Here is a 61,048-nt window from a genome sequence, read left to right on the forward strand (position 1 = left end):
TACATGCCATCTTATTTGTCCCACATTCTTGGTTGGTGATGTTAGGATTACACTTTGCCCTTTGCTAATAAATTCCCAAAAAGAAATGAATTTATTTAAAGAAAAATGTAGCAGAACTTTAAACACTATAAGAACAGAAAATACATCTTCATGTTGCTTAAGTAAAACAGTTTACTTTACAAATCAATGCAGCCAACATTTTGTAAATTGGCAGTGAGTGTAAGTATTCAACATCAATGCATCTCGTCTCTGTGGAGAACTTGATTATCAAAACACATTTGCCAATACCTCCATTTAGTCACTATTTGTGGAGACTGTTGTTCAAACCATATATTTCAAGGATTTATTTTTAATTTCCCGTGAGCTTGTTAACAGATGGAAGAAAGCATAAAGATCTATCTTTATTTAACTTTATTTATTTCCAGTCAGTTTTCAGATACTTTCAGTTCAATTTACACTTTCATTGTCGTTCCATTACCTTCTTTATCTCTCCTGATCTCCCTATTGCCTCCTCATTTTCCTGTCACTTTCTGACTCAATTCAACTTTCAGTCTTGTCATTTTTAATTTTAACATTTATTCTGATTCTTGTAAGTGTTTTTTATTTAGATACAGTGTGGAAACAGGTCTTTCAGCCCACCGAATCCACGATGTCCAGCAATCCCCATATTAACACTTTCCTATGCACTAGGTACAATTTACAATGTTTACCTAAGCCAAATACAAAAGCAAAATACTGCAGATGCTTAAAATCTGCAATTAAAACTGAAAATACAGGAAACAGCTCATGTGGGTTCACTGGAGAAGGAAACAGAACTAATATTTTGCGTTAATTACTTTAAAGGGTTTCTACTGAAACATTGACTCCAAATAACTTACTAATTTTAAAAATAACCTTTGTTCACACAAAAAACTAAATCTACAGATAAATGCTGAGCATTTTCTGATTTAAAAAAAATGTAAACGTAAATTCTTTTCCTGTCTGCTACCAAACACATTTAACCCAATAAACTACTCAACACATCTTGAATCAGTAAGCAAACTATTTTGATCTACAGATACAATTACATTGAAGAACAGACTGAGGTGACAAATTTAATTCATAAAGCTTAATTTGGAAATGATGTTAATAAAAATTTGAAAGGACATAAAAAGTAACTGCTATTCAACATGTTGAACTAATGGTTATCATAGTAGCCATTCCCTTATTTACCTTTTATTGACAGAAGTCATGTTAAAAGCCACAAATGGTTTTTACATTAAAATCATATTTCAAGTTTTGGGTGGCACAGTGGTGCAGCTGTAGATTTTCTGCCTCAAAATGCCAGCGACCCGGGTTCCATCCTGACTACAGGATGGTCGATATGGACCTAGTGGGCCGAAGGGCCTGTTTCCATGCTGTGTCTCTAAACTAAACTGAGTTAACAAAACAAGTTCCAAAAGCATAATCTGTGAGTTTTGCTAATGTAAATTTCAAGGAACTAGAGAATTACTGCAAATTAACATGTTGAGCTGATGGTTATCATTGTTTCAATCCCTATTGACCTTTGATTAACAGACCACCATGTTAGTAACCACAAGGTATTTACATTAAAATCATGTAACAACGAACTATCAGAGTGGGGGAATATTTTATACTAGAGTCGTATAAATTGCATGTCTGCAATATGTAAAATATATATTTTTTTTGTTTAGTGCTGACTGTTCATAACACCCTCAGCTGGGCGGCACAGTGGCGCAGTGGCACAGTGGTAGAGTTGCTGCCTTACAGCGCTAGAGACCCAGGTTTGATCCTGACAGCGGGCCCTGTCTGTGTGGAGTATGTACGCTCTTCCTGTGACCACGTGGGTTTTCTCCGGGTGCTCCGGTTTCCTCCACACTCCCAAAAAGTATAAGTTTGTAGGTTATTTGGCTTCAATAAATTGTAAATTGTCCCCAGTGTGTAGGATAGTGCTAGTGCAAGGGGTGATCTCTGGCCGACACAGACTCAGTGAAGCAAAGGGCCTGTTTCCATGCTGTATCTCCAAAATCTAATGTCTGAAGCTGAATTAGAAGGGTTTGAGTTTGAGCCCTGTTTCTGGAATTTAACACAAAAATATAAACAGATGCACAACACATTCAAGATGGAGGAGATTATTCAGGTGCGATGTGATGCTAAATAAAGATCCCATTTGCTTCCTCAGATAGATGTGAAATGTCTGACAATACTGTTTGAAAAAAGGTGTGTTAACTACAATGTCTGCTACCCTTCAGTCCACCGAGCCCATGCCGACCAACGAACAGCCGTACACTAACACTATCCTACACACTAGGGACATTTTTTACAACTTACTGAAGCCAATTAACCCACACGCCTGTAAGTCTTTGGAGTGGGAGGCAAACGGAATACCTGAGAAAACCCATGCAGTCACTGGGAGAACATACAAACTATGTACAGACAGCACCCATAGTCAGGATTGAACCTGGGTCTCTGGTGCTGTAAGGCAGCAACTCTACCACTGCGCAATTGTGACAGAGGTTTACAAAATCAGATTGAAACCCAATTTACAGATTGAGGGGAGCAAAAGATGGCAATTCTGACCACCATCGAAGTTAGAACTTAGTTGGCACATATTAGGTGAAGCAACAACTTGCAAACCATTGCCAATGTCTGCAAAAACAGTAAGCTACGTGCATAGAGGTAGCCAATATTAATACCCAGCTCTGGCTGACATATGACCATAAATCATCACATCAAAGGCTTCAAAAATAATAGGTGATTACTTTGCGTCATTATGGATAGATTACTTTTACATTTATAGACAATTAAGTAATTTACAAGTAACAATTCAATGACTGAGAAAGTGTCTTAATTTGTTCATCGTAATGGCGCCAAGTAGTTTGACAATGATTGTGGTTACTTGCAAGCTGAATATCTAGGAGGTAGATAGATCTGTGGTTGCAGTCTACAGGAAAGCAGCAAAGCAGCAAAGCAGAGGGTAGAAATAACAACTTTTAAGAAAGAATGCAAGAATGTGGACCCTGCTAAGTAGAAAGAACAATGTATTTATATATAAAGAACAATATAACAAAAAAATCACATCTAAATTAACACACCAATTATAACAGAAATTCTAAAAAGCCATTAAAATATTAATTAGATGAAACCACTGTCAGTATTTATCTAATAGCCGCTCATTAAAAAAAGCTTATATAACCATATAACAATTACAGCACGGAAACAGGCCATCTCGGCCCTTCTAGTCCGTGCCGAACACGTATTCTCCCCTAGTCCCATCTACCTGCACTCAGACCATAACCCTCCATTCCTTTCCCGTCCATATAACTATCCAATTTATTTTTAAATGATAAAATCAAACCTGCCTCCACCACCTTCACTGGAAGCTCATTCCACACAGCTACCACTCTCTGAGTAAAGAAGTTCCCCCTCATGTTACCCCTAAACTTCTGTCCCTTAATTCTCAAGTCATGTCCTCTTGTTTGAATCTTCCCTACTCTCAGTGGGAAAAACTTATCCACGTCAACTCTGTCTATCCCTCTCATCATTTTAAAGACCTCTATCAAGTCCCCCCTTAACCTTCTGTGCTCCAAAGAATAAAGACCTAACTTGTTCAACCTTTCTCTGTAACTTAGTTGCTGAAACCCAGGCAACATTCTAGTAAATCTTCTCTGTACTCTCTCTATTTTGTTGACATCCTTCCTATAATTAGGCGACCAAAATTGTACACCATACTCCAGAATTGGCCTCACCAATGCCTTGTACAATTTTAACATTACATCCCAACTTCTATACTCAATGCTCTGATTTATAAAGGCCAGCACACCAAAAGCTTTCTTTACCACCCTATCTACATGAGATTCCACCTTCAGGGAACTGTGCACAGTTATTCCTAGATCCCTCTGTTCAACTGCATTCTTCAATTCCCTACCATTTACCATGTACGTCCTATTTTGATTTGTCCTGCCAAGATGTAGCACCTCACACTTATCAGCATTAAACTCCATCTGCCATCTTTCAGCCCACTCTTCCAACTGGCATAAATCTCTCTGTAGACTTTGAAAATCTACTTCATTATCCACAACACCCACTATCTTAGTATCATCTGCATACTTACTAATCCAATTTACCACACCATCATCCAGATCATTGAAGTACATGACAAACAACAGTGGACCCAACACAGATCCCTGTGGCACACCACTAGTCACTGGTCTCCTACCTCACAAACAGCCATCCACCATTACTCTCTGGCATCTCCCATTCAGCCACTGTTGAATCCATCTTGCTACTCCACCATTAATACCCAACAATTGAACCTCAACCAACCTTCCATGAGGAACCTTGTCAAAGGCCTTACTGAAGTCCATATATACAACATCCACTGCTTTACCCTCATCAAATTCCCGGGTAACCTCTTCAAAAAATTCAAGAAGATTAGTCAAACATGACCTTCCAGGCACAAATCCATGTTGACTGTTCCTAATCAGACCCTATTTATCCAGATGCTTATATATATTATCTCTAAGTATCCTTTCCATTAATTTGCCCACCACTGACGTCAAACTAACAGGTCTATAATTGCTAGGTTTACTCTTAGAACCATTTTTAAACAATGGAACAACATGCGCAGTACGCCAATCCTCCGGCACTATTCCCGTTTCTAATGACATTTGAAATATTTCTGTCATAGCCCCTGCTATTTCTACACTAACTTCCCTCAATGTCCTAGGGAATATCCTGTCCAGACCTGGAGACTTATCCACTTTTATATTTCTCAAAAGTGTCAGTACTTCCTCTTCTTTGAATCTCATAGTTTCCATAGCTACTCTACTTGTTTCCCTTACCTCACATAATTCAATATCCTTCTCCTTGGTGAATACCGATGAAAAGAAATTGTTCAATATCTTCCCCATCTCTTTTGGCTCTGCAGATAGCTGTCCACTCTGACTCTCTAATGGACCAATTTTATCCCTCGTTATCCTTTTGCTATTAATATAGCTGTAGAAACCCTTTCGATTTACTTTCACCTTACTTGCCAAAGCAACCTCATATCTTCTTTTAGCTTTTCTAATTTCTTTCTTAAAATTATTTTTACATTCTTTATACTCCTCAAGCACCTCATTTACTCCATGCTGCCTATAATTATTGTAGATATCTCTCTTTTTCCGAACCAAGTGTCCAATTTCCCTTGAAAACCATGGCTCTTTCCAATTTTTACTATTTCCTTTCAACAAGGACATAAAGATTCTGTACTCTTAAAATGTCACCTTTAAATTACCTCCATTTCTCTTCCACATCTTTCCCATAAAACAAAATGTCCCAATTTACTCCTTTTAAATCCTTTCGCATCTCCTCAAAGTTAGCCTTTCTCCAATCAAAAATCTCAACCCTAGGTCCAGTTCTGACCCTCTCCATAATTATATTGAAACTAATGTATTGTGATCACTGGACCCGAACTGTTCCCCAACGCATACCTCTGCCACCTGACCCGTCTCATTTCCTAACAGGAGGTCCAGCACCGCCCCTTCTCTAGCAGGTACCTCTATGTATTGCTGCAAAAAATTATCCTGCACACATTTTACAAACTCCAAACTCCAAACAATCCAGCCCATTTACAGAATGTGTTTCCCAGTCTATGTGTGGAAAATTGAAATCTCCCACAATCACTACCTTGTGCTTACTACTAATATCTGCGATCTCCTTACATATTTGCTCTTCCAATTCTCGCTCCCCATTTGGCGGTCTATAATACACCCCTATAAGTGTTGCTACCCCTTTCCCATTTCTCAGTTCCACCCAAATAGCCTCCCTAGACGAGCCCTCTAATCTATCCTGCCAAAGCACTGCTGTAATATCTTCCCTGATAAGCAATGCAACACCTCCACCTCTTGCCCCTCCAATTCTATCACACCTGAAGCAACGAAATCCTGGAATATTTAGTTTCCAATCACAGCCCTCCTGCAACCATGTTTCACTAATCGCCACAACATCATACTTCCAGGTGTCAATCCAGGCTCTAAGTTCATCCACCTTTCTTACAATGCTCCTAGCATTAAAATAATCACATTTAAGAAACCCACCCTCTCTTATTCTCTGTTTATTGTCTTTTTCTTCTTTCTCCCCTACATTTTGGGTCAGAGTGCTACCCTTCTCTGCCTCCTGCCTCACACACTGACTGCTAGCTTTCCAAATTTGAGTCCCTCCCCCCAACCATACTAGTTTAAAGTCTCCCCAGTAGCCTTTGCAAATCTCCCCGCCAGGATATTGGTCTCCCTCGAGTTCAAGTGCAACCCGTCCTTTCTGTACAGGTCGCACCTTCCCCAAAAGAGGTCCCAGTGATCCAGAAACTTGAATCCATACCCACTGCACCAGTCCCTCATCCACGCATTTATCCTCCACCTCGCTCCATTCCTACTCTCATTGTCGCGTGGCACAGGCAGTAATCCTGAGATTGTTACCTTTACAGTCCTTCTCCTTAACTCTCTACCTAACTCCCTAAATTCTTCTTTCAGGACCTCTTCTCTTTTTTTACCTATGTCGTTGGTACCTATATGTACCACAACCTCAGGCTCCTCTCCCTCCCATTTCAGGATTTCTTGGACACGTTCAGACACATCCCTGACCCTGGCACCAGGGAGGCAAACTACCATCCGGGTCTCCTGTCTGCGTCCACAGAATCGCCTATCCGACCCTCTGACTACAGAGTCCCCTATTACAATTGCCCTCCTCTTCTTTTACTTACCCTTCTGAGCAACAGGACCGGTCTTTGTGCCAGAGGCCCGGCCGCTGTCGCTGCCCCCAAGTAGGCTGTCTCCCCCACCCTTACTCAAACATGAGTACTTATTTTCAAGGTGTACAGCCACCGGGGTACTCACCAGTCCCTGCCTCTGCCCATTGCCCTTCCTAACTGTGACCCAGTTTTCTGTCTCCCGTGGTCTTGGAGTGACCACCTCCCTGTAACTCCTTTCTATGACCTCCTCGCTCTCCCTGACCAGACATAGGTCATCGAGTTGCTGCTCCAGGTTCCTAACACGGTCCCTTAGGAGCCCCATCTCGACGCACCTGGCGCAGATGTGGACGTCTGGAGGGCACTCAGACTCCATGACCTCCCACATCTGACATCCAGAACAGTAAACTGCCCTGGCCCTCATCCTCCCCCTTATCCGAATACAATACAAAGCCTTACCCGGGATACAAGCCAATCAGCTGCTTCCTCTAGTCCGTTCGACCAATCAGCGGCTTCCTCAAGCCCACTTAATTTGAAGTGTGATCTGCGAATTGAACATTGCAGATTTTGGCTCCTCCTCACCAACGGCTCCTGGGCCTCTGTTGAAACAAGCCCCGCGCTGGGTTTTTGAACTCACCGCACGGAGGTCGCTCCTCCCTCACCAACGGCTCCTGGGCCTCTGTTGAAACAAGCCCCGCGCTGGGTTTTTGAACTCACCGCACGGAGGTCGCTCCTCCCTCACCAACGGCTCCTGGGCCTTAGCAGCACCTTTTTTGTAAGGATGATAATTGGGGAAACTCGGACACTCCAAAGACTTACAGGTGTGTGGGTTAATTGGCTTCAATAAATTGTAAACAAAGTATAGTTTTCTCTAATGTCTAGGGCTAACAGTTAATGGGTATAATAGAGCTAAGATAGACCTTTGTCTTCAAAGAGGTGTGTGTTCCATCCCCCCCTCCCCTTCCACCTACATTCCTTCCTCTAGCTTCAAAATTCACAGATCTTCAATGCTTTGTCTCACACCTTCTGTTTTCATCTGGCCTTTGTATCTTTTGCTCATTAGTCTATATAATGCAAATTAGAGAGGATAAATATATTTCCACTGATTAAAAAAGGACAGAGAGAGAAAATTGGGAACTTATTGGGTTGAATTAACGTCAATTTTGAGGATGTAACGAGTAAAATGGATAAGGGAGAGCCAATGGATGTAGTGCACCTGGACTTTCAGAAAGCATTTGATAAGGTCCCACATAGGAGATTAGTGGGCAAAATTAGGGCACATGGTATTGGGGGTAGAGTGCTGACATGGATAGAACATTGGTTGGCAGACAGGAAACAAAGAGTAGGGATTAACTGGTCCATTTCAGAATGGCAGGCAGTGACTAGTGGGGTACCGCAAAGCTCGGTGCTGGGACTGCAGCTATTTACAATATACATCAATGATTTAGATGAAGGGATGTAAAATAAAATTAGCAAAATTGCAGATGACACAAAGCTGGGTGGCAGTGTGAACTGTGAGGAGGATGCATTGAGAATGCAGGGTGACTTGGACAGGTTGGGTGAGAGGGCAGATGCATGGCAGATGCAGTTTAATGTGGATGTGAGGTTATCCACTTTGGTAACAAAAACAGAAATAGGAGGTGGGTCAGTCCACCCCATGACAGAAGGGGGAGGAGTTGGACAGTTTAATAGTCACAGAGAAGAAGGATCTCCTGTGGCGTTCTGTGCTGCATCTTGGTGGAACCAGTCTGTTGCTGAAGGTACTCCTCAGGTTGACTAGTGTGTTATGGAGGGGGTGAGCTGTATTGTCCAAGATTCTCCACAGTTTGAGGAGCATCCTCCTCACCATGACCATCTCCCATGAATCCAACCCCGCCCCCAGGATGGAGCCAGCCTTCCTGATGATGTTCAGGCTACCACAAGAAGGATGCCACGACTATTCACAATGAAATTCAATGACTTGGATGAGGATGCTGAACGTAATAGTTCTAACTTTTCTAATGACATGAAAATGAGTGAGATACTGCATTCTCTGGAGAATGCAAAGATGCTTGCGGCTTGCTTACACATGTTGAGTAATTTTATTTTAGTTTAGTTTAGAAATACAGCGTGGAAACAAGCCCTTCGGCTCACCTTGTACTTGCCGACCAATGAGCCTGTACACTAGCACTATCCTATACTAAACATACCAGTGAAGCAATCAATTAAGAATTTGACATTCATTGCTAGATGTTTTGAGGCAGGAGAAAGGATGCAGGTATGATTAATATGTGATGACCAATAAAATCCCCACATTTCTACCTCTTGCTCGGTAAGAGGGGAGTGATTTAAGAGGGACCTCAGGGGCAACTTTTCTTTAAACATGTAGTCCATATCTTGAATGAATTTCCAGTAGAAGCTACAGAAGCTGACACATTGGGGGCTTTTTAAAGGCATTTGGGAAGATAAATGGATAGGAAGGGTTTAGAGGGTTATGGAATCAATACAGACAAATGGGATTAAACTAGAATCCCAACAGTGGGCATGGACAAGATGGGCTGAATGGCCTGTTTTGGTGCTATACAGCTCTGACAATTTCCTCAAGAATAAGAGAACTATTTTTCCAGAGGAACGAAGAATGATTAAACCTGAAACCTTCCTGCCTCTCTGTATTTTAAACACAAACCAGACCAACTCATTCCTACACCTACAATGGTTACAACTATTTTGTATGCTTACAATTAATTCTGCGGTTTACTTCTCAAGAAACACATTGCTATCTTTATGTAATCAAACGACCTGTTGCTTGCTAGTCAGAGATATAATTAAAAACTATGTATTTACCATTACATTAACACCTACGGTAAGTACCCACATTGTTCTTTTTCAAAGGCATTTTCTCACACTTAAATTTTGGTAGTTGATTTATCCCTTGATCAAATAGAGATCCACTTGACCCAGTTTGGTTGTGCTGCACTTTATTTACAACATATAGCCTGTGCTGTTGCATTATTATTGAATCTTCAATTTGTCCAATCATAAATATGATCGAAAAGCTTCGGAAAACTTTCAAACAGATTTTTTTAAATTCACTTTATCTTTTGTTTAAACAGAACTGAACACTCATCTATTAAAATCCCATTTTTGTGGTGAAATTCAATGATATCCACCACTTAAAGTGGATAACTGCAATTGCGCATTATTGAAGAGCAAGGATAAATCTTACAGGTGATTCCGTTTTGTTTAATACTGCTGTTCCAGTGAAAGCAACTTGAAAACAGGAAAAACTGTTTAACTCCCCTTCCCATTCCCATACTGACCTTTCTGTCCTGGGCCTCCTCCACTGCCAGAGTGAGGCCAAATGCAAATATTTGCACCTCATATTTCTCTTGGGCAGCTGAATATTGATTTCTATAACTTCAAGTTACACTTGCATCCCCTCTCTCTCCATCCCTCTCCCACCCTAGTTGTCCAACTAGTTTCAGTGTCGTCCTGCTTACTGCTTCACTTGTTCGTTTCACTCGTTATCACCTTCACCACAGCCAACAATGGACCATTGTAGGCTCCACTTTTCCTTGATCATCGCTGCTGACTTTGATTTGCCCTTTTGCATACCTTTCATTTATTGAATCCCTTCAAATCTCTCTGAAGAAGGGTCTCAACCCGAAACGTCACCTATTCTTTTTCTCCAGGGATACTTACTGCCTGACCTGCTGAGTTACTCAAGCATTTTGTGTCTATCTTCGATGTAAACCAGCATCTGCAGTTCCTTCCTACACAAAAATAAATATATTATGGATTTGTAGATTAAAACAGCCATTATCAAAGCATTGCTCATTGTATATTTGCAATTTTAAACAATCTTTAAACAATGATTGAAAATTGACATGGATGGAACAGAGAGGTGCAATAACAGCGCTTTGTGAAAGCTGTACTTTAACTTGAAATAAATATAATTTGAAAGGTGTACGTTGGATAAGCGTGTGGTTGGTTTGGTGGTTAGTGGCAGATGTAACAACACATCGAAGGTGACACCCATTTCACAATGATTGTCTGCAAAATAATTACTTCAGTATGCAAAATTGACATGAAGTTCATGAAATGCAGTCGGTGAAATTACCAAGATGTACTTCATTCTGCAAGCAACCGTTCTTTTGGCACACAGCATGAATGGTAAGTGTTTTATACAGTAGGTTTATGTGGGATTCCCGATATTAGGCTAACACGTCGCCAAAAACGAGAGAAAGAATCTGAAGTAAAACCATAGGAGGTTTTAAAGCACATGTCAAAGCTGAATGGAGCAGAAAGAACCAGTTGCTTTATTTTTACCTCGATACAAAGTAGTTTTAGGTAAATGGAAGTTCCAAACTTGACATCCAAATGTACTTCAGGAGAGTTGAGTGAGCACTTCCAGTCGATACTGTCACACAGCTTTAACTTCAAATCAAATCTATTGTAAGTTCAGCACAATGTTGAGCAACATCCTGAATGTATCTGGACAAAGTTTAAAGGAAATATGCAGAGCATGTTTTCTAAGAAAGTGGCCTGGAACCAGGGGTGATGGTGGAGGCAGATACGAGAGTGATAGTTAGGAGGTTTACGGATAGGCACAAGAATATGCAGGGAATGGAGGAATAAGAATCATGTGTAGGCAAATGAGTTTTAGTTTACCTTGGCAACCTTTTCAGCACAGACAATGTGAGCCAAAGAGCCTGTTCCTGTGCAGTACTGTTCTATGTTCTAAACTATTTGAGCTCCAGAGTCATCTATAAACTGAGATGCAATCGGATAAGCTAAGCAAACTAGACAAACGTTTTTATTTTCCAAAGATAAGACCAATTTCTCCTTATCTAATATTTTTACCTAAGTATTGAATCCTTTTTTTTCGACGCAAGGAATAGCAAAAAGGTTGATTGAGAGGTGATTTTAATGTGAAGTGTTTTTTTTAATATCAAAGGGATCTAACCAGAGAAAGGTTTAAGAATTCCAAATTTCTCAGATATAACTACCAAACTATTGGGTGTATGAGGGATAGAAATAGAACATGCAGAGTATAATAAGCAATTCATCAACTGAAATCCATCTTGTATCTCAATTAGTAGTCTATAGATGCTAAATCGAATTAACTGCATATGTTATAGAGAGAGATATTATAGTCATACAATGTGGAAACAGTACCTTCGGCCCAACTTGCCTGCGCCAGCCAACATGCCCCATCTTTACTAGTCCCACCTGCCTGTGTTTGACTCCTATCCCTCTAAACCTGTCCTATCCATGTACCTCTCCAAATATTTCTTGAACATTATGATAGTACCTGCCTCCTCTGGCAGCTCGATCCACATAGCTACCACCCTTTGTTTTTAAAAAAATTGCCCCTCAGGTTCCTATTAAATCCTTCCCCCCTCACCGTAAACTTATGTCCTCTTGTTCTTGCCGCTACTCTGGGTAAAAGACTCTATCTATTCCCCATTATGATCTTATACACTCTAAGATCACCCCTCATCCTCCTGCACTCCAAGGAATAAAGTCCCAGCCTGCTCAACCTTTCAGTTTAGATCAGGCCCTCGAGTCCTGATGGTGGTAACCTGAGGTAAAAAACAGATTATATTAGAAACACTCAGCAGGTCAGGCAGCGTCCATGGAAAGGGAAGGTGTTAACATTTCAGGTCCAGGACCATTCAGCAGGTCTGGGAAAGGTTATTGCTCAGAATCTATAATGTCACGGGATTGATCAAACCATGATTTTTGTGTGTGTGTGGGTGTCACATGAATGCGGTAACATTTTCATACTGTATAGCAAAAATTACGTGTCTCTTAAATGCATGAAACTTGCTTAAAGAATGCAATGAGACCTGAGCCCATATTTAGCTTAGACCTCTCTCCGACCATGTGGCAATGTAACTGACTTCAGCTTGTTTCACATAGAGTCCTATAGCACGGAAATAGGCCCCTCGGCCCAACTTGCCCATGCTGGCCAAGATGCACTAGTCCCACCTACCCACATTTGTCCCATAATTCTCCACACCCTATCAATGCACCTGTACAAATCTATATAATTAAAAGTCTCATCTTGACCACTTCCTGTCTGCGCTGTATATTGATTTTAGAAAAAACGCTACCATATATCGCTATGATATTTGGCCATCTTACTCACAGTCCTCTTCCGCTGAGCAGGACCCGAGGATTTTTCCCATCAATGAAAAATAAAAAAGTTATGAGTGTGTAAAAAACCTTGAGATCCTCTCGCCTGTCAATCTCCGCAATGAAGGTAACGCCCCTTCCGGAGGGGAGGGGGGGGGGGGGGGGAGGATTATAAAACCATGGATTCTATAGTCTGTGAATCAACTGAACTGTGAGTCTGCAATGTACTTGCAATAAATGATTTGTTAGCCCTTAATGACAATGCCATAAGTTGTTTGGCCTGCTGCCCTGCCTGTGCTTGAAACTGCAATGGTTTATTAAGTCCGACTGTGTTTGGAAGGAATAAATGCTTTATTAGGTCTGACTGTGTTTGGTTCAAAAGTCCTGCTCATTGCGTGACTTCTGCTTAGTGGACTGGTCACGCTGATTGCGTAATTTCCGGTGAGTGCAGAGGTCGCGCTGATTACTTAATTTCCGGTGAGTGCAGAGGTCACGCTGATTGCGGAAACGCCGCTGACTGCGGAAGCCCCACAGTGGAGAGGCCGCGCTCAGCCCTGTGAGTATTCAAGAAAGTTTTCTGCCATATATATGGTGTGTGAGTCAGTGAGTGTGTGTGTATGTGTTTGTGAGTGTATGTGTGTGTGTGTGTGTGTGTGAGTGTCTGTGTGAGTGTGTGTGAGTGTCTGTGTGAGTGCGTGTGTGTGTCTGTGTGAGTGTGTGTGTGTGTGTGTGTGTGTGTGTGTGTGTGTGTGTGTGTGTGTGTGTGTGTGTGTGTGTGTGTGTGTGTGTTTGTGTGTGGTCTCAATGACTGAGCTGCCAGCCCAATAATCCATTTGGCCCATAATGTCCATACTAGCCCTCTGGAAACCAGTCCCTTCAACCCACAACACCATGCTAGTGCTCCAGAAATCTCTCCCCCCCCCCCCCCCCCCCCCCCCCCCCCCTGCCCGGCCAGCAGTATTGGAATTGGTGGAGAGGTGGAATATTGTGTTGGGGGACCAGCCTTCATGTGTGAAGCTGGGACCCAACGAGTCCCACTTTGTCTAGTGTATTTTAAATGCTGATATAGTAGCTGCCTCAACTACTTATAGACTTTACTTTGGACTTTAGATTTTAGGGATACCACACAAAAACAGGCACTTCGGCTCACTGAGTCCATGCCAACCAGCGATCACCCTGTACACTTGCACTGTACTACACACTAAGAACAATTTATAATTTTTATCTATGTCAATTAACCTACAAACGTGAATGTTTTTGAAAAGTGGGAGGAAACCAGATCACCTGGAGGAAACCCATGCGGTTACAGGGAGAATGTAAAAACACCACACAGACAGCTCCTGGGGTCAGGATCGAACCGTGCCATCTTACATAACATATATCCACCACCCTCCACATGTGGGTTGAATTTTGGCTTTTCTTGATTATGGGCTGTCACCATTTGCCGTTTAAAGGAACCAGATTCAATTCATTTCAAACTGCAATCTCTCTTGAGTGTTTAGTGCATATTGAAGTCCCACCACTAGGTTCCTGGCTCTCATTATACAGCTGGCAATGAGAGTTAATTAAAATGGAGACACAAGGAACTGCAGAAGCTGGAATCTTGAGTAAAGCAGTAAGTGCTCGAGTAACTCTACAGGTCAAGCAGCATCTCTGGAGTTTAGTTTAGTTGGATATGCAGAGAATGGAGGGATAAGGAAGAGGAAACTAACTTGGCAGCAACTTTAGAAAACCATGCCTGATTATTGTACTTTTCATCCACAGTGCTCCCTTGTGCAAATGAGCTGAGCATAAACGCCACTCTTGGGGAAGATGTTCTCCTGAACCCAAACTGCACAGATTGTGACGCATTGTCAATTGAGTGGAAATTTTCTTCAAACCTGATGACCAGCTGCATTTCCTCTTATATTATGAGCAAGGAGACAATTTCTAAAATCGTGTTTGGTGCATTTGAAGGTCGAGTGAGCATTCTAAGGAATGGCTTGCATTTATGGCTACCATCTGTCCATATCAATGACACAGGAAAATACACCCGGATCCTCACAACACTGAATGGAATGGAACAATGCGTTAGCATTACAGTTAATGTGAAGGAAGGTAAGGACTAAATACTATGCTGGAAGCTATGAATCCACAGAAATTCAGACAATAATAGTAATAGGTTTTGCAACCAGTGCTTGTTTGCAAAGGACTCTGCAATGAATGAAACATATTTAAGTACCATTATTGTGAAAAGGCCTTAGTCAGAGCGTGGTGAATTTGTGGAATTCATTGCCACAGAAGGCTGTGGAGCCAGTCAATGGATATTTTTAAGGCAGATTCTTGATTAATTTCAGGGGTTTCAGGGGTTATTGGGATGAAGCAGGAGAATGGGGTTGAGAAGGAAAGATAGATCGGTCGTGATTGAATGGTGGAGTAGACATTGGGCCTAATGGCCTAATTCTGCTCCTATGACATGAACCTATGAACTTATCCAGAACATAAAACAGTAGAATACAGTATCGATCCCTTCGGCCCACAATGTTTGACATGATCCATATCCCTCTATTACTGCACATCCGTAATACTATGTAAAAGCCTCTTAAACACCACTATCATATCTGCCTCCATCATCACCCTTGGCAATGTGTTCCAGACCCCCTCTATTCTCTAAGCAAAAATAAACTTGTCCTGTACATCTCTATTAATCTTTCCCTTCACACCTTATAACTATGTCCCCTGGTGTTGGCCATTTTCACCCTTGTAACAATGTTCGGAGTATCTACCCTATCTATGCCTCTCATGATTTTTATATGGTTCTATCACATCTCTCCTCAACCTCTGGTATTCCAGAGAAAACTATCCAAGCCTAGCCACTAACTGTAGTTGAAACGCTCAAATTCAGGCAGTATTCTGGTAATATTTTGGTCTTCTGCACCCTCTCCAAAACCTTCACATCTTTTCTGTAATAGGACGGACTTCAATGTTATATCTTGCAATAAATATTGTACACTACCCTATATCTGTGCACCGTGGACAGCCTGGTTGTATTCTGGTACAGTATTTTCATTGACTGGAGGGCACGCAAACAAAAGTTTTTCACTGTATGTGTAGAAAGGTACAGCAGATGCTGAGAAAGGATTGGGTGACGTTTTGGGTTGGGACTCTTCTTCAGACCCACCCTGACCCAAACATCACCAATCTTTTTTTTCCAGAGATGCTGCCTGACCTGCTGAGTTACTCCAGCACTTTGCGCCTATCTTCAGTTTCTCACTGTATTTCGGTACGTGTGGCAATCATAAGATAAACTAAACCAAACCAAAGTCCTATAGAATATCATATTTTGCCTGCTATACATTTAATGTGTAAAAGGCTTCATGGCTTGAACCAAACTTTGGTCATGATATCTGCTAAATTTCACCATTTTAGCATCAATGGAATTGGAATAACTCAGTAAAATTCCTCTTGTTATATGTTTTTGTATTCGTTTCCTAACCATGTGCTATTTACTGATGAATAAGGTCAATATTTGACTTCTTCCCAGACCTGTTTCTCTGCAAATCATCGGGGAGACGTGTGTGAGAGCATTCAAGGTGATTCATCTTCCAAAATGTCTTCACATCAGGAAATCCCCATGCAGAATATGTAGGCCACAAAGCTGAAGCATACCAATCATTTATCGATTGAAACACAATCACCTCTACTGTTAATTACAGTCACTTAATTACTTGACTGTAATTAAAAGTAATTGAATTGACTTAACATTACAACCTTGATTGAAGTCCATTCAAAAGGACGTACCTTTAGAAAGGAGATGAGGAGGAATTTCTTTACCCTGAGGGTGGTGTGAATCTGTGGAATTCATTGCCACAGATGGCCATGGAGGCCAAGTCAATAGATATTGTTATGGCAGAGATTGACTATTCTTGATTTCTATGGGAGTCAGGGTTTATGGGGAGAAGGTAGGAGAATGAGGTTGAGAAAGAAAGAAAGTTCAACCATGGCTGAATGGTAGAGTAGACTTGATGGGCCGAATGGCCTAAATCTGCTATAACTTTTGAGGTTATGAATTTATGATTAAGAATTGATGTATTCTATCCACCTCATTGGTGACCCTCGGACTATCTTTGATTTTACTTTACTGGACATTCAAAGGTTTCAAAGGTCTATTATTGTCACGTGTACCAATTAAGGTACAGTGATATGCGAATTACAATACAGCCATCCGAAAAAAAGCAACAAGACACAGAACTAAATAAAAGTTAACATAATCATCCACCACAGTGGATTCCCCACATTCTTCACTGTGATGGAAGGCAAAAAAGTCCAATCTTCTTCTTCTTTATTCTCACGCGGTCGGGGCAGTTGAACCATCCATCGGGTTGATCAAAGCTCTCGCAGCCGGTGGTCAAAGCCCCCGCGTCGGGGCGATCGAAACTTCCGTGTCGGGGCAGTCGAAGCTCCTGCGGCTTGGAGTTCCCGAAGTCGGTATTTAACCAGAGACTGCTGGGCTCCGTGATGTTAAGTCCGCAGGCACCCTCAGTCGAGCTCTCAAAATCAGTCTCCAGCAAAGGCTGCCAACTCCTCGATGTTAAACCGCAATGCGGACGGACATATGATATGGAAATAAATCTCCATCTCCGTCAAGATAAGAAATTAGAAAAAGTTGCCCCCAACCCTCTCCCTACCAGTCCCCACATAAAGTTGCCCTCAACCCCCTCCCTACCAGTCCCCACATAAAGTTGCCCTCAACCCCCTCCCTACCAGTCCCCCACATAAAACAAGCTAAAGAACACTAAAAACATACAATGAACATACACTATTAAAACACAGGAGAAAGAAAGGACAGACAGACTGTTGGCGAGGCAGCCATTGCTGGCGCCGCCCAGTGGAGAATCTTGCATTAAACATTATTCACTTCATCATGTATCTGGTGGATGGTTTGATTGTAATCATGTATAGTCTTTCCACTAGCACACAACAAAACCTTTTAACTGTACCTCGGTACACGTGGCAATAAACTAAACTAAACTAAACTAGTCTAGTCTGAAGAAAGGTCTCTACCCGAATCGTCACCCATTCCTTCTCTCCAGAGATGCCGCCTGTCCGGCTGAGTTACTCCAGCATATTGCATCTGTCCTGTGTTTTTCTCAGCAGCCCTACTTGCAATAAGTTATTTGCCTTACTTCCATCTCTAAGTTTCACTCTACATGCACTTCACCCCCCCCCCCCCCCACCCCCACCCCCCCCCCCCCCCCCCCCATCCTCTCCAAAAACACACAGACGGTTTAAAAAAAATCAAAATACATTTTATTCAGGATAGAAATACATGTTCTCCAGAGATGCTACCTGACTTGCTGAGTTAATCCAGCACTTTGTGTCTATCTTTGGTATAAACCAATATCTGCAGTTCTTTTTCATGATATTCTCCGGAGGCTGCCTGGCTCGTTGTGTTACTCCAGCATTTTGTATCGTATTTGACAAGTTTGTGCTCATTATCTTTATCTGTAGCTGCAGGATAATGATCTGATCTAATGAGCATTCAAGGCTTAATTCCTTTACAATATGAAGTTATTTTCTGGTAATCAACAGCAAATGATTACCCCATAAACTGCACTGAATACTTTATCCTAGATGAGGATACTATCATCTGCACAGCTCACTGTAAAATAAAAAAAGAAATTTAAATTGCTCTTACAAATGCCTCTCCTAACGTGTCCATGGAATAAATAATTGTGCGTTCTAAATATCCATATATGGCCACTTTCCTGACAGAGTGAAGCAGCTCATACAATTCCAGTGTTGCAGGTTCAGTGTTTGGATTGTGGTGAGAGAGTTATCTCCAACAGAACAGCAGCAGCAGCAACAACTTCCATTCATATTGTGCCTTCAACATGACAGAAACACAGCAATATGATATCAGGTTTAAGATGACAATAGACAACAGATGCAGGAGTAGGCCATTCGACCCTTCAAGCCAACACCGCCATTCACAGTGATCATGGCTGATCATCTACAATCAGTACCCCGTTCCTGTGTTCTCCCCATATCCCTTGACTCCACTATCTTTAAAAGCTCTATCTAACTCTCTCTTGAAAGCATCCAGAGAATTGGCCTCCACTGCCTTCTGAGGTAGAGAATTCTACAGATTCACAACTCTCTGGGAGAGAACGTTTTTCCTCATCTCCATTTTAAATGGCCTACCCCTTATTCTTAAACTGTGGTCCCTGGTTCTGCATTCCCCCAACTTCGGGAACATGTTTCCTGCCTCTGGCATGACCAATTCCTTAATAATCTTATATGTTTCAACAAGATCCCCTCTTATCCTTCTAAATTCCAGAAAATACAAGCCCAGTTGCTCCATTCATTCAACATATGACAGTCCAGCCATCACGGGAATTAACCTCGTAAACCTATGCTGCACTCACTCAATAGGAAGAATGTCCTTCCTCAAATTTGGAGACCAAAACTGCACACAATACTCCAGGTGTGGTCTCACCAAGGGCCCTGTACAATTGCAAGGAGATTAATTTAAATAGGATGCTGAGGGGCAACTCTTTCACACAGACATTTGTGGGTATATGGAACGAGCTTCCAGAGGAGGTAATTGAGGCAAGTACAAAAACAACATTTAATAGTACATCAGCACTTCAACTCCCCCTCCCATTCCCCGTCCGACCTCTCTGTCCTGGGTCTCCTCCATGGCCAGAGTGAGCAACACCGGAAATTGTAGGATCAGCACCTCATATTCCGCTTGGGGAGTCTGCATCCGGCGGGCATGAACATTGAATTCTCCCAATTTTGTTAGACCTTGCTGTCTCCTCCCCTTCCTCAGCCCTCGGGCTGTCTCCTCCCATCCCTCAGCCCTCGGGCTCCTCCTCCTCCTTTTTCCTTTCCTCTCCCCGCCACCCCCCATCAGTCTGAAGAAGGGTTTCGGCCCGAAACGTTGCCTATTTCCTTCGCTCCATAGATGCTGCTGCACCCGCTGAGTTTCTCCAGCATTTTTGTGTACCTAACATTTAATAGACATTTGGACAAATGCATGAATAAGGAAAGTTTGAGGATATGGGCCAAATGTATGCGAATAAGACTGGATTAGATTGAGCATTGTGGTCGGTATGGACAAGTTGGGCCAAAGGATCTATCTCTAGCTGTCCTCCTCTAGATCAAATATACTGACAGTTTGGTAGAAAGGAACTGCAGATGCTGGTTTATACTGAAGATAGACACAAAATGTTGGCGTTTTAGCAAGACAGGCAGGTTGAGTTAAATAATTTTTATTGGCAAACAAAAACTATAATTAAACTCGGTACACGCGTGCCTGCTCAGCTAACACTATAATAGCTCCTGCTGTTGGGAGGAGCACTGACGACTGACTAGCAAGCCCACGAACGAACCCCAGATAACTCAGCGAGTCAGGCTGCATCTCTCAAGAAAAGGAATAGGTGACATTTTGGGTCGGAACCCTTCTTCAGACTAACAGTTTGGGATGTATAACTTTTAATCATTTAATTGTTGCCTAATATAAAATGGGAATGGAAAGACAATACAATAATGTAACATCGGGCAAACACTGATTTGAGGTGATAAATTGTAGGTTCTTAGCTTTCATAAAGGGTGGGGCAGGAAAAGTTGGAACAAATAGTTTCCAGTAGGCTAGGTCTCAAACAAAAGGCGCAGAGCACAACAATTAAAGTGAAAAACATGACGCCAAGGCCAACTCTTATCTACCTGTACATAATCCATATCACTCCATTCGTTGCATATCCATATGCCCATCCTAAAGTGTCTTACATCCCACTATTGTATCTGCCTCAAAAACCCTCCTCCTCCCCAGAAGAGTGTTCCTGACACACGCCACTGTGTGTGTGTGTGTGTGTGTGTGTGTGTGTGTGTGTGTGTGTGTGTGTGTGTGTGTGTGTGTGTGTGTGTATGTGTGTGTGTGTGTGTGTGTGTGTGTGTGTGTGTGTGTGTGTGTGTGTGTGTGTGTGTGTGTGTGTGTAAAAAAAAACTTGTCCCGCACATCTCCTTAAAATTTTGGTCCTCTCACCTTAAAGCTCTGCTCTCAAGTATTTGTCCCTTCCATCTGGGAAAAAGGTTCTGACTGTCTATTCTATCTATGCCTCTCATAATTGTATATGCTTCTATCAGGTCTCCCCGCAACCTCCAGCGTTCCAGAGAACTTGTCGAGAGAATGGAGATATTGGGCACTGCCAGTCATATTTTCAAAATAGGGGATCATATCGCAGAGTGTAGGAAAGTCCCAAATTGCCTGAGATTGATTCTGGGGCTTAACACACACTAATTAATCAGGCAGTCTCACAGGAAGTGTGATATATTTCATTGAAGATAGACACAAAATACTGGAGTACTCAGCAATCTGTACTTTCCCAATAGCTCCAACCTCCATCAGAGCAGACAAGAGACCTGTGTTGATCAAGTGTGCCATGAGATTCAAATGTTCCAGGGTTATCTGAGTTGAACCATGAATCATCGATTGGCTAATCTGTTATTCAAGTATACTGCAATGCTACATTCAGCACTGAACACAGACAGGCAGTCTTTGATGAGCAACTGACCTCAAATGCACTGCAGCCTCTTTTGGCATTGGTATAGACATTGGTATAGACATTGGTATAGACATTGGTATAGACATTGGTATAGACATTGGTATAGATATTGGTATAGACATTGGTATAGACATTGGTTTATTATTGTCACTTTTACTGAGATATGGAAGAACCATATTTGCGTGGTATCCAGTCAAATTAAACTAAACAGGAGTTCTCTAATGCCATTCACAAGTATATCATGTAGTACAAGGAGGAAAATACCAGATTGCAGTACCCAAGTGGAATATGAGGTGCTGTTCCTCCGGTTTGCCTGTGGCGTCACTCTGGCAATGAAGGAGGCCCAGGACAGAAATGTCAGACACAACACGCTGGAGTAACTCAGAGCGTCAGGCAGCATCTCTGGACAAAATTGTTGGATGACTTTTTGGGTCGGGACACTGCAACAGATTAGCATTTTCAGTTCCTTTTTTTTGCCTAAAGGTCAGAGGGAATGGGAAGGGGTTTTTTAAATAGTTAGCAACTGCAGGGCCTTGGTGGACCGGGCACAGGTGTTCAGCAAAATGGTTGCCTAGTCTATGCTTGGTGTTGTCAATGTATAAGGAGGATACATCGGCAGCCATCGGTGGTTATATTTGTTGGTTTTGTTTCTTCTTCTTTGTAAAGTGATTTTCCTTTTGCATGAACTAATTTTAGATGATAATGCACAAAGTTCAAAGTGCACAAGGAATAAGTGTAGTGGCCGCCTTGTAGCTCCTCACAGTTTTGTCAGGATGTTGCATATTGCTCGCCATGTCCATCTCACGTTTAGTTTAGTTTAGAGATACTGCGCGGTAACAGGCCCTTCAGCCCACCGAGCCTGTGCTAACCAGCGAATCCCGCAAACTAACACTATCTTACACACTAGGGACAATTTACAATTAAACCAAACCAATTAGCTGACAAACCTGTACACCTTTGGAGTGTGGGTAGAAACTGGAGCACCCGGAGAAATCCCACAGCAGTCACAGAGAGAATGTACAAACTGGATACTGTCTGTACTGTCCGTACAGACAGTATCCATAGTCAGGATTGAACCCGGGTCTCTGGCGCTACAAGACAGCAACTCTACCGTTGTACCACCATGCCACTCAAGTAAAGAGGATGAGATTGGCGCCATCATCTTTCAGTCCACACAGAAAGAGAGGACGTTTTTTTTCTGGTTCCTTTCCATTCTATTTCCAATGAGGAAAATTGGTCACTAAATTTAGTTTAGTTTTAGTAGATATACTGCTGTAGATATGCAGCGTGGAAGCAGACCCTGCGGCTCACTGCGTCCACACCGACCAGTGACCACCCATTCACTAGTTCTATCCTCGGTAACCTGGGCCCTCCCTCTGCAACTGGATACTGGACTTTCTAACCAACAGACCACAGTCTGTTAGGTTAGACAAGCACACCTCTTCAACCCTCACCCTGAACACCGGCATTCCACAGGGCTGTGTGCTGAGCCCCCTCCTCTACTCCCTCTTCACCTATGACTGCACACCTGTACATGGTACTAACACCATCATCAAGTATGCAGATGATACAACGGTGATTGGCCTCATCAGCAACAACGATGAGTCGGCCTACAGGGAGGAGGTCCAGCACTTAGCAGCATGGTGCGCTGACAACAACCTGGCCCTTAACTCCAAGAAGACCAAGGAGCTCATTGTAGACTTCAGGAAGTCCAGGGGCGGCACGCACACCCCCATCCACATTAACGGGACGGAGGTGGAACGTGTTTCTAGCTTCAGGTTCCTGGGTGTTAACATCTCCGATGACCTCTCTTGGACCCATAATACCTCAACTCTGATCAAGAAGGCTCACCAGCGTCTCTTCTTCCTGAGGAGACTGAAGAAGGTCCATCTGTCTCCTCAGATCCTGGTGAACTTCTACCGCTGCACCATCGAGAGCATCCTTACCAACTGTATCACAGTATGGTATGGCAACTGCTCTGTCTCCGACCGGAAGGCATTGCAGAGGGTGGTGAAAATTTCCCAACGCATCACCGGTTCCTCGCTCCCCTCCATTGAGTCTGTCCAAAGCAAGCGTTGTCTGCGGAGGGCGCTCAGCATCGCCAAGGACTGCTCTCATCACAACCATGGACTGTTTACCCTCCTACCATCTGGGAGGCGCTATAGGTCTCTCCGTTGCCGGACCAGCAGGTCCAGGAACAGCTTCTTCCCGGCGGCTGTCACTCTACTAACAACGTACCTCGGTGACTGCCAATCACCCCCCCCCCCCGGACACTCCTCCCACAGGAAAAACACTATGTCTGTATATATGCTAATGTAAATATTTATTCAAATCATATGCTATGTCGCTCTTCCAGGGAGATGCTAAATGCATTTTGTTGTCTCTGTACTGTACACGGACAATGACAATTAAAGTTGAATCTGAATCTGAATCTGAATCGGACACACTGAGGACAATTTACAGAAGCCAATTAACCTACAAACCTGCTCCTCATTGGAATGCGGGAGGAAATCGGAGCACCCGGAGAAAACCACACAGTCGCAGGGAGAACGTACAAAGTCCATACAGACATCACCCGTAGTCAGGATTGAACCCAGGTCTCTGGCGCTGTAAGGCAACAACTCTACTGCTGCACCACTGCGTCTACATATCCAAGAAAATGCAAGAAAACAAAAAAAAATAAAAGCTTTTTATTAACACAGGAATTTACACATGATATATGGGTATATAAAATGAGCTTCCTGAGGTGGTAGTTGAGGCAGGTACTAATACAACATTTAAAAGATATTTGGACTGGTATATGGTTAGGAAAGGTTCAGAGGGATTTGGATCAAACGCGGGCAGGTGGAACTAGTGTATAAACCAGCATCTTTGTTTCTACATAATGATTTTTTTGCATTTGGATATATTTGTTATTTTGGAGTCTTATGTCCTCCCATTGCTATTATTTTGCTTTAGATGGCAGTATAACTATTCTTAGATCTCCTGATAAAGGTACCACTTGAGGTTAAAACATGAACCTCTAGGTGGCAGTGCATTTGTTTTGATGGTTGTGAAAAATGGAAATGGATGCATTTTAAACTTTTTTTTAATATGGGTATTTACTTTTGTGCAAATTGTACATTTCTCACTAGGGTTTGTTTGTGCATATTTTCAGGTCTTTCTATCTCTCTGTTAATTCTAATGAATGGCAAATATTCTTCTATCCAATAGTAGGGATTATTTGCAAATCTTGTTAATAAATGGTTCAATGGCGTGCCATTAAAAGCATGTTCTCTGAATAGTAATTATCTTATTTAAGGTGCATTTCTGCTTTTTTTTTTTTTTAAAGAAGAGTTGCTGACTCCATTTTCCTCCCCATTCAGTGAGGCAGACTGGAGCTGTCTTGCCAAGTCCCAGTGCATCCTTGCTTCCTGCTCCCAGTGTAGTCACACACAAGCAGGGTGAGTGTGCTGAATGAAAAGAACTCACTTAAGAAAAATCTGCTCGCAGAAACAGCAGATCTGCCAATCAGAAGCATGATAAATAAACAAATAGTCATGCCAAGTTTGTTGCCTGAGATATGCCTCTTGCTACTGTGTAGGAAGGAACTGCAGATGCTGGTTTAAACCAAAGATAGTCACGAAATGCTGGAGTAACTCAGCGGGATGGGCAGCATCTTTGGGGAGAAGGAATGCGTGACGTTTCGGGTCGAGACCCTTCTTCGGACCCTTCTTCAGCAAGCCTGAAGAAGGGTCTCGACTCTTCCTTCTCTCCAGAGATGCTGCCCATCCCGCTGAGTTACTCCAGCATTTCGTGACTATCTTCGGTTTAAACTGTCCTGCTGAGTTACTCCAGCATTTTGTGCCTCTTGCCAACCTCTGTCAACCTCCAATTACTAGGCTCCCTATCTGAAATCCACACCACTCTTGAATCTACTGCAAGCAGCAACCGATTCTTATCAATAAGAAAATGTATAATTTGTATCTATTTCTTAAGAAAAACGTATTGCCTGTCAATTTTAATTCCCACTAGGTAACTAGGTAAGGGGCAGTTAAAATGGAAGATAGGCACAAAGGGCTGGAGTACTCAGTGGGTCAGGCAGCATCTCCAGAGAAAAGGAATAGGTGACTTTTCGGGTCGGAACCCTTCTTCAGACTCGACCTAGAACGTCGCCTATTCCGTTTCTCCAGAGATGCTGCCTGACCTGCTGAGTCACTTCATGTCTGTGGGCAGATTCCTCCCCATCCTGGATCAGTCCAATCAGGGTTGCGTCATCTGCAAACTTGAGAAGCTTGACAGAGGAGTCTGGGTAGGTGCAGTCGTTGGTGTAGAGAGAGTAAAGGAGAGGGGAGAGTACGCAGACTTGCGGTGCTCCTATGCTGAGGGTCAGCAGGTCCGAGATGTGCTTTCCCAGCCTCATATACTGCTTCTTGTCTGTCAGGAAGTTGGTGATCCACTGACAGAGGGGTTCAGGCACAGTCAACTGGGAGAGTTTGGAGTGCAGTAGCTCAGGTGTTGAATGCAGAGCTAAAATCCACAAACAAAATCCGTGCATAGGTCCCCTGGCGGTCTAGGTGCTGGGGGATGAAGTGCAGACCTAGGTTGACTGCGTCATCCACCGATCTATTTGCCCGGTATGCAAACTGCAGGGGTCCAGCAGGTTGTTTGTGATATTTTTAAGGTGGGCCAGCACGTCTTTCATGTGAGCCAGTACACTTCCATGTGCCTATCTTAAAGCCTCCTATATGCCACTAGCATGTCTACCTCAACCACCACCCCAGACAATGTGATTTAAGCCCTCATTGTTGTAAGCTACCTCCATTAAACCTCCGCACACCTCCATTAAACTTCCCCCTCCCACCATGTAGCTATGCCCTCTAGTGTTGGACTTGTCCATCCTGGGGAGAAGGTTCTGACTGTCTACCTTATTTATGCCTCTCATAATTTGATATACCTCTATCAAGTCTTCACTCAACCCCCAACGCTCCAGCAAAAACAATCCAAGTCTATACAACCTCTCCCAGTAGCTTAAACCCTCTAATCTAGGCATGGGTTTTAGAGAAAGATTCTTCCTCTTGATGACAGAAGACAGGAGCATGAGGTTGAGAGGGTAAAAGAGGTCAGCTATGTTTAAATGGTGGAGTGGACTCGATGGGCTGTATGCATGAAGCCTGGAGATGACTACAGCAGAATACTGAGCTGTAGAATGTATCATGGGGCTGTACACATGAGCATTACATGAAACACCACCTTAATACCAAACACCATGTGGAAGATTCCAGTAAAGCCTCAGACTGACTTGGAGCCAATGCATTGTGTTGTTGATGGTGTACTGCAAGAGTACAGCTCAGGAGCAGGCCCTTCAGCCCAGATGTCTTTGCTGACCTTAAGGCCAATGAAGCTAATTATATAGTGGAGGTGGCACAGTGATGCTGTGATAGAGTTGCTGCCTTCCAGCACCCGAGACCCAGTTCAATCCTGATTACGGGTGCTGTTTTCAAGAGAGTGTTAGATTTTGCTCCTAGGACTAAAGGAATCAAGGGATATAGGGAAAAAGCAGGAATGGGGTACTGATTTTAGATGATCAGACATGATCATATTGAATGGCAGTGCTGGCTCGAAGGGCCGAATAGCCTATTCCTGCACCTATGTTTCTATGTATGGCCCAATTCTGTTCCTACGTGTTATGGTCCATCTGTAGATCTTGTTGCAGTCATTATAATCAAATACCTCCATGGCAGGTGTAACTTGGCTCTACACAATTTAAGGTTTCTGTACAATCCCTCAGTGAAAACATAATTTAGCTGAGTGGCACGGTGCCAAATATCTGTTGTTGTCGTAAATAACTGATGGTTTAATAGATTTTAGTTAACATCAGACATAGTTAACATCCGACCCGAAAAGTCACCTATTCCTTTTCTCTGGAGATGCTGCCTGACCCACTGAGTACTCCAGCCCTTTGTGCCTATCTTCCATTTTAACTGCCCCTTACCTAGTTACCTAGTCTGAAGATTTTTTAGGGGGCGGCAAGGTGGCACAGCGGTATAGTTGCTGCTGACAGCGCCACAGATTCAGGTTTGATCCTGACTATGATTGCTGTCAGTAGAGTTTTACGTTCTCCTTGTGATCATGTGGGTTTTCTCTGGGTGCTCTGGCTTCCTCCCACCTTCTAAGGACGTATCGGCTTGTAGGTTCATTGGCTTCAGTAAAGATAGTAAATTGTCCTTAATGTGTAGGATAGTGCTAGGGTACGGGGTGATCACTGGTCAGCCCAGACTCAGTGGGCTGAAGGGCCTGTTTCCACGCTGTACCTCTAGAGTCTAAAGTCTTGAACAGCTAAAACTAAATTAAACTTTATAATACAAACCGTCTGTCCTTATTTTGTTTCTTATTTTCTGCCAAGACTGATCATTCTATATGTATGATTGCTAAGTTGTTTTAGTATGTGCCGCAGGTGGCACATGTTCAGGGGGACTTCCGGGGGGATTTCAAGTGCGCTCTCGTAATTTTGCCCGGATTAGAGGAGGTGCTGGAAAGTCGATGGTGGACCTGCAGTGGAATCTAACATTTGATTGTTATTTAAAGTTGATTCTGGTCTCTTAATTCACTTCTTATGTTAGCACAAGATAAGGGAAGATGCCATTGTTCTCAAATAAAATTTTCAGTTCTGAAACTTTATTAAATTTGGGTTCCAGTATGGTGTTATAAGCTAAAAACTCTACTTACACGATTGTACTTGAAGGAGGAGATACAAGAAACTGCAGATGTGGAATCTTGAGCAAAATACCAAGTGCTGGAGGAACTCAGCTGGTCAGGCTGCATCTTTGGATGTAATGGACAAAGAATGGTTTCAGGTCGGGTCCCTTTATCAAGCTGGAGAAGGGTCCCGATCCATAACATCGTCTGTCCATTCCCTCCACATGGAATGTAAATCGTGGAACACTACAGGGCAAGTGCAGATCCTTCAGCCCACAATAACCATGCCGAATATGATGCTAGGACCATCTCTTCTCTACCTGTACTCTATACCTCCATTCCCTACATATCCACATGCCTTTTTAAATGTAAACACATTGCACTTAAACCTTATTACAAGGTTCATCACGGCCAATATATGCATAATAGTCACTTTTAGTTGGTCTTCAACATGAAGTTCTTGTTATTCCTGGCACATTCTTGAAAGGAGGAAGCAAAAAGCTTTCATCCTTTTTCTCCAGAAATGTTGCCTGACCCGCTGAGTTACTTTGTGTCTTTTTTGGTGTAACCTTGTTTCAGCAAAAAGCATAAATCAGTTTCAAAGCAGCACACGAGCTCCACAGGAACAATCTTACATTTTTAAGAACAAGTGAAAGTTTAAATTATCTTTGGACAGCTTGTGGCTGATATCAGTGATTCAGAGCATATACTGTATAACTAAAAGGTCTCTCGAGCATCCTCCTTTCATTTGCCCCCAGCGGCGGCCTGGCCTCGGAGCGGGGGCAGCGGCAGCCTGGCCTCGGAGCAGAGGCAGCGGCAGCGGCCACACAGCATCGGAGCTGGAGCAGCGGCAGCGGCGACCTGGCCTCGGAGCTGGGGCAGCGGCGACCAGAACTCGGAGCTGGGGCACGTTCCGATGGCAGCGGCCACTTGACCCGACCGCGGGCCCAGTGGATGACAGCGGCGGCTGGGACAGCGGCAGCGGCCTCGGCGCAGAGGGAGAATAAGAAGGGATGAGACAAAGACTTAAGACTTTTGCCTTCCACCACAGTGAGGAGGTGCCTGGTGAACTCAATGTGGTGGATGTTAATTTGTGTTTATTGTGTGTTTTGTCATTTTTACTATATGTAGGACTGCAAGGCAACAAAATTTCATTCAGACCACAAGGTCTGAATGACAATAAAGGCTACTTGACTTGATACTTCGAACAAAGCATGATTTCCATCCTTGAACAGCACAGTGGTGCAGCAGCAGAGTTGCTGCCTTACAGCGCCAGAGACTCAGGTTTGATCCTGACTGTGGGTGCTGCCTGTACGAAGTTTGTACATTTGTATGTTTACCTGGGTGTTTGGTTTGCTCCAACACTCCAAAGACATACAGGTTTGTACGTTTATTAGCATAGATAAATTGTCCCTGTTGTGTATGATTGAGTAGTGTACGGGGATCGCTGATTGGTGCGTCGAAGGGCCTGTTTCCGTGCTGTAACTCCAAATTAAACTAAACTATGTACAGGTACTAGTTAGGGCAGCACGGTTGCTGCCTTACAGCACTTGCAGCGCCCGAGACCCGGGTTCAATCCCGACTACAGGTGCGGTCTGTACTGAGTTTGTACGTTCTTCCCGTTACCGCGTGGGTTTTCCCCGAGATCTTCGGTTTCCTCCCACACTCCAAGGACGTACAGGTTTTTAGGCTAATGGGCTTGGTAAATGTAAAAATTGACCCTAGTGTATGTAGGATAGTGTTAATATGCGGGGATCATTGGTCGGCACGGACTCAGTGGGCTGAAGGGCCTGTATCCGCGCTGTATCTCTAAACTAAACCAAACTAAACTTATGTACAGTCGATCGTTGGATGGCACGGACTCGGTGAGCCAAAGGATCTCGTTGCAGGCGGTATTTCTAAACAAAACTAAACCCCTCTGCATATCCCACTCCTTCAAGATATCTTTACCTGAGCGCTTGGTGATCTCTCGACCATGTAACTTAGTTGAACATTCATCTTGTGAAGTGCTTTGAGTATATTTTACTATGTTCAAGATACTCCATGAATCAAGGCAGCTGTTGTTCGTTTTTATTGCATGCATTTAAATCACCTCAACCATTGCAATATTTTGTAGTGTTGCAGTAATAATATTTATTCTTGTCAGTTTGAGGTTTCTTGTTGGGTTAAACATTTTCTTTGCTCTTCCTAACCTCTTGCCACCCAAGCAGCTTCCAGCCAATCCAAATACTTTTCTCAGCGGCTGCTACGAACCACCTAGCTACTGTTGTGTTGTCAAGGGAACGGCACAAAAACAAATAGCAGTTGTCATGGAAATGTTAGAAAACAACCAGCTGTAGTGTTAATGCAAATGGCACTTTTTGATATTTGACTGTAATTAGAATGTATCAAAATGGTTTATTTTACTAACGAAGGAGGCTAAAATGTAAACAGGAAATTGTTCATCGGTTGCAAAAATGCTTCGACGCTGATGGAGTGAAGTCAGGTGTAAAAAGCAGTGGGACGTATGCCAGTGGATCTACTTGCCAGTTGACTCTATATGTGTGCTGAATAGAAATGTTTACTTTTGTGAGAAAGTTAAATGAGCAATGTCCCTGTAGCAGAATCCTACATTGTATTAATTTTGATTATTCAATATTTTGGCGATGTATAAGATTGTAGATCATTTCAGATTCAGGGACAGTTTCTTCCCAGCTGTTATCCTGCAATTGAACAATCCTATCAACAACTCGAGAGCAGTCCTGAGCTACTATCTACCTCATTGGAGACCCGCAGACTATCTTTAATCGTACTTTACTGAACTTTATCTTGCGTAAAAACATTATTCCCTTTATCCTGTGTCTGTACACTGTGGACGGCTCGATTGTAATCATATATAGTCTTTCCGCTGACTGGATAGCATGCAACAAAAGAGCTTTTCACTGTACCTCGGTACACATGACAATAATAAGCTAAACTAAACTGCTATATGACCATCTCCGCCAATGCCTTGACACTTAAAGGTCAAATACAAGAGTCTTTGTTTCATCACAGATTGTTTTTTCCTTCAATTAATTTTAAACTTAGGGATACAAAGATATCAGATGCTGGTTTACAAATTGCTGGAGTAATTCAGTGGGTCAGGCAGCATCTCTAGGGAATATGGAGAGGTGACTTTATACTTTAGAGATACAGCATGGAAACAAGCCTTTTGGCACACCGAAGTCCATGACGACCAGTGATCACCCCGCATACTAGCACTATTCTACACACTAGGGACAATGTGCAATTTTACAGAAGTCAATTAACCTACACGCCTGTACATCTTTGGAATGTGGGAGGAAACTGGAGCACCCGGAGGAAACCCACGTGGTCACAGGGAGAATGCACAAACTCCGTACAAACAAACCTAGGTCTCTGGCTCTGTAAGGCAGCAACTACTGCTGCACCGCTGTGCCTCCCCTGAAGAGTCTGAAGAAGGGTCCCAACCCAAAACATCACCTATCCATGTTTTCCAGAGATACTGCCTGACTCGCTGAATTACTCCGGCAATTGATGTCTAATTTTAAACGTAACTATTTTGAAGGTTTTCTGGTGTGTTTATGTGTTATCATTATATTTATTTGAAATGTTATTATTTTTTACACATTTTAAGGTGTCTTTAATTGATTTCAGGTTTTTGAATGTGATTCAGGTGATTCATAATCAACACAGTTCTTTGGTAGCCCGAGCAGCTGGTTCAGCTTTGCCTGTCGAAGCATATCTGCAGGATTAACAATAGGCCAGTTAGATTGACTCACAGTCACTCAAAATAAGAGCTGCTTGAGTGGGCAAGTGAGCAGGGAGTCATTGTGACGAAATATTAGGCTTTCACTATTTTAGCTGCTTCATATGTTAGCTTTCTGATCTGCAACACATCATTGTTCTATTGTGGTGAAAGACATAGTGATTTATTGCAATATTTCCTCCAAATCTCATTCAATAATATGCGTATGCCTACAAGTTGATAACAATATTAAGGGGGAAAGATGCTTTCATAGAAAATGGAGTCTGAAGAAGGATCTCAACCCGAAACGTAGCCCATTCCTTCTCTCCAGAGACGCAGCCTGTCCTGCTGAGTTGCTCCAGCATTTGTGTCTATCTTCGGTTTAAACCAGCATCTGCAGTTCCTTCTTACACAAAGATGCTTTCTTCCTGATTTAGTTTATCTTGCATTGTTTTCAGCACAGATATTGTGGGTCGAAGCACCTGTTCCTGTGCTGTACTGTTCCATGCTGCATGTTTAAAGCAAGGAGGAATGCAAGGTTTATGTGAACTGATTATTACCATGTTTTTGTGGTTTTGGCTCACCAAGTTAAAATTGCTACTCACAACGACCCTGCTGCCTTCCAGTGGACTATAGTCCTAACTTGCTCTTCCAGGCTACCCTGAGGAATGCTCCTGAATGTATCTACAGTTACCTTGGTTTTCCACCTCAAGACAACAAAAAGTATTTCTTGACCAATCTACCAATGATTTATGTGTAGAAAAGACCTTAGATGCTGTTACCGAAGATGGACAAAAGTGTTGGTGTATCCCAGTGTGTCAGGCAGTATCTCTGGAGAAAAGGCATAGGTGATGTTTTGGGTTGGGACTCTTCTTCAGGTCGACCAGGCTACTAACAATTTACCTGAAGGAGAGACTCTTTAGACTTTAGCATGGAAACAGGCCCATAGGCCCGCCCAGTCCGTGCCAACTGGCAATCACCCCGTACACTAATGCTATCCTGCACACTAGAGACAATTTTTTACAGAGCCAATAAACTTACAAACCTGCACGTCTTTGGAGTGTGGGAGGAAACCGGAGCACCCGGAGAAATCACACGCAGTAACAGGGAGAACGTACAAACTCTGTATAGACAGCACCCTTAGTCAGGATCGAACCCGGGTCTCTGGCGCTGTAAGGCAGCAACTCTACCGCTGCACCACTGTGTCTCAACTTCTCCAATTCCTGTTATGACTTTCTTTCACTCAACGTCCCACTCCTTTCTCTGACTGCCATATTCCTGCCAGGTGGGAGATTGGTGGGGCACAAGCAGGGAGAGCACAGAAGTATAAACTATCTCAGGTTTCACATTACACAGACACAGTCTGCCCTGCATCTCAGAAATTGATATGAATACAGGTATTTAAAGGCCAGAGCCTCGACCTTTACAGTTGCTCCTTATTATGCACAATCTCGTCTGTTTTTAAATAAGAAAGAAGTATGCCATTGCCTGATCTGCATTTGGTCGATAAAGCTGCAAAGGCTGCCAGGGTGAGCGAGCTGTGAGATATGGGATTGAAATTTGAAACCAAGCTCAGTGAAGTGATGGACATGGCATGGGAGCTTGATTATTGATTGAAATTGCTGTAAGGCAGCCAAAGAAGATATAGATTACTGAACTTTACTGAATAGCGAAAGGCCTGGATGTGGAGAGGATATTTCCCCTAGTGGGAGAGTCTAGGACCAGAAGGTACAGCTTCAGAATAAAAGGACATATCTTTAGAAAGAAGACGAGGAGGGATTTCTTTAGTCAGAGGATGGTGAATCTGGGGAATTCATAGCCACAGGACGTCAATGGATATTTTTAAGGCGGAGATTGACAGATTCTTGATTAGTCAGGGATTATGGGGAGAAGGCAGGAGAATGGGGTTGAGAGAGAAAGATAGATCGGCCATGATAGAACGGCGGAGTGGACCTGATGAGCCGAATAGCTTTATTCTACTCCTATAACTTATGAGAGTGACAATGGGAGTGGCTGCGCTGCCTTGCAGCTGCGGCTCGCCTGCAGTCCGTTTGTCTTTTCTGTTTTTTGTTTTCTTTTGTCCTGTTTTTGCGGTTTGTTTCGGTTTGTTTGGCTGTGTGTGTGTGTGTGTGGGGGGGGGTGGGTGTGGTGTGTTTTTTGACTCTTCCTTTGGGGGGATGCAACTTTTCCTGCCGTATCCCCCGTCTCCGTGTCCGTCTGCGCTGAGGCCCATCGCGGAGCTGGCGGCCTCCCACTGCGACCGACCTCGAGGCTGTGGAGGCTGTGGAGCAGAGCCAGGACTTACCAACGCGAGGCTGGCCGACTTCGGGGCTGTGGTTGCGGTGCGGCACAACTTCCGACCCGACTTTGGAGCCTCGGAGGCTCGGCCGCGGGCCAGTGGGCCAGTGGACGACATCATTGGGAGCTCGAGTTCTGTTTTCCGGAGCTCCCGCAACTACAGCTGCGTCCGCTGGACTGGAGGACGGCAGCTTCGGCAGCTTCGACCGCCCCGGGCTGCGGAGTTTGAACCGGCCCGTTTGCGGAGCTCGGATTCAACCTGCGGGACTTACCTACCATCACCCGGCGGGGTCACAACATCGGAGGCTTGGATTGCCTCAGCGCAGAGGGAGAGCAAGGAGGGAAGAGACAATGACTTTGGGACTTTAAACTGTGTTGAGTGTTTGTTATTTATTCTATGTTATGACTGCAGGCTAAACCATATTGTTTGTTTTGTTTTTGTTTTTGTCTTTTGTTTTTACCTTGTTTGGGATGTGTTTACCTTGTGTGGGACTAAAGATGGAAATTAGCTACTGGCTACAATCTTGCATATTACATGCAAATGTTTATTAATATGCACTGTCCCTAATAAAATCAATTCAATTCAAATGAACTTATGAACGGCAAATGTGGTGAGTGGTAGATTTTTACCATTTGAAGATTGAACATGAACCTTGACAACATAGAAACAAAGAGCTACAGATGCTGCTTGATAGGGACAATAATAAGGCAACTTATGTCAGGCCACAAAAACATCTTCCTACATTGCATTATTTTCTCGGATTAACATTCCCAATATTAACAGCTGCCATTATTGTTTCCAAAGCATATGTTCTGCATTATGTTATGGAATGTCTTACTTCCAAATTCTTGCAGCAGTTTGGAAGTGTCAGTGCCCATAACAGATATTTTTTATTGCAGAATTTTGGAGAACATACGCAGGATGTGAAAGCTTAGAGTAATTCTTGTTTAATTCATTCTCTACTGAAGGTAATTGTCAATGTTGGTTCTACTACTGCCCACATTTCTTTTGCCTTGTATTAAAAAGGCACAGTGGCGCAGCAGTAGAGTGGCTGGCTTACTGTACCAGTGGCCAAGGTTAGACCCTGACTACGGGTGCTGTCCGTAAAGAGTGTGTACGATCCCCTGTGACTGCTTGAGGGGGGGACAAATGGAGCAAGGGGGAAGGGGAGGGGAGTATAGGTAGTTAAACGACCACTGTTCTCCACATTGGTTCTCTTGAGGTCACACCTTCCCCAGCCAACAATGAACCAACCAGTTAGCTCCAAAACATCACCCATCCATGTTCCCACCCACCGAGTTGCTTTAGGACTATGTGTCTATCCTTACTATTAATGATGCTTGTTTTTTATTTAATGTATTTCAGATTACAGAAAAGCAGAGACGTTTGAGATAAATCAGACAAAAGACAATGGCTTGAAAACAACAATATCCCTATCAGGTAATGGGGCACACTGCATATGCCTTGAAATTTAGTTTAGTTTAATATAGTTTGTCACTTATTTCAAGATAGATGGAACAAATGGTTCCTCAAAGACATGGTATATTGTAACTGGTTAATTGGAGGTTTAAAATTGATTTCAATAAGATTATTATTGCATACAGTAGGTTTATGAATGATGGAATAGTATACATTTTCTTACATATCGTATTTCTCCTGGATATGTCTAAAATTTGCAGGTACAGGTGCACAACCTTTTATCCGAAAGCCTTGGGACCAGACACTTTTCGTAATTCGGAATTTGTCGGCCTTCGGAATGGAAATTGTTTAGCGTAGATTTTAATGGCTGGCTCAGTGGTAGAGTGCTCGGCTCATATCCGCAAGGTCGCGAGTTTGCACCTTGATCCCGGCAGTTCCTCGGTCGCGAGTTTGAGTCTTCAATGTAGTTTTTTCTTGCAGAATAAATGTCTGTATGAAATGCAATGTGTTGAATGAATTCCTGAATTTGTAAAGGTGACCGCAGCATTGAATCACCTCTCGCACTCATGTCACCCTAGCGGGGCTACATGCCCTTAGGCGGCCTAAGGCGACATTTTCACACTCTTATATCCGTGTGCAGCAGAGGCGACGTGCGTTTGGCGCCAAACGTGAGCTTTGGCGTGCCATGTTTAGCGCCAAATGTGAGCTTTGGTGAGCTTTGGTGTGCAGACGACATCCTGGAAAAAATGTCCGGTTTCTTCCAGGTAGGCGATATACCCTCCCGGGCAATATACCCTCCACTTCTCTTTTATGAAGGGGATTTAGTTCCCCTTTCTTCCAGGACCGACCGGAGGTTCCGCTGTCACCTCTGCGGGCCACCCTCGGTGAACGCTCACTCAACTTTGTCTTGGGATTCCTACTCTCCCGCGCAATATACCCTCACCTTCTCTTTTATGAATGGGGATTTAGTTTCCCTTTCTTCGAGGACCGACCGGAGGTTCTGCTGTCACCTCTGCGGGCCGCCCTCGGTGAACGTCCTGTCTCCCTGTCCCTGGGATAGCAGGGGGCGATCAAACAGCACAATACCCCCCTCCAACTCCAACTCCAGAGGAATCCGCTCCCCGATGGGCCGCTACGGCGACAAGTGGCAGTTCGCCCACAGCCCGAGCTGCGCGACCCCAAGAACAAGACGTCCCTTGCACACCATCAGCTTCTGCCCATACGGGGAGCGTGTTCCTCTGGAGTTGGAACGGGGCTGGGCTGGAGTTGCTGATCTGGGATCTCCGTGCTTGCAGTGGGCCTGGGGGTCGGTGTCCCGATGAGGGGGCGCAGCTCGGGCTGTGGGCGAACTGCCACTTGTCGCCGTAGCGGCCCATCGGGGAGCGGCTTCTGGTGGTCCTGACGTCTCCGGCCAGTTTGCAGTTTTCCTCTGGAGTTGGAACGGGGCTGGGCTGCTGCTGGCTGTGGGTCTCTGGGATCTCCGTGCTTGCAGTGGGCCTGGGGGTCGGTGACCCGTTGGTCCTGACGTCTCCGGTGACTGGCACTGACCTGCTGGCATCGCCGACGTGAAGACAGTGCAAAGCCCCCGCGCCGGTGCAATGGGCGGGGAGCTGGAGAGGGGAGGGAAGGGGTCACACACATGGCCGGGAAGCAGAGGGGTGTAGGTGGGGTGAAACTGAAGGGAGCGACAATCTGCTGCTGCCTGCCCGCTGAGTTAAAAAGTTCCCACGCAAGACTCACGATACACTGTGTATCGTGAGTCTACCGTGGGAACTTTTTAACTCAGCGGGCAGGCAGCAGCATATTGTCAATTATTAACCCTCCCGCGCAATATACCCTCACCTTCTCTTCTATGAATGGGGATTTAGTTCCCCTTTCTTCGAGGACCGACCGGAGGTTCCGCTGTAACCTCTGCGGGCCGCCCTCGGTGAACGTTTTCAAGGACCTTTCTTCAAGGACCGAAAAAATGTCCGCTATTCGGAGGTTTTCGTTATTTGGATCTTCGGATAAAAGGTTGTGCACCTGTACTATCAAAACATTTATGTCATTTGGGCAGGTACATAGACAGGATAGTGTTAGAGGGACATGGTCCAAATGCGGACAGATGGGACTGGTAAAGATGGGGCACCTTGGTTGGCATGGGCAAGTTGGGCCGAAGGGCCTGTTTCCATGCTATATGACTCAAAGACTCTCTATGACTCTATCATTCAATGTATTTTGTTTCGTTAAACATATTTTGCAGAAGAACTATACCAAACGCAGAATCCAGAAACCAGCTTTGTTGTGTGAAGTGGGCGAACCAGTTGACTAGCAGGGTGAAACAAATGTTTTGACTGTTATATCTGATCGATGGTGACTGCAGCCCCAAGGTTTCTCAGTCATTTTTTCTTGCTCCCCTGTTAGTCAGCTACCCACAATATGAGTACACTGATTTTTATTTAGCCTGTGGTATTGAGCAATCAAAAATTCACTCGCACTCATTGACATAAGGATCAGATAAACAATTATACTCAAGGGAGCTTTACTTTATTGCCATCTGCCATAAGCAGTTAGAACTTTAATGGTTTCCTGTACTGAGAGTATTTGCCTTTCATCTTTGATCTTTCAGTAATAATATTCAGGATCCCAACAATAAATGAGTTTACATTAGAGCCGCTACTGGCATTTTTTTCAGTTACAGGGAACATTATACATTTTATTACATTTGAACACATTTTGAATTCGCTCACATGTGTTTAAGACCATAAGGCAAACATAAACCTTTATAATCTGCTTATTAAAGTGTTTTTTCTTAAAATAAGTTGTTTGTTAATTAATAAATGTACAATCCAATTTATTAACTACTATTTATGACAGTGTCAATCGTTGGAGTCATTTTGGGAGTGATCATTATACTTCTTTGGATTAAAAGGAAATCAGCTTGGAGAGCAACATCAAGAGGTAAGAAACCAGCTCTACAAGACTATGTGACGTAGATTGGCAAGCAACTCCTAATTTTTTTACATTTGAAGTACTATTCCTCCGTACTGTACTGTTGTATGTTCTGTGTATGTTGTATGCTTTTGTAATTTCATGAAAAAAATTCTAAATATGGAAAATCTTTTTGGGCTGAATCAAGTTGGCTGTTGATAGTGGTCCCAAAAGGAACCATTAATGGACACACAAGCAACTGCAGATGTTAGGATCTTGAGCAAAATGCAGCATTGGTGGAAGTCAGCAGGTAACGGAATAGACTGATTACTTTTGGGTCGGGACCATGAATGTCCATTCCCTCCTCAGATGCAGCTGTTTGAAAACTACCAAATAATGAAAGGTCTAGGTAGAATGGGCATGGAGAGGATGTTTCCAGTAGTGGGAGAGTCCAGGACCAGAGGGCACAGCCTTGGAATAAAAGAACATATCTTTAGAATGGAGATGAAGAAGAAAGGACACAAAGAGTTGGAGTAATTCAGCGGGTTAGGCAGCATATCCGGAGAACATGGAAATGTGGCATTTCATTCTGAAGATGGGTCTTGACCCGAAATGTCACCTATCTCTGTTCTCCAGAGATGCTGCTTGATCCTCTGAGTTACTCAATCACTTTGTGTCCTTTTGTGTAAACCAGCATCTGCAGTTCTTTGTTTCTATGGGAAATTTGTTTGGCCAGGAAAGTGTTGAATCTGTGGAATTCATTGCTACAGATGGCTATGGAAGCCAAGGTTTTGGAATTTTTTTAAAGCAGAGATTGATATGTTCTTGATTAGTAAGGACGTCAAAGGTTATATTAACTGTGACCTCCAATATTAAACACATCAAAGGCAGGTAAATGTTAATAGCATGTGTATGAGAATCAAAAATAGAAATGTTGTATTTTAGATTGTGCCTTAATTATGACATGAGTTTTTTTTACAATATGTTTGTAGAGTTCTAGTTTTGCTCTTTTTTCCTTGCAGTTAATAGATTTTCACTACCAACTAAGTCTACAGAATATCCAATTTACGGCAATTGGAATGGGTCAAGATATACCTGGTAAGTAGGTTACAGCAAGATGTTAACCCTATTACCTCTATAGGTTCTCAGCTGACATGTCAAACAAAAGACTCTAAGCCAAGGTCTAGTATGGAGATGCTGCCTGACCCGCTGAGTTACACAAAATTTTGTGTCTATCTTTAGTATAATCCGGCAACGTTCTGTAACCAGAAAACCGGTGGTGGACCTGTACTTTGGTCATATATAAGGTAGCCATCTGATCAGCCGTGTCTTTCATTTCAACTCTTCTTCTCATCCACAAGGCCAAATGTTTTAGCCTTGAACTGATATTTTTTCTTTAGTTTCAGTTTTATCATTCTCTAGCCCTCTTCAAGCCACCCTTACCATACAACCCATTGCTTGCTTCCTCAACCTAATTCCCAATTATTCAACTGAAATCCCAGTTTTTAATCCTGGCTCCCAGAGTAACAAGTGTTGCGTTTTATTCACTAAAGTAAATGGCCTTTTGCTATCAACATCGCTTTCATCAAAAATCAAATCTTGTCCTGAGCATACAAACTGTCGGTCCGAACATTAATCTTCTCCTTACTGAGGTCCAAACTGTATTCTCATAACTATGTGTCTGTATTTATTGGAAGTCCCTTCAAAAGTTGTGTGGTGCTCAGACGTGGCAGTCCTGTCCAACTCCTGCTCTCCACACCTCGAACATCTGGCGGTGAAGTGCCGTCCCTTCCACCTTCCGAGGGAATTCACCTCCATCATCCTGACCGCGGTCTACATCCCACCCCAGGCAGACGTCCGTCTGGCACTGGAGGAGCTGCACGCCGTGGTCAACAAACACCAGACGTCTTACCCCGAGGCATTTACCACCATTGCTGGGGACTTCAATAAGGCAAACCTCAAGAAATCACTCCCTAACTTCCACCAACATGTCTCCTGCTGCACCAGAGGACCAAACACCCTCGACCACTGCTACACCGCCATCAAGAATGCCTACCGCTCTATTCCTCGCCCTCACTTTGGTAAATCCGACCATACCGCGGTGCTGCTTCTTCCTGCCTACAGGCAGCAATTGAAGAGCGCACCCCCAGAGGTGAGGACTGTACAGAGCTGGTCGGGGGGGGACTGAACAAATACGCCACAGTCGTTACAGACTTCATTAAGAAATGTGTGGAGGACTGCATCCCCATCAAAACCTTCCGAGTGTTTCCCAATCAGAAACCTTGGATGAACTTTGAGATCCGCACTCTTCTGAAGACCAGACACTGGGCATTCATGTCCGATGATACAGTGGTCTACAAGAAGTCCAGATATGACCTTGGTAAGGCCATAAAAAAGGCCAAACGAAACTTCTGCTCCAAGCTGGAGGATGAGACAGATGTTCGGCAGCTGTGGTGGGGCCTGAATGCAATCACCTCCTACAAGGCGAAATCAGGAGGCAGCTCGAATGTCGGCGAAACATCACTCCCTGATGAGCTCAATGCGTTTTACGCACGGTTTGATAGGGAGAACACTGATGTGCCTTCCCGAGCCCCCATTCGCTGTGATGGTATTTCAGTCTCAGTCACAGAGGCCGACGTCAGGAAATCCTTCAGAGGGGTGAACCCTCGAAAAGCGCCGGGACCTGATGGTATACCTGGTCGTGTTCTAAAAACCTATGTGGACCAACTGGCTGGAGATTTTACGGTCATTTTCAACCTTTCACTTCTGAGGTCTGAGGTTCCCACCTGCTTCAAAAGGGCATCCATTATACCAGTGCCCAAGAAGAGTAAGGTGATGTGCCTCAATGACTATCGACCAGTGGCACTAACGCCGGTGGTGATGAAGTGCTTTGAGAGGCTGATCATGGAGCAAATCAACTCCTACCTCGACACAAACCTGGACCCACTGCAGTTCGCTTACCGCCACAACAGATCAATGGTGGATGCGATCTCACTGGCTCTCCACTCCGCTCTGGACCACTTGGACAACAAAAACTCATATGTCAGGCTGTTACTCATTGATTACAGCTCGGCATTTAACACAAGCATCCCCTCCAATCTGGTTACCAAACTCGCAGAACTGGGTATCTACGCAGCCCTCTGAAATTGGATCCTCGACTTCCTCATCCACAGACCACAGTCTGTTCGTATTGGTGGAAATGTGTCAGCCTCGATAACAATCAGCACGGGAGCACCTCAAGGCTGCGTGCTCAGCCCCCTGCTGTACTCACTCTATATTCATGACTGCGTAGCCGGTCATAGTGGGAACTCCATCATCAAGTTTGCTGACGACACCACTGTTGTGGGAAGTATCACTGATGAGGATGAGTCAGAGTATAGAAGAGAGATTGAGCGACTGTCCATATGGTGCCAGCACAATAACCTGGCCCTCAACACCAGCAAAACCAAGGAACTGATTGTGGACTTTGGAAGGAGTAGGATGGAGACCCACAGTCCCATTTATATCAATGGGTCAATGGTTGAAAGGGTCAAGAGCTTCAAATTCCTGGGCGTGCACATCTCTGAAGATCTTTCCTGGTCCGAGAACACTAATGCAATCATCAAGAAAGCTCATCAGCGCCTCTACTTCCTGAGAAGATTACGGAGAGTCGGTTTGTCAAGGAGGACTCTCTCTAACTTCTACATGTGCACAGTAGAGAGCATGCTGACCGGTTGCATCGTGGCTTGGTTCGGCAACTTGAGTGCCCTGGAGAGGAAGAGACTACAAAAAGTAGTAAACACTGCCCAGTCCATCATCGGCTCTGACCTTCCTTCCATCGAGGGGATTTATCGCAGTCGCTGCCTCAAAAAGGCTGGCAGTATCATCAAAGACCCACACCATCCTGGCCACACACTCATCTCCCTGCTACCTTCAGGTAGAAGGTACAGGAGCCTGAAAACTGCAACGACCAGGTTCAGGAATAACTACTTCCCCACAGCCATCAGGCTATTAAACCTGGCTCGGACAAAACTCTGAACATTAATAACCCATTATCTGTTATTTGCACTTTATCAGTTTATTTATTCATGTGTTTTGTAGTCAATGCCTATTATGTTCTGTTGTGCTGAAGCTAAGCAAGAATTTCATTGTCCTATCGGGGACACATGACAATAAACTCACTTGAACTTGAACTCTTGAAAAGTTTCGATTTCTGCCAAAATAGCAAACTTAAGTAAAACATCTATTTTATTCCTAAAATGCAGGTGTAGGCATGATGGACAAGGCTAATGTTCCTAACCATTTGGAAAAGAAGGGACTGTGTTACTTTCCAAAGCCACCATAGTCCGTCTGGTGAATGACCTCCTCATTTCTAGTCATACAGGAGGTTCTTGCATTGAAATCCAGGACGTTCCCAAGAGACTGGGAAGAAGTATTAGCTATAACAATTTCAAAAGAGAGCTGGGATAATCATTTACTACAGGTGCATAAATGTTCGATCAACGTACGACATACGCTCATCCAATTCAAAACATTACATAGACTATATTATTCAAAACCTAAATTAAATAAAATATTTCCTAATGTTTCACCAATCTGTGATAAATGTCTGTGTCAAGAAGCTACCATAGCGCATTCTTTTGTTTTTTGTACAAAAATCCAAAAATTCTGGTATGAAATATTTGATATTTTTTCAAAATTAATTAAAATAAAACTGGTACCAAAACCAGAATGGATCATTTTTGGAATATCGGAAGGTATCCCTGAATTAAACGTGTATCAGAAGAATTTATTCAATTATGGGCTAATAATGGGAAAAAAGCTCATACTTAAATTCTGGAAAAATGCGCCCACACCAACAATAAAAATGTGGACATCAAATATGTTTGAAACATTACATCTGGAAGAGATGAGATTCCTCTTAGCAGGTAAAGCAGACCAATTCCAAAAGACGTGGTCTGCGTTTCTGGACCTATTACAAGCATGAGGTGCAATAGTAATTTTAAAAATAAATAAATAAATAAATGGTATCAGGACCTGGCAATGGGAGGTAAAACAACAAAAACAGACTTGGTTGGTAGTCCCCTTTCTGCGGAGTTTAATGTTATAATAGAGCGATTGTTCCTACTTTCTATTTCTTTCTTTTCTAGGGTCTACTTTCTTACTTTACTTCCTTCTCTAACTTCTTTTCTAAGGGGCTTTCTTTTCCCAACACGCTCTTGCACTTCACGACTCTTGCGCACTTTCTTTACTTTCCTTACTTCTATCTTTTTCTTAAATACAAAAAAATGTATTAAGATATATGTGTTGTGTATTATTGTAATTTACCGTACTTCTAATAAAAATAATTTTAAAAAAAAAATCCAGGACGTTTACTTTAGAGATAGAGATAGAGATAGAGCCCACTGAGTCCATGCCGACCAGCGATCACCCCGTACACTAGCACTATCCTTCACACTAGGGACAATTTACAATTTTTACAGAAGCCAATTAACCTACAAACCTGTACATCATTGGAGTGTGGGAGGAAACCAGAGCACGTGGATGAAACCCAGGCGGACACAGGGAGAACATTCAAACTCTGTAGAGACAACACCTCATAGTTAGGATGGAACCTGGGTCTCTGCCACTGTACGGCAGCAACTCTACCTCTGTGCTACCGTGCCGCTCCACGGGCCCTGCACTAAGATCCAGGAAGTCCCTGCATTGAGGTGCAGGAAGTTTGATGGATTTGGATCCGGTAATTATGAATGAAGAGCAACATATGTCCAGGCCAGAATGGTGTGGTGTTTGGAAATGTTCCTTCAAAATGAGAGCAACACTCACACTATAGATGCATGGTTAAAATCAGAGCAATGATAGCTTAACAATTCACGGTTCATAATTTAGCGCAGAGTGTCATTTATGCTATGAGGAATGGTATCGGGCACTTCCACAAAGGAGCCCTTTCTCCTCACTGTTTAAGTTGCTGACCATTCTTCCTTGCCTGAATTGTTTTCTTGGAATTGAATTAGGTTGCTTATCACAACCTATTTGTGCTGTGCCACTGTTACAAGCTTAGCAGTTCCTGTGAAATGCTGTGCCTTGAATGTGAAATATGTCTCAGGCACACATATTCTTTTTTCCGGGTTTGACATAGCAGATGTATCCCTTGGTTTGTACCTTTTATGTTGGCAAAGCCGAGGAACCATTAATGTGCCATTTTCAAAACAGATAATGTAAATACCTCTTTGTTCCCTCGTGGAACAACGTCTTTTCAGTAGCTAAAAACATCCTGCAATCTGAAGACACAGGAAAAATAACAATTTCCACTATTTTGCGTGTTAAGATGTTTGCTTAGTCTGTTGGGGGTTTATTGAATCCGTGGCAAGGACTGAATGAGCAATGTGCTTTGTTCCTTTGAATGTCGAGAAAGGACTTGGTTCCAATGCCTTTTAAAGTGTCGTAAATCAGTCGCAGGCTGTGTCTCCACTACTATGGTGTTTCTTTAGTTGCCTTCATACTGCTGCCTCTTTTCCTTACTTAGAGGACTGGCAGCTCCTTGTATTTGGATGATAATGATGGTGGTGTCAGCTTTCAGTCAGAGATTCAGTAAATCAGAACAGCCCAGCCTTATTTGAAATAATATCATTTAGGTGGCCACAGAAACTAGCCACATCTCCCGATGTAAGGTCCTCAATGTCCTTTTCAGCACATTGGCCTTCATCAGTCAGAGTATTGTGTACAGAAGTTGGGAGGTCATGTTGCAGTTATATAAGATGTTGGTGAGGCCACATTGAGAGTGTTGTGTTCAGTGCTGGTGCCATGTTATAGGAACGATGTTGTCAACTGGAAAGGGTCCAGAGAAGATTTGCGAGGATGTTGCCAGGATTTGAGGGCCTGGGCTATAGGGAGAGGCTGAGCTGGGTAGGACTCTATTCCTCGGAGTGTAGGAGGATGAGGGGTGATCTTACAGAGGTTAACAAAATCATGAGGGGAATAGATTGGGTAGACACACAGAGTCTCTTGCCCAGAGTTGGGGAAATTGAGAACCCGAAGAGATAGGTTAAAGGTGAGAGGGCGAGGCAAATATTTAATAAGAACCTGAGGGGTAACTTTTCATACAGAGGGTGGTGTGTGTATGGAACAAGCTGCCGGATGAGATAGTTGAGGCAGGTACGATTGCAACATTTAAAAAATGTAGCTTAGGCAGGTACATGAATAGGATAGCTTTAGAGGGATATGGGCCAAACGCAGGCAGGTAGGACTAATGTAGATGGGACATGTTGGTCGGTGTGGGCAAGTTGGGCTGAAGGGTTTGTTTCCACACTGTATGACTCAATGATGCTGAGGGCCATTATGGCATTGTCATAATGACGTCTTCAATAATGAGTGCACTGGCTGGATTACTCCTCCAGTGTCCTTGGATTCAATGTCTCAACAGCTAAGCATGGAGAAAATGTTAGTTCAGTTACACTTTATGGACTATGCAAGGTATTGAGCAAACTGTAGCACGTCCCAAGCTACCCAATCAAATTTTCTTACATCATTAGCAAAGTGATCCTCTAAACTGAGAAGGCTAGCAAAGCAATATGCTCCAGATTCAACAGAGCCTGTTCCACAACAATAGTAGTTGGGAGGTTTCAGGGTCCAATCTTTGTTGGCATGAAGGGTGATGTGTGCTATATTTATGAGTTTTAGTTTTAGGTTTTAGTTTAAGAGATAGTTGTGGAAATAGGTCCTTTAGCCAACAAAGTCCATGCCAACCAGTGATCACACGAATGGGCGAGTGTAAACGGAACCACCTGGTTTAGAACCAAGCAAAGGATGCGGTCTGCAAAGATACAAGTTTCACGTTTGCCTGTTTCTTAAATCTAATACCCAAATCTGTAAACTCAGTGCCACAAGTTCACATCCTGTGTGCTTCTCCAAAGTTTACCAGCTTTATTTTACCTACGCTATAAAAACACTTAAATATTCAAATCACTGTTGTATATTCATTACATTTCTCATGTTTTGTAACATTTGAGATAGCCTGCCATGTATGGTAGATAACATCCATTCGAGCATGTTTTGGGGTTAATTGCCATGCATCTTTCATTAGACCCACCCAATCTGTTTCTCATATAATTGACGGTGGAACAGCAATCTGAACAACAGCATGATTTTTATCTTGTTAACATCATGCTTACTTCCCTTCCTTTCTTTCTCTTTAAACAACAGCAGATGCATTGCCACCTGATAAGCCCTAGCAAAGTTGACTTGTAGTTATCAGCACAAGAAAAGTGAGTTGTAGTTTAAAGGCCATGGTCCTCAAATTATAACTCTGCTTGACTCCATGAGATCCCACTTAACATTTAGAAACAAGGAACTGCAATTGCTGGTTAACCAAGGAAAGACACAAAGTGCTGGAGTAACTCACTGGGTCAGGCAGCATCTCTGGAGAACATGGATCGGTGACGTTTCTGGTCGGGACCCTTCTTCAGACTCACCTTCTCACTTAACATTTGCAGCATATTCTGTTTTTCATTGATATTAAGCCATGGATTAGACATTATTAATGTTCCATTTTATTCTGAGAATAAAGAAGGTGGTGGTTATAGTCATAGAGTCATACAGTGTGGAAACAGGCCCTTCAGCCCAACCGCCCAACATGTCCCATCTACACTAGTCCCACCTGCCTGTGTTTGGCCAATTCCCCCTTAAACTGTCCTAACCATGTACCTGTCTAAATGTTTCTTAAACATTGCGATAGTACCTGCCTCAACTACCTCCCCTGGCAGCACGTTCTATACAGCCAGTCAGAGGATGCTGGATCTGTGGAATTCATTGCCACAGACGGCTGTGGAGGCCAAGTCAATAGATACTTTTTAAGGCAGCGATTGACAGATTTTTGATTAGTACGGGTGTCAGGGGTTACGGAGAGAAGGTAGGAGAATGGGGTTGAGAAGGGAAGATAGATCAGCCATGATTGAATGGCAGAGTAGACTTGATCAGCTGAATGGCCCAATTCACCCCTATAACTGATGAATCTTGGTATTTTTGTGTACTGACACAACTGCTGCTGATTAGTTCAGCTTCTTGCATTCTTCATAGCAGAACTAGATTAAAAAATTGAGTTCAGATACTTTCAAAATTGAATTAGACAAAAATGCTGGAGAAACTCAGCGGGTGAGGCAGCATCTATGGAGTGAAAGAAATAGGCGACGTTTCGGGTCGAGACCCTTCCTCAGACTGATGTGTTGGTGGGGGCGGGAAGAAGAAAGGAAGAGGTGGAGACAGTGGGCTGTGGGAGAGCTGGGAAGGGGAGGGGAAAGAAGGAGAAAGCAGGGACTACCTAAAATTGGAGAAGTCAATGTTCATACCGCTGGGGTGTAAACTACCCAAGTGAAATATGAGGTGCTGCTCCTCCAATTTATAGTGGGCCTCACTCTGGCCATGGAGGAGGCCCAGGACAGAAAGGTCGGATTCGGAATGGGAGGGGGAGTTAAAGTGCTGAGCCACTTGGTTATTGCGAACTGAGGGGAGGTATTGGGCGAAGCGATCGCCAAGCCTACGCTTGGTCTCACCGTTGTAGAGCAGCTAACACCTAGAGCAGCGGATGCAATAGATGAGGTTGGAGGAGGTGCAGGTGAACCTCTGCCACACCTGGAAAGACTGCTTGGGTCCTTGGATGGAGTCAAGGGGGGAGGTAAAACGACAAGTGTAGCATTTTCTGCGGGTGCAAGGGAAAGCGGCAGGAGAGGGGATGATTTGGGTGGGAAGGGACGAATTGACCAAGGAGTTATGGAGGGAGCGGTCTCTGCGGAAAGATGAAAGGGGAGGAGATGGGAAAATGTGGCCAGTGGTGGAATCCCGTTGGAGATCAAAAATGAATTGCTCTGCTGGTTTTGTTTCATCCAAAATCATAATTCAATATCTTTAAATATAGCTAACACATCATCAAATTAAGCTGTGGAAGGAGGACCTGCAGATGCTGGTTTAAATCGAAGGTAGACACAAAACTTTGGAGTAATTCAGCAGGACAGGCAGCATCTCTGGAGAGAAGGAATGGGTGACGTTTCGGGTCGAGACCCTTCTTCAGACTGAAATGAAGCTGTACGATTTCCCTCCAGAAGGAATTGCCCTCCATAAAATAAACCATTTGTGGCTTACTTTACTTTTCCTCACTTGGTAAAATAAATTGACAGTAAAGTGGCACTGGATGTGTTATGAATAGATGCCGTTACATTAGAAAACAAAGGTAGTAAATGCCATCACTCTATTTTCACAGAAAGGAAGAACCAAGGGAATCCTTATGCCGAGATGCCCCTTATCAGAATTCTCAAATAACAAGAGCGTACATGAACAGAAGATGCTGAAAACTGAACTTGCCGTTTAGTGAAATGCCCGGCACTGTCTGCCTCGGCAATTGTGTTTGTAAACTCCCTGAACTGGAAGTTACCTCAGATCTCATCATCAATCACAGAACTCCTGCAAACTACGAAAACTCTGATATCATTCTTTAAAAGAATTTCTTTCAAAATGCCGTTTGAATTTTCAGAAGTCTTCCATTTCAACCACAATGACGGACCGATTCAAACTATTTCACGTAAAAAAGATACGTGCAGGGAATATGTGCGCCACTCTATCGTGGTATAGCTGGTCACCATTCCGTAGTAAGCGTTTCACGTTTATGGTTGCTTTATTTCCAATTTCCTTGCTGCTTTGTGATAATACTTGGCCTGCAGTTGCTTTCTGGAACTCTGTGCAACGATTAGATATCTGGGGAAGGAGAATAATGTTGCAGTGCCACAGCGCCAGACACCCAGGATTGATCCTGACTATGGGCTGTCGTCCGTAGTCAGGATGAATGTACGCAGTTAATATATTCTCCCTGGGACTACACGGGTTTTCTCCCACACCTCAAAAATGTACAGGTTTGTAGGTTAATTGGCTTTGGTAAAATTGTAACTGGTGCTAATGTACAGGGTGGTCGCTCGTAGGTGTGGACATGGTGGGCTGAAGGGCCTGTTTCCGCTCTGTATCCTTAAAGTCTAAAATCTAAACAAGCCTTTTTGCAAATTATTGCCCACACATATCTCACCTCCCACCCCCAATGTTATTTGAACCCCTTTTTCAAAAAACTTAGTTGATTAAAAGGAACAGCATAGAAACAGGCCTCTCGGCCCATCAAGGCAACACTGTCCATTGATCACCCGGTCACTCTGGTTCTATTTTATCACACTTTTATGTCCACTCCCTACACCTGTGGGCAATTTTACAGAGGCCAATTAACTTACAAACCCGCACATCTTTGGGATATGGGAGGAAACCCTGCAGAGGAAATACACGTAGTCACAGGGAGAACGTGCAAACTCCACACAGACAGTTCCCGAGGTCAGGATCGCACAGGGTCTCTGGCGCTGTGAGGCAGCAGTTCTACCAGCTGCACCACCGTGCTGCCGAATTGACTGCTGTTATCACACAGTAAGTTTCACATCGTAACTAACCACACGTAATTCTTTGCCTTTTGCTCACCACCAGCTTATCACACGCAGTTGGGGATAATGTGATGACAACATATCGAGAAAATAAAAATATATTAAAACATTATGAAGCAGAGGATGCCATATGTTTTTACAACTATTCCCTCAACAGGTTGTGTCATCCTTAAAGATCAATGCACAAGAACATATAGATCTTACTACTTCCGCCCACATTCTGGAACTTAGCCATTTGGACTGGAAAATCTATCCCCACCCTTTCTGACAGACTAGAATATAATTCTTCTCTGTATTCAATTTAACTTACCTATTCTTCCAGCCTTATATCCCCTTGCTGACTATAGTATCATTTTGCATTTACCTCATCTTCCAGAACTGATACTTGGAAAACTGATACTTACCTTACAACCTGTTGTAATAACAGCCTGATTTCCATCTTTTAACTTATTCTCTATCCATCTTGCAACTCACTGCTTTTTTACTAATGCCCTAGATTTTGCTAACCAGCAGTTTACGTGGAACTTTGTAATCCATATGGATTTTCAGAAGATAGTTGATAATAAGGTTATGGGGAGATGGCAGGAGAATGGGGTTAGGAGGAAGAGATAGATCCGCCATGATTGAATAGCGGAGTAGACTCGATGGGCCGAATGGTCTAATTCTACACCTATCACTTATGACCTTATGACCTAATTACAATCTCTTCACCAATCTTTTCCATTAATTTAACAAAAATATTAAATAGGATTAATCAAACATACAAAGTTCCTCTGACATATCCATGTTGACTTTCCATCACCAAATGCCTATTTAGTTTGTGATCACTATTGTTAAAATCTTGCCCATTAATGTAATTATGTGTTAAATAAGTAAATGTTAAAATACTAGTTGGCAGCCTCATTTTGCTCAAACAACCAGAAGGTTGTGTCCTTCCTCATTGCTTTTCTACACTTGCAAAATACGTGCCATAGTCATAGTCAAACAGTGTGGAAACAGGCCCATAGGACAACTTGCCCACACCGATATAATCCTCCTTCTCCAGGCACTTCAGTTTCCTCTGTGCACTCCGGTTATATCCCGCATCCCAAAGGTTCAGTTTAGTTTAGTTTAGTTCAATTTAGTTTAGTTTAGTTCTGTTTAGTTTAGTTTAATTTAGTTTTGTTTTGTTTAGTTTAGTTTATTGACACTTGTACTGAGGTACAGTGAAAAGCTTTGGTTCCGTGCTAACCAGTCAGCAGAAAGACAATACATGATTTCAATCGAGCCATTCACAGTGTACAGATAAATGAATATGGGAAGGGAATAAAGGAAAAATGTGAATAATGTTCAGTGCAAGATAAAAGTCCAGTAAAGTCCAATTAAAGATAGTTAATGGTCTTCAATGAGGGAGATAGCAGCCCAGGACTGTTCTCTAGTTGTTGATAGGATGGATCAGTTGCCTGATAACTGCTGGGAAGAAACTGTCCCTGAATCCGGAGGTATGCGTTTTCACGCTTCTGTACCTCTGGCCTAAGATATGCAAGTTAGTAGGTTAACTGGCCCTGCCCTGAATGTGTGGGTGAGCAGTAGTATCTGGGGGAAGTTGATGGGAATGCGGACTGAAGGGCCTGTTTCCATACTGCATGCCTTCACGACTCTAACTCTGTATCCTCATATGACCCAGCTGAATGTTCCATATGCCAGTGAATGCAGATGTGTGCAAATTACTCCCCAGAGATGGTAATGCAGTTAAAATTGGGTCAGTACACAGACTTCAAAGAGAAACAGCAGACAGAGTCATGCATTATTTCTCCTATTCAGTGGTTAGTTATTTGGTTACAGTGATGCAATATATGTAAAATTGATCAGTGAAGCACCAAGAACTACAGTAGAAATCACATTGTTTTATTGCAGATTCTAAAATCAAACCTGAACAAGCACCGATTATCCTGAAAAGTGAGTTCTGTGTACACTTACATGTGGGGGTAGATTTTACTGCAAAATTGTAGCAAGTGGGACTACATTCCCCGATCAGGAACACTTGGTGAGGGCTGATGTTTGCTGAAGTATTGCAAGCTGCAGTAGGTAATCTCCTGCTCATTAATTTGAGTCGAGTGAAAATCAGGCTTTGTGAGACTAAGATTTACGAACCAATGCTCTGTGGAACCGTTGCTCTGTGCCAAGAGTGCCTGATCCAGCCACCAATCTTGACAGCTCGTTGCATGCAATTTAAAAACACTTCACAAAAAAAAAGCCATGGAAACTCAGGGAAAAACAAGAGAAAATTATGTTTACTCCACATTCATGTGATTTTGAAAGCTGTTCTGCTAAAGTTATGGTGGATGAGCAGGGGAAACTGAAATAAAATACATTTCCAATCAATATTTTCCACAGATATACCAAATTCTTTCTCTTTAAACTGCTTTGCCACCTGCCGGTGTGATTTCCTGATCATATTGTATCTACAAAACATTATTCACTTGCAATTGTTTAATTGTGAATTGTGAAGAGAAATGCGGACGCAGCCCAGACCATCACACAAACCAATCTCACTTTCATTAACTCGATCTGTGCTTCATGCTGCCTCGGTAAGACAACTCCCATTATCAAGGACCAGGCTCACCCTAGACACACCCTCTTCACCGCTCTTCCATGAGGCAAGAGATACAGAAGTCTGAAAACGCACCTCTCCAGTTTCAGGACCAGCTGTTATCAGGCTACTGAACCATCCGATCATCAACTAGAGGGTGGCCCTGACCTAACATCTGCCTCATTGGAGACCCAGGACTATCTAAAATTATCTATATATAATTGGACTTTGCTGGACTTTATCTTGCACTGAACATTATTGCCTTTATCCTGTGGATGGCTCGATTGTAATCATGTATAGACTTTTCGCTGACTGGATAGCATTACAACAAAAAACTTTTCATTGTACCTCGGTACATGTGACAATAAACTAAAACTAACTAACTAACTAACTAACTAACTAACTAACTAACTAACTAACTAACTAACTAACTAACTGACTGACTGACTGACTGACTGACTAGCTAACTAACTAACTAACTACCAACCAACCAGCTAACCAATTAACTAACTACCAACCAGCTAACTAACTAACTAACTAACTAACTAACCAACCAACCAAATTTACCTGATTTACTGTTTGGTCTACAATGACTCCCATTTTCATTGCCCTTCAAATGTAATTTCAACTAGACTCAGTGGGACCCGTTGGGTCCCTGTCACACAGGAGGCTTGGTCCCCCAACGCAATATTCCACCACTCACCCATAGCCCCCAACTGCACAGGTGCAGTTCATTTCCCTCATCCCTAGCACTCTCTCCCCCTCTGCTTTAACCTCACTCTTCTTTTCCCTCTCCTACTCTCCTACAATCCCTCCCTCACCTCTCCTTTTCCCTACCCTCAGTCATTCCCTTCCTCCATCCCTCCATAACTCCTCTCCCTTCCATACTCCCCTCCTCTCCCTCTATCCCCTCTCCTCCCTCACACTCCTTCCTCACCTCCCCAGGATCTCGAGGTTGCCGCTCCTCTCCCTTCTTGCGTGCCCCGGCGCGGATCCTTGGCTCGGCCCGGAAGCACCAGCAGCTACGGCCGCGCCGGCGTGTGGGCGGGGGGGTTGGGGGAGAGCTCGGAGAAAAGACGGGGGAAGAGCCATGGTGGAGAGGGGGTATCACGGGGAGGGCGGCAGGAACCAGCGAGGGGGACCAGAGGGGAAGGGGCTGGAGCTGCAAGGCGTTGCGATGGCATTGCGTTTGGGACTCACAGCGGGTGCTGGACGCTCTCCTCCACGGGGATCAGAGTCTCTGCTTTCCGTTTGATGACATCTCCAACTCCGCGCCAGGCCGGGCCGCTTCCGATCCCTCCGAAAATTGTGTCCGGTTGGAGATCTCCGCCGGCAACCCGCAGCATCCCTCAGCTCCAGTAAAGACGGGATGGCGCTGGAAGGGGCGGGCCATCCCGGGAAGTGATGCGAGAAGAGACCAACCCGCGCGGCGCTGACTGGCAGGAGAGGAGATCGATCTGCGTACGTGCGTTTTTTACGATTTTTAAACCTCGCTAACTTTTACAATGTGCTACCAATCGGAACAAAACTTGTTGCACTTGCAGCACAGGAGAACAGTGAGTGAGCTGACGGGAAATTGTAGTGCTATCGTGTACCGTTTGTGCGCAAATAGAATAAACACGCAAACCGGAAGAGCACAAGTTCAGAGTTTTAGTTATGTATAGAATCTGCTTCAAATCAGACACACAAAACTGATACTAAATCATTACATTTTGAATAAAGGATTACTCCAAGGGATTTTAGGTTTCAGTTTGTGTTTATTATTGCCACGTGTATTCGAGGTACAGTGAAGCTTGTTTTGCATGTTTTCTAATCAAATCAGATAATACCATACATAAATACAATCAAGCCACACTCAAATGCAATAGGTAGAGTAAAGGGTAAGCTACAGAGTGCAGAATATAGTTCTCAGCATTGCGGCACAGTGGTGCAGCGGTAGAGTTGATGCCTTATAGCGCCAGAGTTCGATCCTGACTACAGTTGATGGCTGTATGGAGTTTGTACGTTCTCCCCGTGACAGTGTGGATTTCCTTCTGTTTCCTCCCATATTCCAAAGACATGCAAGTTTGTAGATTCACAAAAATGCTGGAGAAACTCAGCGGGTGCAGCAGCATCTATGGAGCGAAGGAAATAATTCTTGGACAAGTTTGCAGGTTAATTGGCTTCTGTAAATTATCCCCAGTGTGTAGGATAGAACTACGGTGCGGGGGTGATCACTGATCGGTGCGGACGAGGAAGGCCGAAGGGCCTGTTTCCTTGCTGTATCACTAAACTAAACTAAACTAATCTAAACTAATATTGTTATTTTAAAACAGATAAAGCAATATTACAGTATGCTGAGAAATGAGGCTTTCTTGCAAAATGTTCCAATACAACAATCCACAAATTCTTCTAGGTTTGAGAATAAGGTGAATCATTTTCTAAATATCCCTATTTTGCTCCTTTTCCATTTTTCTTCCCAACTGTCATTAGGTTGTGGTGATGGTTATAGGATTCAGTTATGTCCAAAGAAGACTCTGTACTACTCTATTTAAACTCATAGAATCTGAGCCAGGAGCAAAGAGACATTACCGACAGCTGTTTACTTACCAAGTTGAAATGTTACCGTATTACTATGATTCCGCCCCAACCAAGACCCAGCATTTCATGCCACAAAAAGGAGGAGGGATTCAAGTGTCACCCCAACTGGGATTTGCTTTGTTTTGACTGATAATGCCTTTGAATTCTAATCAAAATCTTACCCTATAATCCCTTGGTTGATAGTGCAGATAATTAACAAACCCACTAATAGCTGCTTTAGAATGCTAGCAACGAGCTGTAAATGGGATACAAAATGGTATTTATTATCAGATGCCAAGTCCCAATCCATCCTATTAAAAAGCACCTTTTTGCTTGGTTACCATAATTCCAATAAATTGTCTGCATGTTTCATTTCATGATATGAAAATACATTGTGCATCATGAAATATTACGATGCCATGGTCAACAACACTGAGGACATGCTGTGGTAACATGCCATGTCTGACCACTGTGAAAACAGAAGCAACCTTTCATGTGGTCAAACCTCAATATCTATCTATATCCTTGCAGGTTTGGAAGATTGGCATTAACATTTTTGAATCAAAGCATAGACTCCACCATTTCAGAATAAATCTATAATATTAAAGATAAAGACAAGAGGCCATTCAGGAGCGGGTTCACAAAGCAGAACATACTCACTTTTGGATCTCCCCCATCCAAACGGCCCTTCCGTAATCTAGGGTCCTGTCTGATTATTTTCCACCTCATTGCAGGCATTGGACTTTGTCTCTAGAACTGTTGCACTACAATACTGAGACTACACTCAGCACTCTGTATCTTCCCTTTGCTCCACCTTTAGAGTTTAGAGTTTGGAGATACAACGTGGAAACAGCCTTCGGCCCACCGAGTCCACACCGACCAGCGATCACTGCATACCCTAGCACTATCCTACACATGATACGATAGAACTTTATTTATCCCAGGAGGGATATTGGTTTGCCAACAGTCATAAAACACAACAAAATACATGAAACATGAAATTAAAGTGACGAGTGAAAAGGATTGGGGATGTGCAAAGATTTGGGGGAGGGGGGAAGGGGGTGTGGGGAGTCAGTTCACCCCACGACAGAAGGGGGAGACAATTTACAATCTTTACTGAAGCCAATCAACCTACAAACCTGCATGTCTTAAGAATGTGGAGGGAAACGGAGCACCCGGGGAAAAACCACGCAGGTTACAGGGGGAACGTACAAATTCCGTACAAACAGCACCTGTAATCAGGATCAAACCCGGGTCTCTGGAGCTGTAAGACAGCAACTCTACAGCTGTGCCACCGTGCTGCCCCATGGTTTCGTATATGTTCCTTGAAGTCAAATCATAAGTGCTTGCATGAAAAATGTATTTCTCACTCTGCATATTCAATCATTCCCAATTGTCCCAATAAACAAATATTAGGGACGGTGTCTATAATTGAAATTAATGATATGGATATATCTGCAAGCCTTTTGGCCATCTCCCAACCTTGTGAAATGTTATAAAGAAGCAGTTATTTACATACATTATATAACAAAGTTAAATACCTCAGGAAACCTTGTTTGTTGTATGTCAGATATATTGGAAGAATAAATTAAGTACTCCCACCTGAAATGAATTAATGGATCTTTGCTGATGGCTTCCATCAAACTCCATTGGATAGTGAACAGGCCTCAAGCATTTGGCACACGATCAAAAGTTCTCTGGGAACCAGTGACTGTGGTGAAGCTCTCCCAGAGGCAATGGTTGCTTCAAGACCCACTTATAAAAGGGCTGTCTCTGAACAAACAAAGGACATTTCTTACGTGATACAACTGTAGAATAATACACCTCTGATTGTAATGTACTCGTTTTGAAGGGATTAACAGGCTTTGTGGAGCTTGATGAGTTCAAATCAGTCAGTGAGCCAAATTTACTAAATTAATTTCATGGTTTATTTTGTTCCTCACTGATGTTATAAGAAATTACATCAGAAAACATTGATAGTATTTTAGCGTACAGCGTGGAAACAGGCCCTTCGGCCCACTGAGTCCGCGTCAACCAGCGATCACCCTGTACACTAATACTATCCTACACACTAGGGGCAATTTACAATTTTACCGAAGCCAATTAACCTACAAACCTGCTTGTCTTTGGAGTGTTGGAGGAAAATAGAGCAAAGCCCACGCGATCACAAGGAGAAGGTACAAACTCCGTATTGACAGCACCTGTAGTCAGGATTGAACCTGGGTCTCTGGCACTGTAAGGCAGCAACTCTACCGCTATGCCACCGTGCCACCCATTTATGTAATCAGTTACGTGTTAATGCAATCTTCTTGTTTTACAATTGCACATAAAATTTGAATACATTTTTTTTTTAAATCATTGCATCCATTAGATGCAAATGTGCTGCAAATGTGGAAGTAAATAAAAAAATACTTCAAGGATGCTCACTGTATCTGTTACACTAAAATGCTGAAAACTATATTCTGCTCTCCCTTTGCTCTATAATACGTTTGAATTTGGCTTGAATGTATTTATGTATAGTATTATCTGATTTGAAAGGATAACACGCAAGTCAAAGCTTTTCATTGTGCCTCGGTATATATTACAATAATAAACTTAAATCTAAATCTCTTGAGAAACAAGTAAAATCACCTGCATTTTTACACTTACTGTCCCTGTGAGTCCCAACTTTATTTAATGCCAGAATCTGTAAAGTCTCAGAATTTAGCACAGTCTCAGTACCATGTTGGAACTTAGTTTAGAGAAACAGAGCGGAAACAGGCCCTTCGGCCCTCCGCGTCCATGCAGACCAGTGAACCCCGTACACAAACACTGTCCTACCCACAAGGGACAATTTACAATTTACAGAAGCCAATTAACTTGCAAACCTGCACGTCTTTGGAGTGTGGGAGGAAATCGGAGCACCTGGAGAATACCCACACAGCTCACAGGGAGAATGTACAAACTCTGTATGGACAGCACCCGTACTCAGGATCAAACCCAGATCTCTGGCGCTGTAAGGCAGGAACTCTACCGCTGAGCCACTATGCTGCCCTCTGGGAATAACAGTGTAGATTTCAAAACCAGGCTGACATTCCAATATCGACACAAGGAACTGCAGAAGCCGGCTTACCGAAAAAGATACAGAATGCTGGAGTAACTTAGCGGGTCAGGCAGTATCTCTGAACATGGACAGGTGACATTTTGGGTCAGGACCGTTCATCTAAAGAAATTTTATCCCCTCCCACCACCACAATAAATCCGAAGAAGGGTCCCAACCCAAAACATGCTCCAGAAATAGTGGATGCATTAGTAATAATCTTTCAAAACTCTTTAGATTCTGGAGTAGTTCCTGAGGATTGGCGGGTAGCAAACATAACCCCACTTTTTAAGAAGGGAGGGAGAGAGAAAACGGGGAATTACAGACCAGTTAGTCTAACATCGGTAGTGGGGAAACTGCTAGAGTCAGTTATTAAAGATGGGATAGCAGCACATTTGGAAAGTGGTTAAATCATTGGACAAAGTCAGCATGGATTTACGAAAAGGTAAATCATGTCTGACGAATCTTATAGAATTTTTCGAGGATGTAACTAATAGCGTGGATAGGGGAGAACCAGTGGATGTGGTGTATCTAGACTTCCAGAAGGCTTTCGACAAGGTCCCACATAAGAGATTAGTATACAAACTTAAAGCACATGGCATTGGGGGTTCAGTATTGATGTGGATAGAGAACTGCCTGGCAAACAGGAAGCAAAGAGTAAACGGGTCCTTTTCACAATGGTGGGCAGTGACTAGTGGGGTACCTCAAGGCTCAGTGCTGGGACCCCAGCTATTTACAATATATATTAATGATCTGGATGAGGGAATTGAAGGCAATATCTCCAAGTTTGCGGATGACACTAAGCTGGGGGCAGTGTTAGCTGTGAGGAGGATGCTAGGAGACTGCAAGGTGACTTGGATAGGCTGGGTGAGTGGGCAAATGTTTGGCAGATGCAGTATAATGTGGATAAATGTGAGGTTATCCATTTTGGTGGCAAAAACAGGAAAGCAGACTATTATCTAAATGGTGGCCGATTAGGAAAAGGGGAGATGCAGCGAGACCTGGGTGTCATGGTACACCAGTCATTGAAAGTAGGCATGCAGGTGCAGCAGGCAGTCAAGAAAGCGAATGGTATGTTAGCTTTCATAGCAAAAGGATTTGAGTATAGGAGCAGGGAGGTTCTACTGCAGTTGTACAGGGTCTTGGCGAGACCACACCTGGAGTATTGCGTACAGTTTTGGTCTCCAAATCTGAGGAAGGACATTATTGCCATAGAGGGAGTGCAGAGAAGGTTCACCAGGCTGATTCCTGGGATGTCAGGACTGTCTTATGAAGAAAGACTGGATAGACTTGGTTTATACTCTCTAGAATTTAGGAGATTGAGAGGGGATCTTATAGAAACTTACAAAATTCTTAAGGGGTTGGACAGGCTAGATGCAGGAATATTGTTCCCGATGTTGGGGAAGTCCAGGACAAGGGGTCACAGCTTAAGGATAAGGGGGAAATCCTTTAAAACCGAGATGAGAAAAACTTTTTTCACACAGAGAGTGGTGAATCTCTGGAACTCTCTGCCACAGAGGGTAGTTGAGGCCAGTTCATTGGCTATATTTAAGAGGGAGTTAGATGTGGCCCTTGTGGCTAAGGGGATCAGAGGGTATGGAGAGAAGGCAGGCACGGGATACTGAGTTGGATGATCAGCCATGATCATATTGAATGGCGGTGCAGGCTCGAAGGGCCGAATGGCCTACTCCTGCTCCTAATTTCTATGTTTCTATGTTTCTATGTAACATATCCTATCCATGTTCTCCAGAGATGGTGCCTGGCCCGTTTATTCACTCAAGCATTTTGTGTCTTGTTCTGACATTCCAATGTCTAAAGCCTTTGATTTAGAAGCAAATGTCTCACACTTCCTCACAGTGCGCGCACTAACAACTGGGAATTAATAGATACTGTACTTAATGTGTGGAAACACGAGCATGGCCCGAGTTTTGCTCTCTGTGATGAACGCAGTGTCAGCTACTTGTTACACTTGCACATGCTCTGGACCACACTGGCCAAACCGAGGCTCATGAACGAATGTGCCTCTTTCATAGTTCAATGCTTCAATGGTTGAATGGTTATTTATTGTCATGCATGCACAGCACAGTGAAATCCTTTTGCACAACCCACAAATGCACAGGGACCATATGTTGCCGCTGTTTACAAAGAAAATATCCAAAGTCCAAAGTCCGGTCCACTTGCATGTCCGGTTCAAAAGCACGATTGAATTCTGGTCATATAGGTCAAATCTTGAGAATTAGTCGATATTGTACTTGCGGATTTTACTGCGTCTATTTTTAGCCTTTCATCTAGGAAGTATCGAGCTGTTTAGAAATAATCAACCATTTCAAGGCTTGAAATGAGAAGGCAGAAAAGACATTGTAACCATCACTAAAATCGAAGACAGAAGAAACTGCTGATGTTGGAATCTTGAACAAAACACAAAGTGCTGGAGGAACTCAACGGGGTCAGGCAGCATCTGGGAAGGGAATGGACAGATGACGTTTCAGCTTGGGACTCTTCTTCAGCTTTTTATGTTTTGATTAAAATTGAAGAGATTTTGAGGAATTTGAGAAAGCTTGTTAAGGTCACTGCAGATTAAATAGATTGCTAAAAACAGGATGGTGATGGCTAAAATCCTAATGACTGCTTGTGAAACAGACGGACAGAAAAAAAGAGGAAATCTTGACGAAGAGCTAGAGAATTTTATGGTTGAAAGGAGAGGGAAATCTACCTGAACAAATCCACTAATGAAACGAGAGCAAAACAAGTCAAAGAGTATATTTGCTTTGTTATAAATGCATTATCACCTAATGTCCATATAACAGTCACCTAATAATGATTATTCTACCCTACGAGGCTTTTGGATTACAGTCCCCTCCCCCCCCAGGTATCTGTGAGCTTTTATTTTGCATACTACATATGTCCCTGTTACTGAATCCAAGCTGTGGCTATGACATAGGATGAAAAA

At 43.3% G+C, this 61,048-nt stretch overlaps 1 protein-coding gene across 2 annotated transcripts; it reads left to right on the forward strand.

The window, feature by feature from the left end:
• The first annotated feature begins 10,778 nt into the window (after window positions 1-10,778).
• On the forward strand, window positions 10,779-49,997 carry LOC116980688 (V-set and transmembrane domain-containing protein 5-like). Of its 2 annotated transcripts, XM_033033143.1 has the most exons (6): window positions 10,779-10,879; window positions 14,612-14,944; window positions 35,484-35,558; window positions 38,394-38,477; window positions 39,470-39,545; window positions 48,679-49,997. In XM_033033143.1, coding segments are annotated over exons 1-6 (618 nt in total). In that variant the 5' UTR covers window positions 10,779-10,830; the 3' UTR covers window positions 48,680-49,997. The 2 variants fall into 2 exon arrangements, with proteins under 2 accessions (XP_032889034.1, XP_032889035.1); XM_033033144.1 differs by lacking the exon at window positions 39,470-39,545.
• Window positions 49,998-61,048: the final 11,051 nt, after the last annotated feature.

This window comes from Amblyraja radiata, chromosome 14, assembly GCF_010909765.2.
Source record: "Amblyraja radiata isolate CabotCenter1 chromosome 14, sAmbRad1.1.pri, whole genome shotgun sequence".
Lineage (NCBI taxonomy): Eukaryota > Metazoa > Chordata > Chondrichthyes > Rajiformes > Rajidae > Amblyraja > Amblyraja radiata.

Coding starts and splice junctions, on each gene's coding strand:
- LOC116980688 (XM_033033143.1), top strand. CDS start 10,831: ATGTACTTCATTCTGCAAGCAACCGTTCTTTTGGCACACAGCATGAAT. Junction 14,945..35,483: donor TACAGTTAATGTGAAGGAAG/GTAAGGACTAAA, acceptor AATGTATTTCAG/ATTACAGAAAAGCAGAGACG. Junction 35,559..38,393: donor AACAACAATATCCCTATCAG/GTAATGGGGCAC, acceptor TATTTATGACAG/TGTCAATCGTTGGAGTCATT.